This window comes from Vigna unguiculata, chromosome 7, assembly GCF_037176805.1.
Source record: "Vigna unguiculata cultivar grain cowpea cultivar isolate G323 ecotype 2 chromosome 7, ASM3717680v1, whole genome shotgun sequence".
Taxonomy (NCBI): domain Eukaryota; kingdom Viridiplantae; phylum Streptophyta; class Magnoliopsida; order Fabales; family Fabaceae; genus Vigna; species Vigna unguiculata.
Genome location: NC_140798.1, coordinates 31108228 through 31180316, shown reverse-complemented (window position 1 = coordinate 31180316; position 72089 = coordinate 31108228). Strand labels below are relative to the sequence as shown.

Sequence of the window (72089 nt, the reverse complement as noted above, 5' to 3'; positions counted from 1 at the left end):
CTTCCCTCTGCTGGGAACTTCATCTTCATATGAACGGTGGAGACCACCGCTCCCAACTTGTTGAGTGATGGTCTTCCTAGCAAAAGATTATAAGAGGATGGGGCATTTACCACGATGTACCTGATTACAATCGTTTTTGCTGCCAAATCATCGAAGAAGGTTGTTCGGAGATCCACAAACCCTCGGACTTCAACTTGCTCTCCAGAAAAACCAACAAGGACACCATCGAAAGGTTGCAATTAGTCTCGAGGAACTTGCATACCCACAAAGGCGTCCCAGAACATAACGTCTGCTGAGCTCCCTTGGTCTATCAAAACGCGGTGCACATTTCTACCCATCATGATGACTGATAGGACCACTGGATCATCTTCATGTGGATATACATCCTGCATATCTTCGGCGGAGAAGGTTAAGCTCGGTATCGAGCTATTTACCTTGATTGTCGTAGACGTCATGATGCTCCTCGCATAACATTTTCTAGTCGAGTTGGTCATTCCTCCACCTGCGAATCCTCTGACGATGGTATTGAAATCGCCAAGAACGGGTGTCTCGTGTGTCTCAAGTGCATGATTGTACTCACGCTGCTGATCTTTGCCTTCCCGACTATCCGATTTAATATATCTTCTAAGTAAACCTCTTCGGGCTAGATTTGCAAGTTGTCCATTCAAAGGGAAACAGTTCTCCGTATCATGTCCGTGAGTTTTGTGGAACTCGCAAAAGGCAAATATATCCTTTCCGAGTGGTCTGCCGATCTCCAAAGGAAAACGCAGGTATTTCGCTATCTCTTCATTTTTTATCAGACGAGCCTTGGATTCCGTTAAGGATGGGCAAGCAGGTTTTATTGCCTTTCTGTCGGATAACCTTCGTGTGGTGTAAGGACTGAACTTATGGGTTGCCTGTTTATGGGGCGATGACATCTCCATTATCTGGCGTCGGTTATCTCGGATCTTCTGATCGGAAGTCGGTTTTCTCTCCTTCGCCCTCTTTCGTTGCATAACTTCCTCGGTGTCAATGTGTATTGAAGCTCGGTTGCACACCTCTGCTAAAGTAGTTGCAGGGGTCCTAATCAACGACTCACTAAACAACTTTGCCCGTAATCCTTTGACAAAAGCTCCGACTAACATCTCTTCACTAGGATTAGTGAGTCCCATACTTATATCACAAAACTGGTTGAGGAAGTGCTTTAAGGTTTCGTCTGGACACTGCTTTATGTCGAACATGTCTGCTATTTGTAATTGTTTGGGTCGATTAACGGCAAATCGGTCAAGAAAAAATTGGGAGAAGACTTTGAACGACGTAATCGATGAGTTAGAAAGCTTGCTGAACCACTTCAAAGCGGTACCCGCGAGGGTTCTGACGAACATCTTACACCGAATTGCATCGTTTCCGCCAGAGATAAGCATCTATGCTCGGAAAGCTTTAAGGTGGGCTTCTGGGTCGCTCTCACCCGTGAATGGTGGGACCTTTGGAATGATGAAATGAGGAGGTATGATTTCTTCCATGATTTCTTGCGCCGATGGGTGTCCTTCTTCTCGTTCTAGGTTTCTCCTCACGCTTGTATGACGTTCGCCTAGGCTGCCACGATCTCTCATCCAAGTGCGTAACTCCTCGTTGCTCTTTCTCAATAATTCTTGCTGACGCAAAGACTCTTCCAATCTTTGGCGAGATTCTTCAGATTCCTTCCGTAGCTCAGCTTCCGTCTCAGCTCGACGCCGTTGCTCTTCTTCATGCCACTGAATTCTGTCACTTTCCACTTGCTTTCGGATAGCTTCATTTTCTTGCCTCAAACTTTCAATATGTTGCATAATTTGTTCCATGGTAGGTGTGCCCTCTGCAGTGGTCATGGTGCGGGTTTTGTATTTTATGAAGTAGGTATCAAGTTTTACCTCATCCCACGGTGGGCGCCAATGTTCTGATCTGGAGTCTTGGGTGAACTTTTTCAGAAATCAGTTTTCTTCTCTTTTCTCTCTTATCAGAACCAACCCTTTAACAGAGCCCTATCTTTTCTATATATACCTCTCCTCCTTCGAGCCCCTCTTCATTCGGTTCCTAACTGAATTTCTACTGCCCTTCCCAATATCTTATAATATTTCGGATTTCTTGATATTTAGGGAAGTTACCAGATTTCATGGACATCTCTTTGACTCAATATTTTATTTAGTTATAGACTATCCTTATTAGGGCTTTATTAAACTTTATGGACTTCACTTAGTGTCCATGCTTTGTTTATGTTACTGACAATAAAGCCTGGACTTCTTTCCGAGCTAATGGGGCGAGCTTATGAATTCGAGCTTGGTGAGCTTGAATGAATTCCTATGTGCCCATTCCGAACTACCGAGCTACCGAGCTGAGGTCCCGAACAGAACAGATATATTATTAATAGTGAATAAAATAAATATTAGGTCTTATATTTAATTATTTTTTATATTTTTTATATTTTTATATTTTTATTTTTGGTTTATCTATTTTTGCATAAAAAGTTTTTACTCTAAATTGCTCAATCACACAAATTGTTCATTTACTATGTAATAAAGAAACATTTTTTTTAATCTTTAATTTTTGTTTTATTTAAAAAATTTGTTTTGGTAAAACAATCTTTATTATATCTCAAACAATTCATCTCTTCTTATATTTGGAAACTTTTCATATCTCCAAAACATTTCTTTAATTATGACAAATTGTTCATTTACTATGTAATAAAGAAACTTTTTTTTTAATCCTTAATTTTTATTTTATTTAAAAAATTTGTTTTGTTAAAATAATTTTCATTATATCTCTTCTTATATTTGGAAAGTTTTCATATCTCCAAAACATTTCTTTAATTATGTATATTTTTTTGTGTGACTTTAATTATATATATTTTATCAAATCAACGCAAAAGAATTAAGTTGATTTCGATTGACCGAATCACATAAACATGTGAAATTTTATTTTTAGAAAACTACTTTATCTAAAAGAAATGTGTAGATGACTTTGTAATGAAATTATGTAAATAATATATATTTATTCTAGTTGAGTTACATTAACTATATGAAAACTAGTAATATATAAGTTCATGTGGATTATTTGATTGTGATTTATCAAATTTTAAACCATAAATTCAATATACATAATTTGCTTACTAGCGAAAACATGAGCTTCACGTATTAAACTAATAATATTTTATTTATTCACTTTTTTGTAGCAGTAAACAATAATAAAATTAATAATAATATTTTTATTATTATAATTATAAGATTAAATATAAATAATTTTTATAATTTAATTATAAAGAGGTTTTATTTACTTTGTAGATAATTTTTTAATTAAAAAATTATTAAGTTAAACAAATTGTCAAATTGAAAACATTAAATAAAAAATAATTATTATTTTAAAAAAATTGGTAAATTAATAATTTAAATATATTTATTTTTATTTAAAGGATAAAATTGAAAAGAAATTGTGAAAAAAAAAAATCTATATAGATATTAGAACCGGTTGGTGAAGTTTAGATTATTAGATTAGTTAGTTTGATACAAATCAATAAGTAACATTCTTATAATTTTCACTTATTTTCTGTTTCTTTATCATTTATGTCCACATAATTGTTCATCGTCTCATGATTAGTATGACTTCATAAAAAATAATAGCAGAGATTTGAGTTTTGACTAATTTAATTTATTTATAATAATATTGATTAAAAACAGTAAGAAAATAGCGAATTATTAGTGATTTTGTTCTTGAAATAAGTATTTTGCTGAAATTGTTAAAAGTTACACCAACCAATCAATTGTCAAACCTACTTTAAAAAGTTACACCAACCAATCAATCAATTATAAGTAATTACGAATTATAAATAAGTATTGTATCACTTACACTCATATATATCTTAAAGAAACCCACGTCAAATTAGAATGATTATGAAAAGTTATCATTGTTTGCCCCGAAGTTAATTTTTTTTTTTATATATTAATTATTTTCTTTGGAACGTAACATATTCAGTTATTCTGCAAAGTTCTCTTTTTTTAGAGTGTGTTCACTTGGAGGAGTGAATATGGGGAGAGTGTGAAGATGAATTTGTGTAGATTTGGATAGATGTATTTTTTATTTCATATTTTTTAAAAGTGTGTAATTTTCTTTTAATTATAACTAATTTTAGTTTCGAATTTTCTTAACGTAATTTTAATCACTTCATTCTTAATTATCAATTTCATTTAATATTTAGTTAAATTCGTAAGATTTATACTTTAATCCATTTTGCCCTCTTTTCTTGCTTCAACTTTTTCTTTTTCCTTTTTCTCTTTCTCTTATTTTATTCTTTTCTTTATTACTTAACATTCTTCATTCTACTTTTCAAACTTTTCCCTTTCTATCTACCTCATCAAACTTCTCTTTAAATTTATAACTTTATTAATTCCTCATATCTTTTCAAATCCTATCATGTAATATAATAAATAAGGAATTAACAATTAATTTGGATTGATCCTCTTTATTTCTGAAAGTAGATATTTATTTTCTAACATTCTTTCACTTTATTTATTTTACTTGTAGTTGAGTTCATTATAGATTAGTCTTTTGAGAAAAATGATTTCTTAACTGGTGGTTAAACTTGGTGGTTAAACTTGAGAATGAAATTTAGAATTGTTTCATTATTTTGTTTTGGTATAATCTCAACTCGCTTAGTCATTAAGTAACTTTTGAAAAAAGATGTTTTTACAAGGTCAAATATATCCAGTAAAGATTTTTTCAAATTTTTATGTGTAATCCAAACTACAACTTCACACCTTCAAGTCAGAATGTCTTAGGTTCTCGTCTCTTCAAAGTTGAACGATGTGTGCCTACTTAAGATATTTTTATGCTCAAATCAGTCAAGTATGTCAAATTGATTGTAATAATGAAACATAATTAACTTACCTTGTGTACAATGCTATATATATATATATATATCATGTTTATGGGGCTTTACCTGGATGTGCCTGATCCACGTGACTAATTATCTTGATTAACTTTACTTCATAATTTGCTGATATGTTTTAGTCATTGTAGTGTCTTAATCACATTTTACTATTGTTAATGATGTGGCCAATATGATGTTATTCTGGTCGAGTATACTTAGACTGAGTACATCTTAGCTTAGGTTGCCGAGATGTTCTTGAATGGTCATTACATGATTGGATGACATTTTTTGATAGATTAATAAATTCTACATGTTAGAATAGAATTTGGTTTTAATTTGGAATTTAAATTTTGGTAGGATACTTAGATATAGTTTTATTGAATAGAGTTTGATATGAATGGATGACTCATTGTTATCTGACTTGACGTTGAATCTTAGTCAATTTGAATTGAAAAAGTTGGAACAAAATATCTATGTAACATGTGGTTGTTGTATATTTTAAATTTATAAAAAATATTTGAAATATAAATTTTCTAATTTCACTAGTCACAGGCATTTGATAGAGAAATTATTTCATTTTAGAAAAACACAAGTATACCTGAGATATTTTAAATTTATCATCACTTACGAAATTGACTTTTTATTTAAAACGAGGATATATAATATAACATAATACTATGAATCTTCTATAAATTATCAATAAATATTTTCTATTTAATATTCTTTTAATATATAAACCTGTTTATTGATATAATTAAAAATATTTATTATTATATGTACATAAGTTTACATACGATTTAATGATAAATATTGGTATCTTTATTCTAATAATTTATTTTTATTTGTTATCTACAAATATATTTAATATATGAATATCTATATCTATATATCTATATTTAAGCGCTAACACAAGCATTGCATGTGTATTTACATTTTTAATTTTTATAGAAATTTGAGTTAAAATCAATAAAAAATATATAATTAATTTTTAAAATGGTTGTTAAATATAAAATTAGAAATACAAAATATGTACACACAATAAATTTTTAAAATAATTGTTAGAGACAAAAGAGGTTTTTAAAATAACGGTTAAAGATAAACTATTTATAAAATAATTAATTTTTAAAATAATAGTTAAGGGTAAAACTGAAATAATGAAATGTGGACACACAAGTCCTCTTTATCTATTGTTATAGAAGATAAACTATTTATAAAATAATAGTTAAGGGTAAAATTAGAATAATGAAATGTAGATACAAAAGAGAGTATTTCTTTTTATCTATTGTTATAGATTTTCATAGAAATTTGAGTTATGATCAATAAGAAATATATAATTAATTTTTAAAATAGTTGTTAAATATAAGATTAGAAATATAAAATATGTACTATGATGCATAGATACAATACGTGTATCGAATACGATACATGTATCGAATACGACACGTATCCGATATGTCGATACGTTTATTTTCAAAATAATAGGATACGATACGTGATAGATACTACATGAATATTGAAAATTTTACAATAATTCTTACAAACTTAATAAATATATGATTCTTAATGTGTGAATCCAAATTTCCTAATTAGAGACCAATTATTTTGATAGCCAATACCTGGTAGCTAATGTTAGTGAGCAATTTAAAAAACAAGTCATAATTGAAACTATTTTAATTATCAATTTAGAGACCAATTATAATTTTTTGAAACTATTTTAGTTGTCAATTTGGTCACTATATAGTGACTAATTATTTTTTCACTAAAATTGGTCATTATTCAAAGATTTTATTGCAGTGTACTACGACTATAAATTAGATACTTCATTGATAATTATGGTTAAAGTATTCTAAAGTATCAAACATGATATGTGTCAGACACATACATGTGACCCAAGTTGAAGTATCGGTGCATCATATGTACACACAATTTATTACATATTAAGAAAAAAAGATACTATCAAAATTACTACATTACCCATTTTCTTTTATTGACAAGTGTCACAAAAATTAGTTTTTTCATCATTTTAAAACTTTGGTACAAAAGGACCCGGGTCCAAATCTTACAAAATTCAATTTGATTTTATTTTTTTATTTATTTATGATTTCAACTGTAATATTAATTATAAGTAATATTATTATTTGTAATATTTTTATAAGTATTAGCGTATACACAGGCGCTATCGTGCTTGTGTATACGCATTTTTTAAATATAAATGATATTATCTTAGTAGATGATAATAGTGTGATGTTATTAAGTTAATATATAAAATAAATTTATATTTATTAAAAATGAAGTGAAATGTTAAAAATAAAGTGAAATGAATAGAAAAATTAATTGTTGATGAATAAAAAAAAAAGAAAAAAAAAGAATTTTTTTTATAGAAAATAGGTAAAAATAACCATTAATTTTAAAAAATTTAATAAATAATTATATTGTAAAGGGTAGAATTGGTATTATGAAATGTGGACATAAAAGAGGGAATCTCTTTATGTATTATTATAGATTATAATTTGTAATTATTAATAATATTATCATTATAAATATTATTAGTATTAATAGTAGTAAAATTATAAGCAATATTACTATTATTACCATAATAATAAGTAATATTATTAGTTATAATATTATTATAATTACAAACATTATTTGTAGTAACATTAGTAAAATTATAAGCAATATTAGTATTATTACAATAATATTAAGTAATATTATTATTTGTAATATTTTTTTTAAGTATTATTATTTGGAACTACTACTAATAATATTATTATTATAAATATTATTATTAATAATAGTAATAAAATTATAAGCAATATTAGTATTATTACAACAACAATAAGTAATATTATTATTTGTAATATTTTTATAAGTATTATTTATTGTAATTATTACTAATAATATTATTATAAATGTTATTTATAGTGATAGTAATAAAATTATTAATAATTATTATATTATTATTTGTAATATTTTATATGTATTATTATTTGTAATTATTAATAATATTACTATTATAGATATTATTTGTAGTGATAGTAGTAAAATTATAAGTTATATTGATATTATTATAATAATAATAAGTAATATTATTATTTGTAATATTTTTATAAGTATTAATATTCATAATTATTAATAATATTATTATTATTATAAATATTATTTGTAGTGATAATAGTAAATATATTAATAATTATTATATTATTATTATAATTACTATCATATCTAATTTAAAAAATTGATATTTCGAAAATACTATATTATTAACAATTATAATTATTGTTATTTATATTATTTTTTTATCCTTAATTGTTATTATTATTATTATAAATATTATTCTTAATAATATAAACAAATTATTTTATTTTTATATTATTATTATTATCAACTCTAACTCTAACTATAATTATAATTATAATTATAACAACAATAATAATAATTATTATTATTACTAACTATAATTATTATTATCAAAAATAATTATTATCATCATTATTACTATCAATAATAAGTTTTATTATCATTATTAACTATAATTATTTTTATTATTATATTACTATTATTATTATTACTAATAAGAACTATAATTATTATAATAGTTATTATTATAATTATTACCACTACGATATATTATTATAATGATATTATTATTATTATTATAATAGCTAGACACACGTAGAAATTTTATTTACTATTTGATCATATTTTAATTACTTTTTATTGTCATTTTTATTTGTTTTGTTGTTGATGTATATATTTTTATATGATTATTGATTATTATCTTAACATTAGTGTTAGTATTAGGCTTGACATTAATATTTATGGCATAAATATTATTAATGTTATCATTAGTTTGTTATTATTGCTATCATTATTATTATTTTATTATTATTTTTATTTTTATTATTATTGTTATTATTACAAGTTTTTTTAATTATTAAAAACATTATTATACTAAATACTTTTGCTAAATATATTTTTAATTTTTAAAAAATATAGAATTTATATTATTGTTATTTTTAATGGTTAAATAAATATAATAACAATTATATTATTATTCTAAAAAGATTTGAAATAAAAAAAACAAAACAATTGTGTGTACACGCACAAGTTAGAGGCTATTATGATTATTTCGTAAAATCAATTAGGTACATCATATTATAATATCAATTTTATTTAGTATACTTAAAACTGAAATTATTATCATATCACTTAAATTTACTATTTCATTACTTTAATAATAACATTAACAACAATATAACATAATTTTCATGATATTTCATTATATAATATTTTCACTACTTTATTATTTTAATATATAAAATAAAAAAAATTACAACTCGTGCGTATGCACGGGTCAGTGTAATAGTAAACTTTTAAAATAACTGTTAGAGAAAAAAGAGGTTTTTATAATAATGGTTAAAGATAAACTATTTATAAAATAATTAATTTTTAAAATAATAGTTAAGGGTAAAACTAAAATAATGAAATGTGGACAAACAAGAGAGTATCTCTTTATTTATTGTTATAAAAGATAAACTATTTATAAAATAATTAATTTTTAAAATAATAGTTAAGTTTAAAACTAAAATAATGAAACGTGGACACAAAAGAGAGTATCTACTTTATCTATTGTTATAGATACATGTATTTTGATACTAATTTAATTTTTTAAAACTAAAAATTGAACGAATAGTTTAAAAAAATCAAATTTAATAAAAAACGAAATTCAATAGCTGACCTATTATTGAAAAATAAGTGATTAAAATTATAACAAAATATTTAGAAAAAATTATAAATTTCTTAAAATATAGAAATAAAAATTACAACCACCTCTTTATTGACCATAATTCAATTAATGATAGTCATAATCAATTATAATGATTTTTTATAACTTTTATAATATAATATGTAAATATTATTGCTATTAATAATTAAAAATAGTAACTAATATTAATAAATAATAATTTTTATCTTTAAATAAAATATATTGATTTTTTATTTTATTTTACATCTCTCGTGTTTTTATTTTATCTTTAAAGGTTATAACATACTATTAGTTTTATGTGTTGAATGACCAAATTCCCCATCCGAGTGGTCCTATACTAGAAAATGTCAACATTTCTCTTTCTCATTTTATGTTGGAAATTATCCAAGCATCACTCTTTTGCTTTCGGAAAATGTATGATAATTTCTTTTTTTTTTCTTTTCAGAAAACTAGCCAAAGATTTATCTCGGAGATGGAAATTGAATGATTTCATGGTACTCTCACTAATAAATTGTTTAGGAATATAAGTAGATAAATTTTAATTATTTTTAATTTTATTTTATCTATTATTATTTATTTTGATATTAAAAATATAATTAATTATTTTTTATTTCAATTTTATAATTGATATACTTTTAATTTTAATATTTTTATTATGTAATTTTGTTTTAAATTTTATTTCACTTATAATTTATTTCAATATTGAAAATACAATTAACTATTTTATTACAGTTTAATATAGTTGATATATTTTTATTTTAATAACTATTGTAGTTTTATTTTATTTTAATATTTTTACTACATATATTTATTTATCCAAATATTACTTAAAACAAGTTCTCAAACTTATAATCATTTATATATTTGATTATTATTACACAATTTAATATTCAATAATCTATATATAAAAATATTTTTAATATATCTCATTATTTAATGAATATATTATTGATTTTTATTACGTTATCATGTCTTTTGCTTCCTCACTGTATTTATATATCATTATTAAAACAAATTTAAAACATTTATTCAAAAATATATTTAATTATATTAATTTTGTATTGTATGTCCCATGGGACCATCGACAACGCACAGTCCTCTGGTCCATCGAACAAGGCTGGGAGGGATTGCCTATAAAACAGGACCATCGGTCGAACGATCCCACAGATGAATTACAAAGTACCATCGGTCGATCGGCCTCACAGATAAATCACACGCTACCCCACAAGGGACCATCGGTCGATCGGTCCCACAGATGAATCACATGCTACCTCACAAGGGACCATCGGTCGATCGGTCCCACAGATGAATCACACGTTACCTCGTAAGGGACCATCGGTCGATCGGCCCTACATATGAATCACGCGTTATCTCGTAAGGGACCATCGGTCGATTGGTCCCACAGACGAATCACGCGTTACCTCGTAAAGAACCATCGGTTGATCGGTCCCTAGGTTGATCACGCATCAACCCATGGAGATCCATCAGTCGATCAACCTCATAGGTGATTCGCGTAGTGCCTTACGTATGATCATCATTCAATCGACCATATAGATTAATTATTCACTTAAGGTTGTTAAACTTAGAAGATAACCAGCCTAGTCAAGCGGCCATCAGTCGATCGGCCAAACGAGACCAGTCAGCTGGATTAATTAACATTAAACAAGTCAGTAATCTTGATTAAGGGATCATTGGGCCGTGATTAAGGAACCCTAATTACAGGCCCACACCGGAAACTATAAATAGGGCCCAAAGGTAGGTTGGTGAGCATCTTAAATTCGCATTTATTACGGTAGTTATACTTTTACACCGATCGGTCCATCAACTGACTTAAGCATCAGAGCCTTTTAGACAGGTACGCTGATCGTCTGTTCAACCGATCGAGCAAGGAGGAAGATTTCTTGGCGAAGAAGTTACAACAGATTACGAAGGGAGGAGACATAGAGAAAAAATGAGTAAAATTGAAGTGGTTTTTAGTAGGCGCTTGGTCCCTACACCCGAAACATTTTGGCGCCCACCGTGGGGCCGAGCAGTCGCTTATAGACCATACACCCTTATGGTGAGCACAAGAAACCGAACTAGCAACGCTGACGGAGGAAGGATGGCGGACGATCAGGCAGACACGAGGGAGATGATCAGGGCTATGCATCAAAGGATGGATGAGATGCAGAGAAACTACGAAGTGCAGATGCAAGTTCTGCGAGAGGAAAATGCTGCCCTTCGGCGAAAGGATGAGGCCATCCCTTCGACCCCTACCATGCCCGACTCGCTCCGACTGAGTAGGGTGCAACAACATCGGGAAGCCAAACGGGTAGAGAGCCGACTCCCTCCCACGGGACAAGCACAATCGCACTCCCCGCGGGTGGAGAGGACGCAGGCGTCAAAGGGGAATGTTTCCCACACGATGGTTGAGAGCTCCGGGGCCAATGAGGAGGGATACCCTTCCAGGCAACCGATCCACGCTTCGGGTAATTTCCCCTTCACCCAATTCATACTAGAGACCCCGCTGCCCAATAGATGGAAAATGCCGACCTTCGACAAGTACGACGACATTACCAACCCTAACAACCACATGCGGGTGTTCACCCACCAGATGATGTTCCATGTTGTGAGCGACCCGATCTGGTGTCACGTTTTCTCCACCTCCCTGACGGAAGAGGCGTTGGAGTGGTTCTCCGAGCTGCCGGCCAACAACATCGACTCCTTCGCCACTCTGAAGGCTAGGTTCAGCACGCAGTTTGCCCCCCTGAGGCCAGCTATACTAACGGTGGATAACTTGGTCAACATCCGCCAGGAGGATGGGGAGTCGCTGAGGAGTTACCTCGATCGGTATAACCGTATGTCGGTCAAGATAAAAGACCTCAGCGACGAAATTGCTCGGCATCACTTTTCATACAGACTGCATCCGGGCGTGTTCGCAGATAAGATAAGTCGCAAGAAGCCAAAGACGATGGAGGAGATGAGGGAGCGAGCGGCCAAGTTCATCCAGATGGAAAACATGCAGGCATTTAGGGTGAAGAAGAGGGAGAAGGAAGAAGCAGCTTCGCATAAAAGTGCCCCCCGACTGAGCAAACCCCTTGCTTGGCCCAACGAGAAGAAAACGCCCAAGTTCACCACATATACCCCCTTGGCCGTTCCTCGGGCGAAGATCTTGCAGGAGGCCTTCAGTGCTGACTCACTTCCAGCGTCCAGAAAGAAGCCTCCACCTCCCGACGCTGATGGCAACAAGCACTGTCAGTACCATCGGACGATCGGCCATACCACGGAGGAGTGCCATACGCTCCGCGACAAGATTAAGGAGCTGATTCGCCAAGGGCACCTAAAAAAAGTACATTCAGCAGGACCGCCCCCAGCGAAGCCTGATCAGGAACAGAAGCCCAGCACGAAGACAAGCCCCAGCCAAGTGGGAGAAGCGGTGAGAGCGGGAGCCCGATAGGCGAAGGAGGGAGTCGTCTAGAGCACACCGAAGCCCGATGAGGAGTCGCAGTCGGAGCAGGGACAAACACTTAAGGGGTTACATCAATACCATCTCGGGAGGGTTCGTCGGAGGAGGATCGAGCTCATCTGCTCGAAAGAGGCATGTCCGGGCGCTCAAGTCGGTTCATCTAGTGGAGAAGAAGGTGCGATCGATGCCCCTCATCACCTTCACCGATGAGGACTTCAAAGCTCCCGACCCCGATCATGATGATCCGATGGTCATCTCCATCGAAGTGGCGGAGTATGGGATTGGGAAGGTTCTGGTAGACAAAGGAAGCTCTGTCAACATTTTGTACTGGAAAATGTTTCAGAGGATGAACTTGTCTGAAGACCTGATCGTCCCTTACAACGAACAAATCGTCGGATTCTCGGGCGAACGGGTAGACACGAGGGGCTACTTGGATCTTCGCACCAGGATCGGCTCGCGGAAGGACGGTCGGGAGGTAAGGGTGAGATTCCTTTTGGTTGAAGCTAACACTTCCTACAATGTCTTGCTAGGAAGACCTTGTCTGAACGCCTTCGGAGCGATCGTCTCCATCCTGCACCTGGCCATGAAGTTCCCGTCGGACAAGGGGACGATATGCACCGTGCACGCGGACCAGCAGATCGCTAGGCAGTGCTATGCAGCAGGGTTAAGGATCTCCCCTTACAACCGTCCCAGGAAACAACACCGGTCGGAAGTTGCCATGACTGATTTGGACCCTCGAACGAACACGGAGGATCGGATTCAGCCTGGCGGAGATACCAAGGAGATCTCGATCGGGACACAACCGTGCCAAGTCACCAAGATAGGTGCCACTCTGAAGCCGGACGAGGAGGAGCTGTTGGGCGCAGTCATCTTTGAGAACCGAGATCTTTTTGCCTGATCGTCGGCCGACATGCCAGGCATCCACCCCGACGTCATGTCTCATAAGCTAGCGATCTTCAAAGAAGCACGACCGGTCGCCCAGAAGAAGAGGAAGATGGGGGAGGAGCGGCGACGAGCTGTCGAAGAGGAGGTGGAGAAGTTGGTGGGAGCCGGGTTCATAAAGGAAATCAAGTACACCATGTGGCTGGCGAACATGGTGATGGTGAAGAAGGCTAGTGGGAAGTGGAGAATGTGCACGGACTTCACGGATCTCAACAAGGCGTGCCCGAAGGACGCATACCCCCTACCCAGCATCGATCGGCTGGGCGACGGAGCGTCCGGTCATAATTTCTTGAGCTTTCTGCACGCGTACTCAAGGTACAATCAAATCCCAATGTACGGTCCGGACAGGTCCAAGACGACATTTATCACCGATCAAGCCAACTATTGCTACGAGGTCATGCCCTTCGGCCTAAAGAACACCGGAGCGACGTACCAACGGCTCATGGATCGCGTCTTCAGAGGGTAGATAGGTCGGATCATGGAGGTGTATGTGGACGACATGGTGGTAAAATCTAAGACAGTTGAGGATCATGTCTGCGATCTCAAGGAGGTCTTCCACCAAGTTCGCAAGTACAATATGCGTCTTAATCCGGAGAAGTGCGTGTTTGGAGTGTTGGTCGGAAAATTCCTGGGCTTTATGCTAACCGCCCAAGGAATCGAAGCTAACCCTGACAAGTGCACTGCCATCGCTAAGATAAGGAGTCCCAAAAACCTCAAGGAGATCCAACGGTTGGTCGGCCGTCTGACGTCACTTGCGCGCTTTCTGCCCAAGTTAACAGAGAGGATCAAGCTGATCCTCATGATCATGAAGAAGCAGACTGCAGACAAATGGGACGACCGGTGTGAGGAGTTATTTCAGCAGATAAAGGTGATGATCAGTAGCCCCCAATAATGAGCCGACCGGTAGAGCTGGGAGGATGATTGCCTAGTCGGTTGAGCTGTTAGAGTTTGGTCTCAAGTACGAGCCGAGAGGATCCGTCAAGGGGCAACACTTGGCAGATTTCGCAGCAGAACTCCACGGGCTGACCTCCCCGTCGGAACAGACGTGGGTGCTCTTTGTCGATGGCTCGTCAGATAAGCGCAACGTAGGAGCGGGGATAATCATCGAAGGACTGGGCAACTTCACAGTAGATCATTCCTTGCAGTTCAAGTTCAAGGCATCGAACAATCAGGCGGAATACGAAGCGCTGATCGCGGGTCTCAAATTAGCGAAGGACCTGGGAGCACGAAGACTGAGATGCAACACCGATTCACGGCTAGTGGTCGGGCAGGTACAAGGAGAATACCAGGTGAAGGACGATCTGCTGCTACAATATTACCACAAGGTGATAGAGGCTATGAAAGAGTTTGACGAAGTAACTGTCCATCATATACCCCAGGCAGAGAATGCCAGAGCCGATAGGCTATCAAAACTGGCAGAAGGAAAAGAGAAGGGTCAGCTCAAGACCATCATCAGGCAAACCCTGATGAAGCCCTCGGCGGGAGAATGCGCAGCAGTCGACCAGTCGACAGATTGGAGGAATGAGATTTGGGAGCTTTTAAGGAGAGGCGATACTGGAGAAGATATGAAGCCGATCGAGCGGCGTCGGGCGCTCCGATTCGTCATAATCGGAGAGGACTTGCACAAGCGAGGATTCACCGCGCCATTCCTCAAATGTCTGTCGGAGGAAGAAGCAGGCTACGTCATGAACGAGGTCCACAATGGCGTTTGTGGGATGCATACCGGCCGAAGATTGATGAAGGCAGGGATACTCCGGGCGGGTTACTACTGGCCAACCATGGAACAGGACTACGAGGTGATGATACGAAAATGTGAAGGTTGCCAGGCGCACGGAAATGACGTCAAGAGAGCTTCGACCGAGCTGCATAGCCTAACGACCCCATAGCCGTTCGCACAATGGGGTATGGACATAGTTAGGCCTTTCCCCATCGGCAGAGCGCAGAAGAAGTTCATACTAGTCGCCATAGATTACTTCACCAAGTGGGTCGAAGCAGAGGCCTTGGCCAACATCACCGCTCGTCAGGTCCACTCATTCGTTTGGCGGAACATCGTCTGCCATTTTGGCCTGCCCCATACTATCATCACCGATAACGGCCGACAGTTCATCGACAAAAAGCTGAGGGACTTCTATAAGCAAGTAGGGATACGCCACCTAACCAGTTCGGTCGAGCATCCTCAAACTAATAGTCCAGCCGAGGCCATGAACAAGGTCATAGTGGCAGAGCTGAAGAAAAGATTGGGAGAAGCTAAGGGAGCATGGGTGGACGAACTACCGCAGATCCTTTAGGCCTATCGGTGCACTCCGCATGGGACGACCGGAGAATCCCCCTTCAATCTAACGTACGGAACAAATGCTATGCTACCCGTTGAAGTAGGAGAACCGACGCTCCGACGGGAAATGCAAAATCTCGATGTGAATTGCGGGCGCATGCGAGAAGAGTTGGACTGGATGACCGAGTGGAGAGAAAGAGCGGCCGTGCGAGCTGAAGCCTGCAAGAGAATGGTGGCGAGAAGGTACAATGCAAAGGTGAAACCGAGGAACTTCATCCGAGGAGACCTGGTGTGGGGGAAGACCAATGAAGCGCACAAGAAATCAACACAAGGAAAGCTGGTGCCGAACTGGGAAGGGCCGTTCCGCATAACCGAAAGCCTACAGAACGGAGCTTACCGGCTAGAATACCTGAGCGGCAGGGAAATACCCAACACATGGAACGTTTCGCATTTAAAAATGTATTACAGTTGATGCCACTATGAATAAAATGAGCGTTTCATGCAACTCCAACTAACTAACCGACGGGGCTCCCTACGGGACCCAAGCGAAAGCCTGACCGGTCAAGGTGCGGGCTTCCACGAGGAAGCCCCGCTCGGTCAACACCGATCCAAGCGATCTAACTAACCCTACGGGTAAGATAAGTGACACGAGCTGTCGGTCGCGATCAAGGCACAACGCCAACGATCTAAACTGGTTAAAAATAAACACATAAAAATGAAGTCGGACCGGTCGGGCCTTAAGCGCAGCAATTAAACCAAGTTAGGAACGCCGAACCAACAAAAATCAAAAAGTGCTAAATTCAAATAAAGGTAAACACGAGCCGACAGCCCGACCATTTCAAACGCGAAAAGGGGCCGACCGCCCTCACTACTCGACGCAGAACAATTAAAAGATGGGCCGATCGCCCCAACGAATTAGCTAAAAAGAAAAGGGCCGATAGCCTCGCACATCAACGCGAGTATAACCAAGATAAAATGGGCCGACCGCCCTAAGTATTCGACACAAGCAATATAAAGATAGACTAGGCCGACCGCCCTAAGTATTCGACACAAGCAATATAAAGATAGACTAGGCCGATCGCCTAAACATTCACGAGAGGTCGATCACCACCAACAATATTAAACGAAGACGAACCCAATAGAGCGAAAAGAAAATATGCCTGCCATATACATGTAATTGTTTGACAAAAAATGGCCTAATAACCGATCGAGCGTGATCGACCACAAGGCCGATCGAACTCGATCGGTTATATCAAAATATACGAAAAATCAAAGTTGAAATAAACTAAGAGTCGGCCGTAGGAGGAGCAGAGGTCGAAGCTGGAATGGTCGTTTCATCGAGTGCTTCGTAAACCCTCTCCAGCTTTCCTTCAACAACCCCCAAGTGAACGTCAAATCGATCGGTGGAGCAGCGATAGAAGTAGACGGCTTGATCAACGACGTTCTGGAAACCCGTCTCATACTAAGCGAAGACCTGCTCATCGACGATGCGGAGCTCAGCTTGATACTCTTTGGCCTTCTTCTGCCAATCCGCAACCGATCCAACGGTGGCCAGGTGCTCTAATGACAAGTCATCAAAGTGTCTTTGAAGTTTGTGCAGCTCGTCGGTCGCCTCCTTGGCCTTCAACTCTTCTTCCTTCGCCCGATCATCGACAGCTTTAAGTAGGTCGGCACACTTGGCATGCTCAGCCTTCATGACGTTCAGCCGATCGAACTGGGTCTTCAAGTTCAAAGCAGAGGCCTTCACCTCTTGAAGCTCCACCTTAGCCGCCGCAAGCTCCTTCTCCAGGTTGTCAATCCTACTCTGGTCGGCCCTTAGAAACTTGGTGCAAATCGTGGACAGCCTCAGACTCAGCTCTCCGGCCGTCCGCAAAGCCTCTTCCTCAGACACGTCCTTCAACATGTCCTTCACGCGAGGACCTAGATGGAAGGAGACCTCCTCATCAAGCTGAACCTTGCTATCGAGGAAGGTCGTGGCCAACGACCCAGAAGCCTCGGCTTTCTTGCTTTTTTTGGACGAACGACCTGCGGGGGAGTCATCTTTCTTGGTCTTCTTCCCCTTGCGGCAGGAATGATATTGAGGGGGGATAACAACTATCTGAGGCCTATTCCCGACGCTAGGAGCTCCGGTCGAAGTGTTGGTTGCAGGAGAGGGGGTCGTCGAAGGACCACCTTGGACACTCTAGAGGGGTGCAACATCATTCGCTGGATCGTCGTCCCTTCACCGGGTCTTCGCACGGGCAATGAACTCAACGTTGGAGATTGTCGTGCGGGCCATGATATCTGCAAACAAACAAAAAATTGCATAAGTTAATAGCGACCTCTACAATGATCGGGAAGATCAGAACAACTAACCATAAACCGCCCTCGACAAGTCCGGATAGCGGAGGCATTAGATCAGTGGCCTCGGTGGGATCTTGTCAGGGAGGGTCTTGAGAACGGCAAGGTCGGCTCGCTCGGCGGGGGTCAATTGGTCATCCGCCCAAGGATCGACCAGCGGGGGCAACGTCGTGCAGTAGAGGGGGAACTTTGACCGATCCTCCTCATCAAAAATGTATTTCCTGCCCCGACTGAGAATTGAGACCTTGAAAAAACCGGTCTTAAAACCCTTGTACGAGGCAAGGTAAAGGCTGAACAAACTTTTTTTCGCCCCAAGGAAAGAGATCCAACCTTTGGACGAGGTGGGTCAGGCCTTGTAGAAGTGCAGGAATAGCGGCATGATTGCGGTCAGGCCAGCCGCTCGGCAGAGGACGTCGAAGGCCTACATTGACGCCTAGGCGTTCAGGTGTATCTGGGTAGGAGCACACTTGATCTCCCTTAGCACCGCCATTTGCCAAGTCGTTGAAGAAACAAGCATAGACATAGAAAAAATCTAGCTTCGCTCCTTCCTTACCATGGCACACCCTCTCGTTTGTCACGCAGACCTTCACCCGGAGAAACTCGTCCTCCACTTTGTCTCCAAAGACCTTTGTCCGCTCCACCAAGTCCCCGAGGTCATTCCCCCATCGAAACCTCGTCTCATGCGTACGCGGCTCATATGGTGCCCACTCATATCCCTGCACCACCGGCAGATTGGCCTGTTCCCCCTCATTGGTGATGTCGATGCTTATCACATCTCCACTCTCCGCAGGAGCGTTGGACTGCTCCATAGCTGCGTCGGCCGGCTCCTCGGTTGGATGGCTATCATTACTTTGAATAGGAGAATCCGCTGAAGACGATACCCCCCCGAGCGACGTCCCTGCATCGGATGAGCTGAACAGGGCGGAGACTGACCCGCCGCCCCCAAATACCTCGATCGCCTCACCGGAGGACCGGTCTGAACTTGATGCACTAGAAGCCATTATTACCTGTAGAAAGAGAAGGACGATCGATGACTCGGGTAGAAAGAGAGAAGAAAGCGTGAAAATAACGACAGCCACACACACCTATTTATAGAAAGGTCTGGGGACACGTGGCAGCACCTGGGCCAAACGATCACGTGGAGATCAACGGTCCAAACTTCGCAACACTTCGCATCCCAACTGACAGGCACGATCTACGAAGCCAAGTAACTGTCAGGGAACCCCTTCGGCCCATCGGCACAGCAGTCTTTGCAAACCTTCTCGCTTCACCTTCGTCATCGCTCAAGGCTGGGAGGGCTTGTGTATTGTATGTCCCATCGGACCATCGGCAACGCACAGTCCTCCGGTCCATTGAAAAGGCTGGGAGGGCTTGCCTATAAAACAGGACCATCGGTCGAACGACCCCACAGATGAACTACAAAGTACCATCGGTCGATCGACCTCACAGATAAATCACACGTTACCCCACAAGGGACCATCGGTCGATCGGTCCCATAGATGAATCACACGTTACCTCGTAAGGGACCATCTGTCGATCGACCCTACATATGAATCACGCGTTACCTCGTAAGGGACCATCGGTCGATCGGTCCCACAGACGAATCACGCGTTACCTTGTAAAGGACCATCGGTTGATCGGTCCCTAGGTTGATCATGCATCAACCCATGGAGATCCATCGGTCGATCAGCCTCATAGGTGACTCGCGTAGTGCCTTATGTATGATCATCAGTCGATCGGCCATATAGATTAATTATTCACTTAAGGTTGTTAAACTTAGAAGATAACCAGCCTAGTCAAGCGGCCATCGGTCGATCGGCCAAACGAGACCAGTCAGCTGGATTAATTAACATTAAACATGTTAGTAATCTTGATTAAAGGATCATTGGGCCGTGATTAAGGAACCCTAATTACATGCCAACACCGGAAACTATAAATAGGGCCCAAAGGTAGGTTGGTGAGCATCTTAAATTCGCATTTATTACGCAGTTATACTTATACACCGATCGGTCCATCAACTGACTTAAGCATCAGAGCCTTTTAGACATGTACCCCGATCGTCTGTTCAACCGATCGAGCAAGGAGGAAGATTTCTTGGCGAAGAAGTTACAGCAGATTACGAAGGGAGGAGACATAGAGAAAAGAAGAGTAAAATTGAAGTGGTTTTTAGTAGGCGCTTGGTCCCTACACCCGAAACAAATTTTATTATGTAATCATATTGTAGTGAGCTTTTACTATATTAATTTGAGTTGATTATTCATACTTTTGTTTAGAAGTTTAATTTCTTTATTCTATTATTCCATATATATATATAGCTTTTATTTAAAATTTTAACATCAATTTAAAATTGTATTTATTTTATATGGATCATATTACACAATATGCCTATATTTTCCTCTAACAATGAACAGTGCATACACATCTCATTTTAATATAATATATATGTATCTACATGTGTTGTGGTGATGATCTCTGAATGTTTTGGACTCATTTTTCATTTATAATATAACTATGTCATATTTGTACTCTGGAGATGTATATGGTTATGTATTGTATTCGAGATGAACAACAGATTTAAATTTCTTGGTGGTTGTGATGATAGCATTATGCACTTATTATACTTTATCCAGGATGGACAATGGGTTAGTCATCGTATTCAATTTTTTATATTTACATATGTTTCTATTTAAAAATTTTAACATTAATTTTATATTATATTTATTTTATACGGGACTATATTACACAATATGTCGACATTTTACTTTAACAACGATCCGTGCATACATATTTCACTCTAATATAATATAAATGTGTTTCTATTTAAAAATTTGAACATCAATTTCATGTTGTATTTATTTTCTACGGGACCATATTATACAATATACCTATATTTTACTTTAACAACAACACATACATAATTTAACATAAAATATAATATTAAAATAATATTATTTACTCTTAATTAATTCATTATAAAAAATAATAATAATTAATTATTTAATTTTTATTATATTATTTAAATATTGTATCATATTTTTTTGTAAAAGGGTTAGACCACACAAGTGTTCTACAATATTAATTAATTAGTTCTTTGCTCATAAGAAAAAAAAAATTCTACATGTGTTTCTAAGTAAAAATTTTAACATCAATTTCATGTTCTATTTATTTTTTATGGGACCATGTTACACATTATGTTTATATTTTACTTTAACAACGACTTATGCATACACATCTCATTTAAATATAGTATACATGTTTTTATATCTACATGTGTTTCTATTTAAAAATTTTAACATCAATGTCATGTTGTATTTATTTTGTATAAGACCATATTACACAATATACTTACATTTTACTTTAACGACGACCCGTGCGTAAGCATTTCATTTTAATATAGCATACATGTTATGTTTTTATATCTACGTATGTTTCTATTTAAAAATTTTAATATGAAGTTTATGTTATATTTATTTTATACAAGACCATATTACACAATATGTCGACATTTTACTTTAACAACAATTCATACATACATATTTTATTCTAATATAATATACATGTTTATATATGCATATATTTCTATTTAAAAATTTGAACTTTAATTTCGTGGTGTATTTATTTTATACAAAACTATATTACACAATATGCTTATATTTTACTTTAACAACAACTATACATACTTTAACGTAAAAAAGTAATATTAAAATAATATTATTTACTCTTAATTAGTTCATTATAAGAAATAATAATAATTAATTATTTAATTTTTATTATATTATTTAATTATTATATATATAATAATAAAATATAATTATATAAATAAATAATTTATTCAAATATAACAATAATTATATTAATTTTCATAATCTAAATTAAAGAAAAATGACCCGTGCGTAGGGACGGCTCTTGATCTTTGACTTCTAATTCAAGTAAGCTCCAATGACTTTATTTCACATTGGATACTCTAGCTTCACAAAGAATACTTAGATCAATGATTTAAACACGCTCTAGCGATCACAAACAAATAAAGGTTTATCCTTAAACCGTTTTGAGTCACATGCAACCACATAACATCTCATGCATGCAAAATAAAAAAAAAATGACTCAAGAAAAAAAGTAAAAGATGAACTTACTCTGATAATAATACTTCTAATCAATTAGGATGGTAGTTTTATCTCTCAACACTCAACACTCATATAGTGCACTCCTATTTATAAAGAGATGAGTAGATCTTTTAGAATCTTAGAGAAAATGTAAATAAAGATAAACGATTCTTATAGAAAAATGGTAACTTTATAAAAAGAAATAATTAAGTTTTTTTACAGGTAGCTCAAACTTTTAAATAATAAGACAACCAAATATTAAACTACTTCTATATTTAAATATCTTCTAAATCCTTATAGTTTTCTTTTAATAATATAGGCCAGATTATTTTTGACTTTATAAGGTTATTCTTTGATTAATATTAAATAGTTATTTCTTTTATTATATTAATAGGAGTTATTTTAAATGGCAGACTAGTTTTTTCATGAAAATTTATATTATGAGTTTCATATTTTGATTCTCATCTTTTACTCCTTGATGTGGTTTAATGCAGATCATTGATTAATGTATCACTATCTTTTTTTTCGAAAATAATCAATGACCCACAAAGTCCTATGAGGATGTAAATAATACAAGTCAAAAAATAAAAATGATAGTATATATATTTTTTCATTATAACAGGCTATCATTATTTTTTGCTAGTTTGATTTTTTTCAACTTATGTGAGGAAAGCGATTTCTTGGTTATATCATGAAGATTTTTCCCATTGATGTATGTTTATGGTCATCGAGGTCTACATTGGTTAAGTTTTTTATTGATGAGAACAAAATTAAGTTTTAGCCATAATTTGTAAAAAAATTTAGTGTTGATTTAGAAAGCTTTTGTCCAAATTAGACTAGGCTTACCTTTTGTCAATGTTAACCAGAAAACATTTTCAGGGGACATTAATATAAAGTCAACAGAAAAAATCTTCAACTAATGATCACGTCAAAATAACTCTAATATCAGTTGAAAATAATTTTGATCAATGTCAATAGAAATTTTTTTTTTATTTATACAAAAAAAATGTTGACAAAGTTTGTCTTAAAAATAACTTAAACTAATTGACTAATTATTTAATATTTTAATAATTTTGTGTTTTGATACTAATTAAACATTTTACTTACCCAAGTAAAATAATTTAAAACTTAACGAATATAAATTGATTTATTAAAATGAAATATTTGGATATAGAATAATAATTTATGAAAGCAACTTAAATTCAATTCAATACATTTTAATCTCTTGATAATTGTTAAATTGTCTATTAAAATAGAAATTAGGTTTCTCTATTTATTACTTTGAAAATTTGTGTTTGTTTTTATATTTTATTTCATCTTTAATCAATTATATATATTTATATATATATATATATATATATATATATATATATATATATATATATATATATATATATTATACTAGCATAAACACAGACGCTATCGCGCTTTTGTGTACGTATTTTTTGAATATGTATAATATTATATTAGTAGTTGATGATATTGTAATATTATTAAGTTAATAAAAAAAATGAGATTATATTTATCAAAAATAAAGTGAAATGTATGAAGAAAATATGAGAAAATAACTGTTGATGAATAGGAGAAAAAAAGGAAATAAGTAAATAGTTTTATAAAAACTTGTAAAAGTAACCTTTAATTTTTAAAAATTTAACAAATAATTACATTGTAAAGGGTAAAGTTGAAATTATGAAATGTGAACACAAAAGAGAAAATCCTCTTTATATATAGTTATAGATATATATTTTGTAGTTTTCTTACATTCTTAATCTATTCTACAAAATTACTCTAGGATTTTAAGATTTACAATTCTTACAATATAATCATAATAAGATATTAACCTTGATTCATAAGATATCCTATGAGAATGCATTCTTCAATCTCTCTATTCTCCCATCTCCATTTCTCAATCTCTTTGTCTTTTTTTCTCCTCTCACATTTTCTTGATGGGTACATGTGAACCTTATGACCATAGAAAAAACCTTAATTCATTCTATAAACCAACATCCTTCAAGTTGATTACCGTAAGACTTCATTTTAATGTTAGGATTAAATATGTTTTTGTTTTTTAACTTTAGGTGAAATTTGGAATTAATTCATCTTCAAAACTTTGGTCCAATATAGTCTCCCAACTTTAAAAAATACGTAGATTTAGTTCTTTTAACTAAATTTTGTTGAGTTTATTTAACATTTTAAATGTGTTTTATGATATTAGTTGAGTTGTTTACACAATTTAATACATTTTCGCGCTTTAATGTTAATTGAGAAACACGTTGTAAACTTGAAATAAACTTAACAAAATTTAGTTAAAAAAACTAAATTCATGCATTCTTTAAGGTGAGAGCTAAATTGTGTTGAAGTTCTGAAAATGATTTAATTTCAATTTTTACCAAAAGTTTAGATACATAAATCATATTTAATATTTCAAATATTTTAAATGTAATATAATTAATTCGTCAATTAATTCTAACATCCTCTTAACGTCAATTATTTCTATATATTTAACTATAAACAATAACGGAACCAAAACCAATTTATGTGAAGTTATTTAATACACATAATTATATATATTTTAAATCTTTGTAATGATCATTAAATATATCATGCTTTTTTTTTATTAATTAATATCATTTTAGTTTTTACATAATAAGCATATGAAGAGTATTTAACAATAAGAACACTTATATAACAATTTAATATAAAAATAATAAATATACTTTTTTATTTTAATTCTTTTATAAGATAAAATTATTACGATTTTGTTATATGATATTGTAAATAATTTGTATTATTAATAAATACATAATACTTTTTTAAATAATATTATTTTAAAACATAAAAGTAAAATATTTTTCTAAATTTAATTTTATTAAATGACAAAGTAATTATAAATCATAATAAGATAAAATGAAAAAAATAATATAAAAGGAATTAATACTTTAAATATAAAATATTCTTTAATAAATTATTAAATGTCTAAGTAATTAGAAATTATAAAAGGATAAGATTTAGAATGATTAAAATAGCATAAAAAAAGAATTAATATTTTAAATATAAGTTATTATTGAATAATAAATATATTGAAATACATTAGAAAAAAAACTTTTTATTATGACTAAAAAGTATTTAAGGACACACATAAAAGGAAGTTATTATTTATTTATTTTAAAAATTAATTAATGTTTAAAATAACTTTTAGGAATATTTATCATGGATTAAATTGATTAACAAGAGAATTTTAACTTTAGATATAATTGATGTTTTATGTTGTGTTTGGATCCGCATGAGTACTGTTTATACGAATGGAAAGTGACTTGAAAACGCGTTTGGATCCGCTTGTTTGCACTTATTTGCAAGTGTGGAATTGCAGGTGAGTTGGAAAATTTGGCACTCTCTAAAATGAAGAGATATGGAGGGAAAACTAGATCATCATATCAAAATTACTTTATTGTCCCTCTCTTTTAAACATTTAATTTAATTATATTTATTAGTTTCTTTTTTCCCGTGAAGGTACGAAGGAAAGATTCCTTACAACACACCCTACATAGGTTCCTACATGTTATATGCATATAATAATTAGTATTATATAATAAAATATATATAATATTTATATATTAATTATATAGATATTGATAACAATTTATATTATTATATATAATTTTAATTTTAATTATTATAATGATTAGTGTTATATAATAATAATAATTAATATTATTATTCAAATAAATATTTTTTGCAAAATGAATTAATTATATAAAATAAAATAAATTTAAATAAATGTGGAGATATAAATTAAATAGTCTATATTATAAATTATTTTAAGTTATCATTGAAAATAATATTAATTTATTTTAAATTATTAATGATATCAATAAATTATATTTTTCTAATTTTAAATAACATTTTTAATTTTATTTTAATATCATTTCTTCTATTTACATTGAAGGGTAAAATGGTAATCATACAATTTACTCTATTAAAAATTATAATTTATTAAATTTCATCAATCACATCATACACAAACTTTCGAATCATATTCACTCAAATCATATCGTTTTTTCCTTAATCTAAACAACTCCATCTTTACCTACAAATCAACTCAAATCAATGCAAATCACTCTCTCATATCCACACCCCAATCCAAACACAGCAGTAGAAATTTATACAAAGATTATAAATTTAAGAAACTAAGACTGCTATGTACGAACTAAAATAATAATTTATTAAATATTAAATTATTGAGTTGATATATTTTAATTTTTATGGTAAATCAATTTAAAAACAAATTAAATGGATAAAAAGATAAAATAACTCTTTAGTGAGACAATTTTTTTATAGATTAAATATGTGTTTGGTCCCTTAACATAACTAAAAATTGGAATTAGTCAAAACTTTGGACCAATTTAGTTTCTGATCTTTACAAATGCGAGGATTTAGTTATTTTCAACAAAATTTTGGTAACTTTATTTGACTTTCAAACATGTATATCGGTTAATATTGAAGTAAAAATGTCTGAAATGTTATAAACAACTCAAATGTATATTATTTTTTTATATAATATTATTTTAAGAAATAAAATTAAAATATAATTTTCAATTTTTAATTTTATTAAATAACCAAGTATTAAAAGTATAAAATAAAAAAATTTATTTGATATTAAATTATAGAGTTAAAATATATTTAAATTTTATGGTAAATCAGTTTAAAAAAAATAAATGGATAAAAAAATTAAAATAATTCTTTAGTAAGATAATTTATATTTCAGTTTTCAAAGTTCTAAGTATAATATAATTTATCTCTTAAATAATAATTAAAAATTATACTATATTACATTTGGGAAAGGTAGTTACATTAATGGGGCATCAGAACAAGGTTTCATGCAAGATTTGTGAAATGCATTGGTCTTAAGATTTGTTTTTTACAAATACTAATACAAATTCAAATGGCAAACCATAAAAATAGTGGCTTGTCGAAGCAGTCCAAACTATCAAAGACATGATTGTTCTTCGATTAAGAAATCAAAGATATGAAGAAACCACATAGTCACAAGGTTTAGTTGATTTTGAAAAAAAAAAACTCCACAAATTTTTAGAAGTGATAACCCAAAAAAAAATGAATTGTGGGTTAAGGAAATAGAGAAAATAGGAGAAGATGTTTATAAGTTTGAAGAATAAGGAAGATACTCTATGTTCTTTTTTCACCCAAAAGAATGTACTGACCTAAATTGAGAAAAATAATAGGAATATTAAAAAGTTCTGATTTTCCTACACGTATTCATAAGTGTAGATTTCTGAAAAAATTTAAAAACAATCAAAACAACAATAAAAGAAGATATTTTGGACACTAGGCAAATAGAAAGAGAGAAAATGAAGGAAAGTCTTACGATCGCCTCCGATGGAGATTTCAACCCAGCCAATTTCCATTAAGAAATTCTACTAGACCTATAAATAATCAAATCAAATATTTTAAGTGTGGACAAAAGATCATCAGGCTAAAGATATTATCATCTTAAAGGACATGTCTATTTGAAGTGTGTAAAACATGGTCATGTTTTAGTTTTCAAAGATCTATCGTAATGTGCCAGACTTTGAAGAGTGTGGTGGCCAGACTTTGAAGAGTGTGTTGCCAGACTTAGAATATGTAATTAAAATTTATTCTTACAATTCCCTTTTAATTTTAATTTTATCTTTCCAATTTTAACCTTTTTATTACAAATAACAATTTCAATTTAATTTAATATCATTTCCATTATTAGTATTTAAATCTATATTATATTTATCCTCAAATGTAAAATGATAATCATATAATGTTATCTTTTAAAATATTCTTTTTAATTTATTATACTCATCACATCATTCACAAACTTTCATTTCAAATATACTTAAATCACGCAACTTTTTCCTTAATCCAAATAATAACACAATCTCTTATTTATTTCCTCAAATTCATCTACTCACTCTCTTTAAAATATTATCCTCAATCCAAACACTCTCGAAACTTATGTTCACGTGCGCAAGTTGAGGCTCACATTCCCTACATTCCTGCTATTTTAAAAGATATGATTCTAATCTTAATAACAATATGGGTGGCATGGTCTGATCGGTTAGAAAGTCAGCTCTAGACGACTCCTAATGTATAGGATAATGATATTTTGATCGATTTTAACTCACTTTTAATCCACTACTACAATCACCATTCAATTATCTATTTTGATTTATTTAGTAGTAGGATGTGATGATCTAAAGATGATTAGAGTGATGGATTAACAGTGAATAAAAGAAAGAGTAAAAATATCATTATCCTAATATATATATATATATATATATATATATATATATATATATATATATATATATATATATATATATATACCATCACCTTTTCACTCATCCATGACTAGAGTTGTCAAAATGGATTGGAATCCGCAAGCCAACCCGGCTTAACATTGGTTCGGGTCGGGTTAGGTTGAAAATTTTTTACAAATTTCGATACGGGTTGATTTTTGATCTGATTCACTTAGAGCCCGGCTCATCCGGATTGAACCTGTGGTGGTGAGTCGAGTTGGCTCACCAATCTGCAAATAAAGGGTTACGAAATTGTTTTTTTTTTAAATTTGGATTTTGCATTTAGGTAAGGTTAGGTTGTTTTTTTTAGCCAACGCATAAATAATTTATTTATTTTTTTGTGATTTTGATTTATATTTGGACTATATTAAAGTTTATTTAGATTTTAATTAGAATTATAATTTAGTTTTAACTCAAAAATAATAATAAACTGTATACTTCATAAATAAAAGTATCAAATCCTTAAATTATTTTCCTTAAAAGTTAATCTTAAAATTTTCCATAAAAAGATTAATTAAACATTCTTTTTTTTTTCTCTGTAAGAATCGAGTTTAAGGCTGGATTTGTTTAGATTACAATTTCCTACAGAGACTCTAAAGAAGAATCGAGTTTGAACGTCTGAATTTTTTTTGATAATATCTATTTCTGATTTTTTTTTTCCTATCCTTAAATCTAAAGAAGAATATGAACAAATATAAAATAAGTGTTTTTCGTGTAACGGAGCACTTTGTTAGGCAGAGAAACGAGAATATTGCCTTTTAACAAGATTATATTCTTGGACAATTTATTAAGTAAGTAATATATATTTATATCATGATAATTTTTTTATATTATCTTTTAATTCTATAATTTTTATTTTAAAATAATTAAATAAGTTCTTATTTTAAAAATGATGATTAGATTATTTTTCTAATACTACTTTTATGAAATTATATATATATATATATATATATATATATATATATATATATATATATATATATATATATATAAAAGAAACGTTGTCAGTACTAGGAAGCATCGGTGCTTCGCATTGAAAATATGAGGAGAGTTTATCATATAAAATTATAAAATTTTATTTCATATCGTGAAAAAATAAAAAAAATTTGAGAAAAATTAATTTTTTAATTTCACTATTTAGGATGTAAAACCCTCTTTTTATTCTGTCCTAAAGTAAAGGGTTGTCCTTGTAATTGGGCCTAAGGCTGACCCAAGTGATAAAACTAAACCCTAATCTGTCCTAACACACTCACCCTCACTCTTCACAGAATCAGCCGTCACGCCTTCTACTCCGAGAGAGAGCTCTGCTAGGGTTCAGCCGCCTTTTCGCATCCAGTGGGCTCGAACCAGTTTTTCGCTTCTCGTAAGTCCATTCCAACTCGTGCTCGTACGTCCTTCGGTGTTTCTTCATGTTTGTTTTCAACTAGGATTCCGTAATGAGCTTATCTTGTGATCTGCTCCGTTGTTTTTCCAGTTCCTAAGCATACCCTAAAGCTATGGTGTCCGTGATTGCTGTTGAGTTCCTGTACTAGCATATTCCAGGTAAGGGAAGCTAGAACCCCTTTGTCCGGTGTGTTTGTGATGTGTGTACTATTGATTTAATGATTTTTCGAGTTTGATAAACTGTTATGGATGTTTGAACTGGCTGGTTTTCTAGTTTGGGATATGTTTATGCGTGTTGCAGGCGTGAACAGTGGCAAACACTGATAATCTCACCCAGGCGAGCTCGCCGCGCCCAGGCGAGATGTGCAGAGGCTCGCCCAGGGTTTTCTGCGCGAGTGGTCGCCCAGGCGACCAGAACGCGTTTTGAGCGAGCAGATGTCTCGCTTAGGCGAAGGGGATCTCGCCTAAGCGAGATTGCGCAGGGGCCACTGTCCTCTTTGTCGAGCTCTCGCCTAGGCGGAGAGGAGCTCGCCTGAGCAAGAACCATTCTCGCTTGAGCAAGACCCTCCAGCCTGAGCGAGGAGCTAGGCGAGGATGCGTTCCGAGATGTTGTTTCCTCTGTGCTTGAATGTTTAAATTGTGCTTATATGGGTTATTGTATGATGGCTTAATGAGAATGAGTATGCATGATTGGGAAGGGATTATATGTGGGTGATTGTGAGCTTGTCATGATTTCTATATGAGTTGTACATGAGAAGTTGGATACGTATATATGTGCGTGTGGTCACAAATTTGGCATGAGCAACAATGGATTTTGATGGTTGGTAAACCAGTGGCATGGTTTTGGTATGAGGAGAAACACTTTACTCATGGTTGGGAATAACGAGTTGGTATTGATTCGACATGTGAGAAATGAGGATTTGTTACGGATGTTGGTATGAAATATCATGTGTAATGTATGTGAAAATTCTTGGCTGTTCATATATGTAGGTCCGTGTCAGTGCGTAATTCCTTGTAGTCTCTAGGTGAGACTTTCAAGGTCGTGCTTCAGTGGTCGGGACGTAATTCCATGGCCCTTGTTAGTGGGTGTCCATGGTGGTGCCCCATCTATATGGTCTGGTAAGGATTCAAGGTAAGGTTGCATCCTGACACTCTAAGGGGTCAGTTAGTCTCACTTAGAATGGACTGACTCCTGTGGTGAGAGTAGCAGGAGGCCTGAAATTCACTAAGAGCTAACCTTGTGTGTGAGGGAAATTGATTCATTATAACACTTGTAACACTTAGCTCGGGGGTGAGCAGCTCGGGGGTGAGCAGAGGTATCCACCACAAGTGCAAGCATCCGCTGAATCCGACCAGGCTATATGTATCCGGATGAGTCGAGTCTTAGTGTATTGATTGAAGGGTCATAACATGCTTGGGTGATAGATGTATATTGTATGTGTGTATACTGAATTATGAAAGTACATTTGACTGCATGGTAGATGTGTTGGCTCTAGCTTACCCTTTCTTTTTGGTTGCTCTGTATGTTGTTCTTCTATCTTCGCGATGATCATCAATTTTATTGATGGGAGCAGATGCAAGAGGTAACCGTGGTCAGCAAGGGAGAGACGAATCCGCTGCTTAGCCTTGGGCTAGACCTTCTGTCCTTTTTGGGCTATCTTTGGGGCTACGGCCCATGTACTTGTCTGCCTTTATATTTCTCTAGGAACCCAGTAAACTGTTTAATATGTTTCCTCTATTTTTTTTGGTGGCATCCTGTATGGTGTTATATTCAAACTCTAAGACTGCATTGTTATATTATAATTGTGTGACGTTTCTTTAATTACGCGTATTAATTAAATGGGACGTTACATAGGACAAACTATTTAAAAAAATCATTAGTAAAAAACAATTATATTTAATTATTATCTTTAAAGAAAGTAATAAAAAGTAAATTAAGAGTGTTTTTATCTAGGAACACTTTTTTAATACATTTATCTTGGAACAATCTTGACGGCACATGTTTAAGCCAGAAGAATCTTTTTATCCAAGAAGATAGTATTCCCCACTACTCTTTTTTCTTCTTTTTTTAAGAAATAGGAAGTTATGGAATCAATAACATTTTTTAAGAATAATTGATTATTAAGTCACAGGAAAAATTCATCCCTCAAACTCTCAAAGACAATGATGATCGTTAGAAAAAAAAAATAATTGTTTTGCCTTTTCCATTCCACAGTCATAAAGTTACAATCTAGTCGCGATTCAGACTATGAAACATACCCATCATCATGTATACAAAACTAAGAATAAATACATTTAATTGATGAAAATAGTGAATCAAATTTTCTAGTCTTTAATTGAATCTTAAAATATTAGTCACGTTTACTTCGTGTTAAACAGACACTCGTATCAAATTCAACCTTTCTTAACGAAGTTTATTTATATTGGATCTAGAATAAAATTGTCAAATTTAACCATTCATACATAACTAAGGTGTTAAGGTATAAACGGGGGATGATATCAGTTAACTTCGGCTTAACATCTCAAAAATTTTCACATTTGAGATGATCGAAGAAAGATATACTAAATAATTAAGGGTTGAATATATTTTTAGTTTATGAACTTTAATAAAAATTGAAATTAGTTCATGTTTGAAATTAGTCCTAATTTTAAAAATGTTTAGATTTAGTCATTTTAATCAAAATTTGTTAAGGTTATTTGTCATTTTAACAATGTTTTATGATAATATTTGAGTTGTTTACACCATTTGACACATCTTCGCTTCAGTGTTAGTTGAAAAATGTGTTTGAAGCGTCAAATAAATTTAACAAAATTTAGTTAAAAAAATTAAATTCACTGATTTCTAAAGTTAAAATACTAAATTGGATCAAGTTTCAAAAATAGATTAATTGCAATTTTCACTTAAAGTATTTAACTTAATACTTAATAGAAATAAACTTTATAAATCAAATTTGATTATTTTATTATAAAAAAGTTCGAGTTATAAAGAGAAAACTTATATAGTTAGAGAGTTTTATTTTATAAAAGTTACAATCTTTCTATATTTCTTTTCTTTTCATGTACTATCTTTCTAAAAGCTTTTAATGTTTAAAAATCGGAGTATACTATTCGAATCTTAAAAGAGAGTACTTGTATTCTAGTGAGTCAAAATTTTCAATAAAGTAAATTTATTTTTTGTTCTTTTCTCCATTTTATCTTACATGCATGAGATGCTTTTTTGTGATTTAATGTGACTAATAAAAGTTCAAGGTAAATCTATGTTTGTTTTATCATTGGGGTGTGTTCATATCATTGATCTGAGTTTTTTTGGTACAAATAAAATATTTGTGTGACATAGAGTCGATGAAACTTCGTCAAGATAAAAAGCTCGAATTCAAGTAAGGAAACTAACCCTTTTGATTGTTTATTTTGATCCAATTGGTTGATTAAATGGTATAAATTATATTTGTGAAGAGATATAAAGTTTGGAAATACTAGTTATTTATTAAGTATTGGTTGGATGTTGGGAGTTGAATGATTTTGTGTAATTGAGGACTAAATTGAGGATAAGTATATTAGTTTGACTAATTGGCTCATGGTATTGTGTTTTAAAACTAAAATGTACCTATTGAGGTCTAAAATGTGAAAGAAACACTAGTTGGAGCCGATAAATCAAACCACTTGTTGGGTAAGCCCAGTGGAAATGGCTTCTAGTGATTAAAAAAATTTAAAAGAAAAAATAAAAAAAAATTAAAAAAATTTAAAAGAATTCAAAAGAACCACAAAGTGACACGTGATAGTTATTGTTAATGACAATTAATGATTTAAACTGTGTTAGCAAAAAAGGATCCAATTAAACAAAATTGATGAAAATTGAGACCTATTTAAACACAAAACCAAAATTAAAATTTATTTAACAAAACTTGACAAAAATTTGAAAAAAAAAATATTTTAACCTTTATCATGTGAGTCTTCCTTTATCCTTTATCTTTGAAGACTACTATAATAAATTGGAAATATTTGCATCAGTTCTACAGCTATGGGCTTCAGGATCCAATTCAGCGTCGAAAGCAATCATTATGGATCGATTTTAAACTAGTTTACACATAGAGAACGTACCATAGTCTACAGTGATAATTACAATGAAGAAAAGAGGAGTTATGAGGGGTATTAAATGGATACTGTTATAAAAGTTGACTAATTCTTATGTGTAATTACAAAAACAATTAACAAAAATAGTTACACTCATATCAATACTTTCCTTCAAATTGGTGTGAGAAGAAGGAAAATTCTCAACTGCAACTCACGAAAATAATCTCAATAAGGAACGACAAATAAACTCGATATGTAAATATTGTCTGAATCTGTTTCTGTTTTGATAGAGAATCTTTGTATTGATTATGGATGACAAAAATACTCGCGTCCATGGATATATGTGGATAAAATTCGCGACGGATAGTTACTACTCGCGGGTAGCGTATAACGACTATTTTAATATCCGCTTATAAACGAGTCGGGTACGGGTATCATACTATCCGTACCGCGGGTACCCGTTACCCGCAAAAGATTAAAATTAAAATTTAATTTATATTTTATTAAGTTAAATTTAATTAAAATTAACAGTATATTTTATTATGTCAAATTTAATTATAACTAAAATTTAATTTAATTTTTATAATTTTATATTAAAAAATTTATAAAATGTATATTTTTTTAAATATTTGAGGGTATCGGGTATCCACGGGTACCCGCAGGTTTTAAAAATATCCGCGGGTATTTTTTAAGCGGATACCTGGCGAGTAAAAGGGCGGGTAGTGGGCGAATTTTTTTTTGCGGGTCGGGTTGCGGGTAGGCACTATTCGTGCCCGACCCGACCCGTTGCCTTCCCTAATATTGACTCGGTATGGGTATGAGAAATTCTCGACTTTTTCAACTAAGTATGAGGATGAATTTGAGAATGTATATATCCGCATTGTCCCCATCTCTACCATATATCTGTTTCCGTTTAAATTATTAAAATATTCATAGTCAATTAAGTAAACTTATATATATATATATATATATATATATTAATACACACTTTCTATTTTTATTTCTTCTAATTGTTTGGTTTGCCATAAAATTTATTCGCATCTCCAATATACTTTACATCTTATCATAACATTTATGATATTATGTTATGTTCAACACTCTCAATTTGAGTGTTCAATAGCATGAACCTTTAATTTACTAGCTAATATAAAAAAATTATCTTCTTTGCTCTATTATTATTAATTTTTGTTTCATTTGAATATCTATTTTGTTTCGCTAAAACAATTTTCGTTATTTCTCAGTCATTGATTATGTTGATATTTGAACATTTTTCTTAGATCTCTAAAGTATTTTTCATTTTATCATATCCTTAATTATATATTTGTTTTCCTTTATACGATTTCATTCATGGTCTCTCAAATTGTTTATAAGACATACATTTGATAATTTTTTAATATTTTTATTTATTTTTTATTTTTATAATGTAAAATGCTATTTTGATATATTTATATAATTATTTTTTATTTTTTAACTCATTATCATACTGAAATTTTGTCACTATAATTGTATAAATAAAATTTATTTACTATAATATAAAATTTTAATGTAATTTCCATTTTTTTATCACCATCCAATATATATTAAAGTTCAAAAGATACAATACTATATTAAAATTTTATATTTTATTATTAACGGGTAACCCGGCTCGACCCGTCACGGGTTGGCCACTTAGTGAGCCAACCCAACCCGACTCACTCATTAGCGAGCAAAAAAAAATTCTAATCCGGTCCGGTCCACCACGGGTTGGTGGGTTAAACGGGTTGGCTCACTAGTTCACTTAATTAAAAAATACAATTTTATTTTATTTTGTTTCAGTTAAAACTAAATTATATGATTGCAAATTTATTATATGTTTTAGTTTTCATGAAATTTTAATTGGTTTTCTAATTTGAAATGTATACAATTATAATATAATTTTTTTCTAAATATTTGATATTAAAGAAACAATCATTCTCTTGATATTGAATATTTAATAATAGGGTTAAATATGTTTTTGGTCCTTCAAGTTTCAGCGAAATTTGGAATTAGTCCCTCATCAAAACTTTTGACCAATTTAGTCATTCATCTTTCAAAATGCGTGAATTTAGTCCTTTTAACCAAATTTTGTTAAGTTTATTTGACGCTTCAAGCGTATTTCATGATAGTATTTAAATTATTTACATTGTTTGATACATTTTTGCTTCAATGTTAACTTAAATACTATCATGAAATGCGCTTGAAACATCAGATAAACTTCACAAAATTTGGTTAAAAGGACTAAATTCATACATTTTGAAAGATGAAGGACTAAATTGGTATAAAGTTTTGATGAGGGACTAATTCCAAAATTCACTGAAACGTGAGGGACCAAAAACATATTTAACCCTTAATAATATTATGTTTCCTTTGTCATAATTTTTTATTATTTTATGAAACTTAATTAATTAAAATTGAAATAATAAGAAAGCGGGTATGGATACGAGTATATACTCGTTACCCGGTGGAGATGAGACAAAAGTTTGATACTTGTTGGGTTTGTGTATGGGAATGAGGATGAGTTTTTTTTTTTATGGGGATGGATATGAGATAATGAAACTGTAAAACTCATTAAAGGATTTTAAGATTTATAATTCTCACACGATAAATTATAATAGATCACTAACCTTGATCCATGAGAGATCATGTGAATACGCGTTCTTCAATTTACAATCTTGTGTGCTCTTCAACCACCGTTTCCCAATCTATCTCTTTGCCTTTCTTTCTCTTCTCACACGTTCTTGATGGGTTACCGTGAAAAGAACCTTATGACCAGAGACAGAACCCCAATTCTTTTCATAAACCAACGTCCATCAAGTTGGTTTTATTTTATCTTTATCTTTTATTTTATTTCATTATCACTTCCTATAATAATAATCAATAAGTCTTTATATTTTATTAAATCACAATTGGGCCATCATAATATTTCAAATGAGTCACTAATAAAATTAATTCGTCAATTAATTCTAACATTCTCTCACTTGACTCATATGGTGTCATAACATTATGTGATTTAATACATAAACATAATGCACAATAAAAGACCTTGCATAAATTGGTTCCATCATTATTCATAATTAAAGATACAGACATAATAAGAGTCATGGCGGTCACACATCATTTGATCGACATGATCCCTTCCATGTACTACTATATCATCCCTTTCTCCTTAATATGACCTTAAAAACGAGAAGTCCATAATGGGTTCAAACATAATGTCATTTTACAAAGCAATAACATAACATAATTTGTTTTCTTCATCATAATTTGCATGCATAAACATAAAGAAGAAAATACAGATTTCAGAAATTTATACATTAGGAGCTCAGAGTGTCACATAAACATTAAAAAACATTAACATTCAACATTTAACATTCACTAGTAGACATAATGCCCATATTCTTTACATGACCAGCATACAATTTGGGCGGTAACCCTTTTGTTAAAGGGTCAACAATCATAAGATCTGTGCTAATATGTTCTATTGACACTTTACGTTTCTGAACTTCTTCTTTAACGGCAAGGTATTTCAACTCCATATGTTTAGAACCTTTAGAATACTCGTCGTTTTTAGAAAAGAAGACTGCTGCGGAATTATCACAATAAATTTTCAGCGGCTTGGAAATACTATCGACTACTCCAAGTCCTGAAATAAAGTTCCGCAACCAATTAGCCTGAATTGTGGCCTCAAAGCATGCCACAAATTCAACTTCCATGGTGGATGCAGCTAAAACAGACTGCTTCGCACTTTTTCATGAAATCGTTCCTCCGGCTAAAAGATACACATAACCAAATGTAGACTTTCTTGTATCCACACAGCCGGCAAAATATGAATCTGTATAACCTATCACCTCAAGGTGATCAGATTTTCTATAAGTAAGCATGTGATTCTTTGTTCCTTGTAAGTATCTTAAAACTTTCTTTGCAGCTTTTCAATGCTCCAGACCAGGATTACTTTGGTATCTACCAAGCATACCAACTACAAAGCTAATATCTGGCCTCGTACAGGTTTGAGCATACATCAAACTCCCAACAACAGATGCATAAGGGATATTTTCCATCTGTTTTCGTTCCAAATCATTCTTTGGACATTGCATGAGACTAAACTTGTCTCCTTTATGTATTGGAACAGGAGATGCTGAACATTTATCCATTTTGAATCTCTCTAAAACTTTATTAATATATGCATTCTGAGACAAACCTAACAGTCCTTGTGATCTGTCACGGAATATTTCTATCCCTATCACATAGTATGCCTCACCCATATCTTTCATTTCAAAGTTATTAGAGAGAAACCTCTTAGTCTCACTTAATAGACCAAGATCATTAGTCGCAAGCAAGATATCATCAACATACAGAATCAGAAATATAAACTTACTCCCACTGACCTTCAGATATATACACCGATCAACGGTGTTTTCCTTAAATCCAAAGGACACAATAGTATCATTGAACTTAAGATACCATTGCCGAGAAGCTTGTTTAAGTCCATATATCAATCTCTTAAGTTTACACACCATGTGCTCCTTTCCTTCTTCAGCGAACCCCACCGGTTGGTCCATATAGACATCCTCTTCTAAATCCCCATTCAGAAAAGCAGTTTTAACATCCATTTGATGCAACTCAAGATCATAATGAGCTACTAATGCCATGATAATTCTAAAAGAATCTTTCTTAGAAACAGGCGAAAATGTTTCCTTATAGTCAATGTCATCCTTTTGAGTAAAACCTTTGGCAACAAGACGGGCCTTGTAACGTTCAATATTGCCTTGAGAGTCACGCTTAGTCTTAAAGACCCATTTACACCCAACTCTCTTGCATCCTTCTGGAAATTCCACAAGGTCCCATACGTCATTATGTGCCATTGATTTTAGCTCATCTTTCATGGCATCTAACCACTTATCAGAATTATCACCATTAATGGCTTCTGAAAAAGAAATTGGATCATTATCAATACTTAAGTCATTTTCTGACTCTTGTAGATAAACCACATAATCATTCGAAATAGCAGACTTTCTATCTCTGTGAGATCTTCTTAATAATGTTTCTTGTGGTTGTTCTACTATCGGTTCATTATTAACCTCGGGATCATTAATTTGTTGTTCTTCTTGATTGTTGTGAGTTTCTACAGCATGTGGAACAACAACTCTTGATAAAGAAGTACTAGTTATAGGAACTTGTACTCTAACTTCCTTAATCTCCACATTTCGTGAAGCTTCACTCTCACTGGTTTCACCATTTTCAATGAACCGAGCATTTCCAGTTTCAACGATTCTTGTACTATGGGTAGGACAGTAAAACATATACCCCTTTGATTTTTCTGGATAACCAATGAAAAATCCACTGATTGTTCTTTCATCCAGTTTCTTTTCTTGCGGATTGTATATTCTTACTTCTGCCTGACAACCCCAAACATGCAAGTGTCTCAAACTGGGTTTCCTATTCGTCCATAACTCAAAAGGAGTCTTTTGAACAGCTTTACTAGGAACCCTGTTCAACAAATACATGCCAGTCTTTAAAGCATACATCCACAATGATACAGGTAAACATGAATTACTTAACATACTCATAACCATATCCATTAAGGTTCGATTACGCCTTTCTGATACACCATTTTGTTGTGGTGTGCCTGGCATTGTGTATTGAGCACAAATACCACGTTTCTCAAGGAACTTTGCGAACGGACCAGGGTGTTGTCCACTTTCATCATATCTTCCATAATACTCACCACCTCTATCAGACCTTACAATTTTCACTTTTTTGTCTATTTGCCTTTCCACTTCATTTATATAAACTTCCAAGGCATTTACTGACTGAAATTTCTCATGCAGTAGATAGACATGTCCATAACGCGAAAAATCATCAATAAAGGTGATGAAGTACTTCTCTTTATTGAAAGAATTTACATCAAACGGACCACATATATCGGTGTGTATGATTTCAAGAAGCTGAGTGCTTCTCGTGGCTCCTTTCTTTGTGTGTTTAGTTTGTTTTCCTTTAATACAATCCACACACACATTCAGATCAGTAAAATCTAAATCCTGAAGGATTTCATTCTTTACTAATCTTTGCATTCTTTCTTTATGCCACAAGTAAGCAGATCGTTCATCCACTAAACTACGTTTAGTGCCAACATTGTGATGCAAAGTCATAAGAGTTTCAACATATAAATTATCCAAATTCAATTTATATAAACCATCATAAAGTGTACCAGATCCAATCATAAAAGTACGCTTAAACAAACTGAAACAATCATTCCCAAACTTAAAAGAATATCCAGCAATATCAAACTTAGACAAAGAAATTAAATTCCTAGTGATACTAGTTACATAAAAAGTATGCAAAAGTAATAATTACTTACCACTCGTCTGATACTAAATAAATAATATGTCGCATTACCTATTTAAGAAATACATGTATATTTATGGCGTTGAATTTGGGTTAATAAACATAATGTTTGGCTTAATTGGTAACTAAGAAAAATTACTTAGTTTGTAGGATAGTTTTGAAAGTTTTTAGATATTTTATTTATCTTACTAGTTAATAATATTTGTATATAAGCTATAAAGAGTTTGGGGCATTCCAAATGCTCTGTTAAATATATTTTACTTTATTGATAAAAAAACATGTATATTTTAGAAAAGTTATTTTATAAATTTTCAAATGAAATTAAAATAAAATTACAAAAAAATATATAAATTTAAATGACAAATTAAACAAAAGTTAAAACCTAAGTTCCAATTGATATTACTTAAAACATACCCAAAATAGAAGTAATTTAAAAAACAATTCTAATAAAATCACACTCTAAACCGTTTTCCTACTTAATATATTTACTTTGACTTACTGAAACAAATAAAGTACAAATAAAAGTTATAAAGAATTAAACTAGTGATACTATTAGAAGAATTATGATGGAATAGTAAGAGAATACTTCTAACATTATCATTATTACTTTTTCTAATACTATATTAGTTTCGTTTTATCCGCTTTCAATTTTGAAGAGCTTGAAAATTTAAAATCAATTCATTAATTATAACAATTAATTTTAACGGATATAAATATAAAGGTTGAAGTGTAAATTTATTTACTTTTTATCTGTAATAAAACTTTTGACATATATCGATGTTTCCAAAGTGTTTGGATATAATTTACTATGATGTGAACTAATAAATCCACTAGTAGTATCAAATGAAAAATCATAAGAAATTATTCATAAAATAATTGATAAAAATATCTTAGCAATCATATGTGAGATTGGATATTTTAATCTGTTAGTCTTTCAATAAACAAAGATGTCAAATTCTCCATCTGGATTAGTTAGTCTCAGTTCCTCTAAATAAGAATCAAATTATAACTTATAATTTGATGGTTTACTTTTCCAATGCAATCTAATTTTTTCAAAATCTTTCCTCCAAACATCTTTTCTTCCAACAACATTCTCACCTACATTTATGGTTGAATTTTGACATGAAAAAAATTGACTTCTTACCTTTCATGTCCATTTTGTACTCTCTAACCGAGTCTTAAAAAATAATCTTCATCTTTTCAATTTCACAATCAAATTACTTTGTGGATCCCTTGGTAAAATTCTTTAGTAATGCCTAATATTAATTACAAAATGGATATGTGCATCGATAAATTTCATCAGTAAAATAGGCATCAAAGTCCAGCTTTAACTTTGATCATGTGGTGATAAAATTCATCGATAAATTTGTTGGTAATTGAAATTTTGTAAATTTGTCTGTAATTGTATTTTTTAAAATTCGTTAGTAGTTTTGTTGGTAAAATGAGTGATGATTTTTCCATCAGATGAAGTATTTGTTATAAATTAAATGGACACGAGTGAGAAGAATAAAATAAAAAGGGAGGAGAAAAAGGAAGAGGACGAGAAAGAAGAAGAAAAAGAGGAGGTGGTGGTGACAACGACGATATCACCAATGACAACAACGATGGATAAGGAGAAAGAAGAGGAAGAGGTAAAGGAGGAGGTTGAGGAGGAGAATGAACAAAAGAAGGATGACGAAAAGGAGGAGGAACCAAAGGGAAACGACAATAACAACAACGAGGAGAAGGAAGAGGATGCAGAAGAAGAAAAGGAAAAAGAAGAAGAGAAGATGAGGAAGAAGACCAAATCACGATACTTACTGACGAATTTTATCAACAAATTTCAACATATTGTCTTAGTTTATGCCATGGGTGTTAATTATATCAATTATAGTGGGATCTAACTTATTTGAAAAATAACAAACACACTCAAAGTCTAGAGATGCATATTAAAAGTACACATAAAAATCATATTAAACTAAACCACAAGTAGTAGAGATAAAAAAAATACACAAATTACCAATATCAAATAGTTGTGAAAGCATATTGCCTGTGAATCCAAAATATTTGACCATAGTTGTGTGTCAAATTTTGGGTTGGATCATATAGATCAACATCAACCTCAAACAAATAAAAAATAAAAGTTATTTATGAGTAGATAAAAATCTTAATGTGTGTGACTCTTGTTCCCACTTGTAAGTTCAACCACCACTTACCCACCTACTTGCTTAATGTGTGTCACAAAAATGGTAAGAATAAAAGTCACATAAAAGATGTAATCAACCTTAACTCCCCTGCCCTTAGAAAGAATAACAACAAGTGGCTAACTCATATAAGGAGAATAATCAAGAGTGTCGAAAGGAGGGTTAAGAGTGCAAATGTAATGGTAGCAAGAGAGTGTGAAAGAAAGCATAATTTACCATTGACGATAAAGACGTCATGATAATACTTAATGAATATGAATACATATCCAAATACTTGACGTGGAAGAAAATGAATGAAATTAGAGGAAGAAATCTAATCTAACCTAAGAAAAAAACATAAAATAAAATAGTATACAAAAATTTAATTGTTTTTTAACGGGTGATGAATACTTGCGACTACGGATAGTATGATATCAGCCACAACCCTGTTAAAGACAGGATGCTAATTTATCTCTTACTTTTTACCTATGAATATCCATTTAAAAGTATCCACTTTGTACCCATAGCAAATTTTATTTACGATTATCCCAAGTATGAATATTTGTGCCATCCTTAGATTGTGTGAATGTTATCTTGCCTCGTCTTCTTGCTTACTTGTCTTCACATGTTAAGAAATGTGAGGCTTTGTAATTAATATAAAATTAATGTTGCGGTTAATGTAAAATAAAGTGTGACTTTTATTATTTTCAATGAAAACATGTTAGATAACAAAAATGATCTTATCAACAGTGATAGCAAGGAAAATCCCTTGATCATTGTAGATTGAAGGTTATCGGGTTGCATGACGAACTCACTATTTAACACATTTAAATAAAAACAATAAAAATCACTTGTCATTTTATATTAACTTCAATATCATTTTTATATTAACTATAAAACTTTACATTTCTTAAAATGTAAAAATAAGTAAAAACACGGAACAAGGTATTGTCACCCAATAAAAAAAATTAAAAAAGGACTCAATTGAAAATTTTACAATTTTTGAATATTTAAAATAGACAAATAAAGTTTAATAGGAATTAAATTAAAAATACCTAAATTTATCATTATCTATGAATTTAATTAAGACGATTTTTTTCCAAAGATAACATAGAAAACAATTATTAATATAACGATTTTATTTTCTTAATGCAAATATTTAAAAATAAAATTGAAATGAAATGATAAGTATACGGTATCTTCATTTATAAATATTATTTTCATATTCCACAAGTTAACTAACTTTAAAACAAGGCGTTCGAAAAGATTATAAAACTAATTTAACTTAAAAGAAACTTTCAAGCCGTAAAAGCCTAACATTTACTTATTTTTACTTGTTCAACATTTCTTTTATTTGTACCTCGTTGCATTTTATTATTTATTATATCTTATACTTACATTTTCTTTCTCCCTCTCAGTTATTTCTTTTTTATCAGCAATAAAAAATTAATTGAATAAAAGAAACACTTAGGTATCCCAACACTTTTACAAATAAAAGAAAATTGGAAATAGAAAGATAAATGTTGTTTAACTCATGTAAGGTAGGAATCGAAGAAGTATGTTGTTTTTATATTTTTACAAACAAAAGATCCATTCAATTTTAGTTTCAAACATTTCTCTGCCTACTACCTTACTTCAGTTTTGATCGAAAGATGCCCTACAAAATATGACATTTAGCTTGTGACTACTACATGCCATATGAGAGTTATCATTTGTTATTTAGAAAATTTGGTGTAGCTTACAAAGTTCTTTTTTTAATTGATTTTGTCTGCAATGACGAAACTTGAACAAAAATTCAGGGATGCCAAATTAGATTTCTTTTTTATATATAAATTATTATTTTTTAATTAAAAAAAACACTTCATTTTTTTCTCTTTATCTCTTCTACTCAAAACAATCACACATGATAGTAGAATAAGAAAAATATGACTATCATTCACAATCATATCCTAAAATAACCATAAAATAAATGCAAAATCCCTAAATTTCAAAATTTAGGATTATACTAACTTGGGAAAAAAATATAATTAGGGTTTATGTCGATTTCATAAAAGAATTCCTAAAATTATAATTATGATTTATACTAATTTGAGAAAAACTTAATTTAGGAGAGATCATGTGAGAATTCGTTATTCAATCTTTATGTGAGAAATTATGTGAGAATGTGTATTTAATCTCTATTTTATGTGAGATAATGTGAGAATGCATTTTTCAATATCTTTGTTTTTTAATATTTTTTCCTCAATCTATTTCTTTGTCTTTTTTTCTTTTCTCACACTTTCTCGATTGTTTACCTTATAATTAGAGACAAAACTGTAATCTCTTTTATCGACAAAGGTATTTATCACGTTAGTTTTTTATTTTATCTTTATTTTATTTTTTATTATAATTTTTCATAATATAAACTTAATATAAATAATATAATAATATATAAATATAATTTAAAAATATATATAAATGTATGTAAAAATTAAAACAAAAAAACTTTGGGGGAGCTATGGCTTCTCCTGTCATCACTCAGGTCCGCTGGTGTTTTTTCTGTACTTGTACCTGCATATATTAATCACAAACCAAAAAAATCTTTCCCTCTAAATCAACATATGACTTTCATGAACTGGATGAGACTTTAACACCATTCATAATATGATAATTTTGCTTTGAGAAATTTGTTTATTATTCAAGTCCAAACATTTAATTGAGTTAAACAAAACATCTCCTTTGTATCAACCTTCTTTGACCTAAAAATGGCATTGTTTCTTTGTTTCCATATATTCTAAACCATGGCTACCAAAACACTTTTCCAAATCATATTTTATTTATTGTTCAGTTATTGTAATCCAAACCTCTAATAGTTTTGTATTGGTATGAAGTATTGTACAATACTAATTTCAACTCACTCACTTAGTACATATATCCTACTTTTTTGTATAAATAAAGTAAAAAACATTAGTGTGTTACTGATGTTCACTCTTTGTAGCCATCCGATCAACATTAGTGACACATGTATTTAATACTCACGGGTAGCAAGTATTTTAATACTCATCTATACAAGGATGAAGTGCAAGTATCATATTATCCGTGCTCGCAAATATATGTTACCTATAAAAAATTAAAATTTAATATATATTTTATTAAATTAAATTTAAATTTTATTAGATTAAATTTAATAAAAAATAAAGTTTAATTTATATTATATTTTATACTTTTTTTAATAATTTTATTTAAAAAATTTATAAAATATTTTTTTAAATATCAGCATGTATTTATGGATATCTGTAAATTTTAAAAAATTTATAAATATTTTTTAAACAAATATCCGATAACTAATAAAACAGGTAATGGATTAAATTTTTTTATTAGGGGTTGGATAACAGATAAATATTATCTGATCCGACCCAATCCTATGTAATTCCTAGTTGACACAATCGGAGTGCAAGTTTTAGTGTCATAAGTTTTGAACAAATATTTGATTTATGTTTTCTTCTTCCTCCAAGACAATGGTGTTTATGTCTCGGGTTTCATTTAGCTAAGATTTAACGTCTAACAGGATGGTGTTATACAATTTCGATAGATTCCTTCAGTGGAAACAATGTGAGTGTGTTTGTTGAACATGTTTTGGAATTTGAGTTTTGTTTAAAACAAATATATAGTTCATATGCGTATATTAAAGGAACCCTGATCATCATACATATAGCAACAGTGTTGTGAAAACTATTTTAAACATTCATAATAGTAGATTAGATTAAATCGGAAAATAAGTCAAAAACTTAAAATCTATCCATTCAGTTGAATTGTGATGCATTGAGCTACTAATCAAGTGCTTAAAAAAATTATTATCTAATGATGAATATAATATTAAATTAAAAAAAAATTCTTTAATTTATTATCGTATAAATTTTGTGTTGATAAAAAAATAATCTTAAAATTTGAAAATTATGAAATTGGTCAAAATTAAAGAATTTTTTGTTATTTAACTCATTAGGTATTGAAATGTAATTTTTAGTCATGAAATCTTGATTTTTATTTATTATGGTTTGTTAAATGTATTTTTTAAAATTAATTTATTGTTATAATTTTACATGAGTTCAAACGAATCAATATTTTAATATTAAATATTAACTGAGTAAATTTAAACGGATTTTATAATAAAATACTTGAAGTGAATTGATCACCAATTCGGATATGTACATATTGTAATTAATTGCTAAAATTGAAGCAATTAATTCACTCTTAGAAGGTCAAATGGTCAAACTGTTATTTAAAGATTATGTTGAAGAAAAAGTTCTTAACAAACTAATTTATATTGAAACAAATTAAAATGCAGCACTTTTTTTATGTTTAAAACTAGTGAAGTTTCAATTACTATCAATTAAACAGAGAAATATTATAATCAATTAAACTAGTGAAGTTTCGAAATGCCTAAATTAAACAGAGAAATGGGAAATTTAGGGATGTAATTCATGCAGTGGGAAAAATAACGAATACTCTCGTTTATTTTTATTTTAAAAAAGTGAGTTAACTTAACGAGCGTAAAGTGGTAAACCGAAATACGAAGTGGACCGAATAAACGACGACGTACAGGAATTTTGGATCTTTGTCCGCGTTCTATAAATCAGCGAAGGCCTTCTTCTGAGACCACTTCCATTCTTTTCTCTTTGTTGCAAAGAGAAGAGATCTGCCTCCTCCTTCTTTCCAAGCATATCTCTCTTCCGCTCAAGGTATGTTTCTCTCTCTCTCTCTCTCTTTTCTTTCTGTAGATCTCCTCGCCATTTCTATCTTCACTACCTAATCTCATATTAATTATTCTTTCTTTGCTTTGCATTTTTCTTTTTCTCCATACAATTTCGTCTGATTTGATCATCTGTTACTTCATCCTCGATTAGTTTCACGATTTCTCGTATCTTAATTTTGATTTACGATCTGGTTGTGTCCTTGCTTGATCTGCATCTTGTGTCGTGAGATCGCACGATTTGAATCGCCACCTTGTTTTCTTTCATTTATCGATCTCTCTGTCAGATCGGAGCTTCTTTCCGGTTGTTCATGGATTCAGCACTGTATAATTCCCGTTCATTTTACATGTTGTATATGTTGTGATTTTGGTTATTTTTGTTTGGATTTGATTTGTTGCGGTTGAAATTTGAATTGAATGGACTGGTGCTCTTGTGTGGTGATTTGTGGATTCAGAATCGTTGAAAATGGGGCTGTCCTTCACCAAGTTGTTCAGCCGGCTGTTTGCCAAGAAAGAGATGCGTATACTTATGGTCGGTCTCGATGCTGCGGGTAAGACCACCATTCTGTACAAGCTCAAGCTTGGAGAGATTGTCACCACCATTCCCACCATTGGTAAGTTTCATTTGTTCTTTCTACTTCGATCTGTATTAACTGATGCAATGGGTTAGAGTATAGAGGGACCTTAGTAACTATTTCAACTTATGGAGGTATCAATCTATCTAATGTGGGATCAATTCCGGATTTGGCCTCTCCGGCCCCTTTCCGTTCGTTCATTCGATGCTCATGTTATATTTTTTCCTTCAATTTTACTTTATCTATTCAGGCTGCCTTAAGATCTTCTGGTACTAGATTAGCCTTGCTCTACAAGTTTTTAATTATTATATATGGAGGAGGAAGAAGTATAGTTTATCTATTGTTCATTGCTGTCTACTGAAAACGGTATCGATCAATGTGCTTAGCCTAGATGTAGTATATACACTATCATTGTTGGCACGAGAATGTAATATCTTGCTCTTCTAATAATAATTACCTTGTGAGATTCTACTAATACTTCATTTGGCGCAGGGTTTAATGTGGAAACTGTGGAATATAAGAACATCAGCTTCACCGTTTGGGATGTGGGAGGCCAGGACAAGGTATTTACTCCCCCTGCATCTTCTTGCCCAACATCTGACATTATAGTGTACTTGGTTATGGGTGACCTAGCAAACTGTCTGAAATGCTTTTGTTGATTTTATGGCGTGATTATCGTTACTGATACTTTGGTTGCACTGCTATGCATATCACGTGGTTTACATTCGAAAACTGAGTTTTCATGAGTAAGTTTTAATGGCGAGTCAATGGATGCCCATTTGGTGTACTCCTCCAAGTTGATATATAGACGAGATTCAAAGTCTGTTTGTTGTTTTGAGGTGCAGGTCATTAATTTTGTAATTGTACCCTATATGGGTTGGGTTGTCGGACCCTACTTCGGAATAAGCCTCATTGTGCTGACGCACTCGAGGTCTGGGGTCTTTGTAACCTACCAAGGGATAGAATCATACTTAACAAACTAGAGTTTGCAATTTCGCGTTAGATCTTTACTTGAAATGCACAACCGACTTTGATCCACTAATCCTGAAAATCAGCGACATCCCCTTGAAGGAAGTGAATTTATACCCAGACGATAGGGGGTGATGATGATGAACTTGAACACAAATCTCACCATTCACAACCTTCAATGCTCTGGTCTAGGTCACGTCTAGTAGATCGATAACAATATATCACCAATTTTATGTGTTAATCAATGTCACAAAACGAGTTGAATGGAAATTTATTATCTTATCTTATGTTTCTGTTTAGTTAAACTTTCTAAAACCACTTGTTGGAGAAACAAATAAGAAGGAAAAATGAAGTGAACTTCTCTATATTAAGTTGAGATTATACATAAACTAATTTATAGAAACTTTTTTACATTAGTTTCTCCAAAAGTTGATTTTTTTCTTAAACTAATTTTAGTTTCTCCTATGAGTACTGTTGGAAAAGTTTACTAAAACTAATCCTATGCCTATTTTTTTATTTTTATTTCAAGACCAGGGATGTACACAGCCTGACCCGTGTGATTAAGTTCTCAATCATGCAATTTATAACTTTAGTCTTTACAGGGTTTGTGTATGTGATAGCCCTCTAGCTCAAATTGTTTTACCTTTGACCGCTTTTCATCAGTTATGTCTCTTCAATTTATTTTTCAAACATTTTCTCAGTCTGATAGTCATCAGCACTCACCATCATTGTGTTTTTCCTTGTAGATCCGCCCATTGTGGAGACATTACTTCCAAAATACCCAAGGACTTATCTTTGTGGTTGATAGTAATGACAGGGACCGAGTTGTTGAAGCTAGGGATGAGCTGCATAGAATGCTGAATGAGGTAAAAACTGGAACATATAAAGGGTAGCTTATTTCATACTGTCTGTTTGATTTCTCAAAATAATTCTGGATGTTATTGGATTAATCATACTTTGGTAGGATGAGTTGAGAGATGCCGTGCTTCTGGTTTTTGCCAACAAGCAAGATCTTCCAAATGCTATGAATGCTGCGGAGATCACTGATAAGCTTGGTCTTCATTCCCTCCGCCAGCGTCACTGGTAAACTAGAATATCGCTGCCAACATTCTTTTCCTCACCGTCCTTATCTTTCTGCTTTCACTATTAATTCTCACCTACATGTTCTCTACATGCAGGTATATCCAGAGCACATGCGCCACATCTGGTGAAGGGCTCTATGAAGGACTTGACTGGCTCTCAAACAACATTGCAAACAAGGTTAATGCCAAATGAGTAGATGATTTGCAAACCGGGCACTAATTACATCTTAAATGTTTGACTGACACTTTGTTTTTTAAATGATTTGCAGGCATAGAGATTTATTAGTTGAAGGATGCAAGGAAGTTGAGTTTACTTCGGCCATCTCTGCGTTTATATTTTCTTGTCCTTCTTACATTTTCATTGTTCAGCCATGTATTATTTTTCTTCAAAAAGAACAGCGGTCTGTTACTGAGGAATAATTTGAATTTTTTTTTTCCATGTAACCAAATAGCATTGTTTACGATTTGATTTGTGAAATCAATTGAATTTATATAAAGCCTCGTATTATGCGTACGGTACATATACGATACTTCTCTTAAATTCTCAAGACCACTGGTCTTGATTGTGTCATGGGCCAATGGCAAATTGTAGGAAAGACGTTGTTCTTAGTCCTGAACCATATCTTTCTTTAGGATGATAATTTGGCCGAAGTAGAAGTATAAGATATACATTTAGGACTGCACTCAATTAGGTGGTAAAATCAAATTCTAATACAAGTCATTAATTAATCGAACATGTGAACTTTTATGTACAACAGGATTTACTTGTTGACACCCTATTCCAACTTTACAAGCGATGTAAAATACCCTACAGAACAATTGTAAGCAGTTTGATTTGGACTCAAACCCTGCTCACCAATCTCCTCCACCAAACTATGCGCATCACTAAGCCTCTTTGCAATGCTGAAATTCCTGATAGCGACACTATACTATAGGCTGCAACATCAGGGTAGCACCCATACTTTGTTATCTCCTTCAAAACACCCCTAGTTTTATCAGTCTGCCATATTAACTCCAACCACCAATCATACATGTATACATCATCACATCCAGTGACAAACCCCGGTCACGCATTTCATCAGGCTCCTTCCTTATAAGCCTTCTTAATTTCCCTCCCCTTACAGTAAACATCCACCAAAACTATTGTGCCTAACAACATCATGTGTCATTCCCACAACATTCATCTCCTTCAAGAACCCCTCGGCATCCTCGTGGGTCTTTCTCCCCGAATGAAGAATTATCAAAGTCTGCAAATTAGCGCGAAACCCATGCTTCAAACTATCGTAAACGTTTCTGGCATCCGTCATGTTCACCTCCTGTCACAGTTCTCAACAGAGCATTGAAAAAACTAGTATCTAACTCAGGCACCAGATTCCTGAACTTCCCAAACGATTCCAGCGTTTGTCTAATGGAACAAACTTTGGTGATTTTACCCAACGCGACCATAACGGTGTCCGCCGTTATGGTGATTTGGCCTTTCCGACGGGATTTACAAACAGGTCCAAAACGTGGCTGAACGTGTGGTTTCTACCGAGAATGTAAAGCACGGTGTCGTGGAAATCAATTTAACTCAAACGCCTCAGCAAACACAAGGTTGAGGGCTTGGAAATGTTTGATGCCAGTCTGAGTATAACGGTGCACTAACTAAGAATTTATGTTCATTTATATTATTATTTTATATCTGATAGGGTTGAAATTTATGTTTTATTAATTATTTCCTTTCAAATATTTATTAGATATTTATATAAAATTCCTACCTCATAAATACACAATTTGAGACATGTAACCATTCATAACATATAACATTTAAAAAACTTACGAATCCTATTACACATCCCAAGTGCTCATCCTAAATGTCCATCCATACAAATACAAATACACATTTATTGGTACCAAAAGAGCTATCATGATATCTCTTACAATGCATATGAAAAATATAACGCACAAACATATATGCAAACTTCTTCTCTTCATTTCCAACTTTTTCTTTTTCATTCTCCATCAGCATGTACTTACGAAGTTAGGATGTACTTTACTCCAACTAAGTGCCCACTAACTTTTACTACCTCAAACAATCCTAAATAGTTCAATTAACATAATTCTACAACCTTTGGCAACATTTATATCCACACTTGGTCATTAACATTTTCCAAGTCAATAAACGTTATATGCGAGTCATTTCCTTTACTGAAGTAACTTTCCATCCAACTCCATGGAAGATAAATTATTTTTGTTGTAAATATTTCCGACATAACATATTGAGCCTCTCTTAATCTATGGTCAATATTTTTTTTCCCATTTCATAGTGCGATTTACAAGTTTTATTATATCCATGTAGCTTACACAATTTTAAATAACTTCCTTGTTACTAAATATAGTAACCGAAGTATTCTTCTTCCATTCACTTTTTATATATAAAAAGCTCATTAAAAAACTTAGTTACCTTGTTGTGCAACCCATCTTAAACTTCAATAAGGAAGTTTTTTTTCTTCACGAACAATATTACAATCACTTTTTTGGGTTGAAAGAGTTTTAGAATTTGTTTGATAAACTAACTCAAACTCGTAAATTATAAGTTCTAATTTCTATTTAGAGACTATACATTATACATTACTCAAAACTTGTTTGAAGGATGTTTTTGCACATAAACTAGTATTTGATATTGACTTCTAGATGAAATATTTTTTGATATACCATATGTTACTACTGATTCAAATGGTGTTATTTTAAGAAATTTGATGTCAAAACATTGTGTTATTTGTAACAATTAAATCCAAAATTTCTAAATCACTCTTAGCTCTGCACTAAAAAAATTGTTTTAATATGTTTAAAAGTTTTACATTACATGTGAATCAAAATCAAATGGAACAGTTCTATTAGAAGAGTTAAATTCTTTTTTTTTTTTCTCTATTGTCTTGGACATTGTAATGTTGTTGCTAGTTCTTAATGACTGAAATGGTAAATAAGGGATTAAGAATTGAATATGGTTTTGTTATCTAGTCTTATTATTGTAGACATAAAAGTTTATAAATGTTAATATAGATATATCGCCATTTACTCGTGGTTTATAAGGTTAGTTTTGTGTGTATATGTAACACACTTTTTGTAACATTTTACATACACTCAATAATTTATAATTCACTTCTTCATATATTTCTTTATTTTCTACATGGTATCAAGAGCCCCAAACGATCCATGATTGAATGATTGAGAAGGGATTCTTGCAGTGAATTCCTTTTTCCTAAACCTCAAGCCTCAAGCCATAAACCCTAAGCCCTAAAACTATTTCGCAATTTTTGAGGTTTCACTCGATCACAATTTTATTTTCTACTTTGAGGCGTTTTTTTTTAAGTTTTGCACCATGTTCTTTATGCCATTTTAAGGTATTTGCAATCTTCTAATATTGAGTTTGTATTTTGTTGTGTTCGTTGCTTCCATTATGTGGTTCACATTTCTGTTTTGTATTCGATTTATTATACTTGTAAAAACTCTTTAGTCTAATTAATTTGCAATTGGATGGTAAAAATTATTCCTATTGGAGTTATGTTATGAAAATTTTTCTTCATAGAAAATCCATATAATGTTATATTTCAGGTGTTAAGGCAAAACCAATTGATACTAAAATTGTTGATTATACTAATGCTTCAGAGGTATGAGAAGTTGATAATTCTAAAATTATCATTTGGGTCAATATTTTTGTCATACACTCAATTGGCGCTTAATTGGAAAAATATGATACTGCAAAGGAGGTATGAGATCACTTATATTGATTGTATAGTCTAATTTTGTCAAATAGTATCAAGTTAGAGAAAAAAATTCATGCACTAAAGCAAAATGACATGAGCATTCATGACTTTTATTCTGTCATGACAACCCTATAGGATCAACTTGCCTTGATTGAGCATGCAGAATTTCGTGTTTTTGCACCATATATTACTCGTAGAGAATCATAATGTTTGGTTCAAATTCTTATAGCCTTGTGTAGTGATTTTGAAAGTTTGCATGGTTCAATTTTGCATCGTAACCCTCTGCCTTTTATTGATGATGTTGTTAATAAATCATTAGAAGAGGAAATTAGACTTACTTCATAGTCATAGGCCAACATAGCCTTGCAATCTCAAGGTACATCATCACCAAATAGATCTTCTGGCAAATAGAACATTGACTCAGATGTCATTAATCATATGTCACATCACTTGTCTTCTTTTGTTTCGTTATCAACTAACTCATCCATGTCAATCGCAATGGCTAACCGTGAGTCAGTTCCATGATTTGGTATTGGTGTCATTGTCACACAATCTTTGTCTTTGTATGATATTTACTACATACCTGATCTTGCTATGAATGTTGCTTATGTTGAAAAAAATTGTAATTCTGAATATAATGTGTATTTCACTCCATCTGAATGTTTTGTACAGCACTACACATCTTAGAGAGTGTTGATGCATTTTTCGCAACATATTCAGATGATTTACATAATAAAAAGACTTTATTTAGAGTTTTTGGGTTTATATTTTTTTTTTCATATATGGGTTATATTCATAGTCATTGAGAGATCGTGGTTCTATATGGTTATATGACATTAGTCTTACACATATATAAGGCCTTTGACACCACTTTTAACCCCAAAATTTTAAAACAATTGTGTTATGGGTCTTTATTCTTATATAGTGTTTAACTTTGTTTTTTCTATCCAATGTGAGATTTTTGACTCACACTTGGATTATTTTCAACAAGAGTTCAATGTCAATTTTAGTACAATACTGCAATAATGTGATAATTTGAAAAGTCCAAACTCTATAATAATTAATACGTTTAGACTGAAATTTTTATTTGTCACGGTTTATATATATATATATATATATATATATATATATATATATATATATGAATAATGGCAGACTCGTGCTTCCAAAAATTACTTAATGGAAGAAAACAAAATTTAAAACACGACTTTGTTTTTATTTTTTGAAAGATAATAAAGTTGCATTTTAAAATACATCTTTAATTGTTTTTTAAAACATGTGTCTGGAAATATATTTTTTAACTTATAAAATTAATTAAATTTATGTTTTAAACAATTTTAATTCCTTTAAAAATTTAAAAAGCATGTTTCAAAACACTTTTTTTTTTTTTTATAAAATATAACATCCACAATCATCTTCTAAACCATGTTTTTTTTTTTCATTGAAGACAATGATTCTTTTATTAAAAATCATTGACACATATACTGTTTGGACTTTAGTTTTAGGGCTTTTGACCAATTCATAACAAGTTAAAAGAAATGATTGAGAGAGATGTTAAAGATAACTGTTCATGTGACATAAATAAAGAAAATAGTGAAAATATGGAGAGGAAATGTAGATTAACTAAATATAATTATCATTATGGTATCACATGACATACTTTTTCATCTCATATAATTTAATTTTTCATGAACGTTTTTAATGATATTGTAATTTAAATGAAAGGTGTCAAATTTGACGTTCAAAATTTAAACCGAACCTGAAAGATGCGAATATCTCTCACAAATCTTAATGATTTCAACTAATTTCCCAGTTCGATGGCTATATTTGGACTTTTGGTAAACAATCAGAGGGCATATATCAACCAATTTTCCTCATTATAGTATTGCGCTGATAGCTCACTATAAGATGACTAATTAAATGAAATTTTCTCTCTCATTGGCTACATACAAATTTTCTGGTAGTATATTCTTACAATATACTGTATTAGTCACCAAATACATGATTGAGAAATTCGTGTATGTGTGTAGAAAAGTGGTGGGCAGTGTGCAGTTTTCCCATTCCATGACAATACCATTCTTGCTTAGTGGGAAGAAACCATGGACCCATCTAATGGTTTTCTTTTCCATCGTTATTACGTATTTTGATTATTAGTAATAATACTAACTGAATATTAAATTTATAGAGCATAACACAAAGAAAGGGAAAAAAAATTAGAAAGAATAGAGAAATAGATATTTAGTAAAATGGATGGTGTGATAAAGACATATGGAGAAAAAATTGCTATAATATAGTTGTGTAAATAATATAATAACTCGTACATTAAAGTCATTTTGGAGCACAAAATTCGTTCCTGAGTGGTCGGTAAGGCAAAACAAATATTAATCTAGCGCATATGTTGTTCAAAAGATTGAAAGCAAAGAGAAGTAAACAAGAATAACATACAAGACACAGGTCTTTCATTGAACGAAAAAGCGATATAAATAACTCAAATACTAACATAAAACACATTTGATACATAAATTTTTTTTAACATAATTGAGATAAGATGATTATTCATTAAAGTTTGGAAACCAAGATGTATCAAAGTTTCGAATAGAGACAAATTTCAATTTCGTGTCGAACTAAAAACATATTTAAGCCTAAAATAATATAATGAATTTTGGTGATAAAGTTGGAGGAAAAAGTATTTAGTCATAAGCAAGGTGGTTAAAATCGATATTTAAATTGAAAAATCGTAAGATCCTACGAATTTTTATAGTATTTATGAGTTAGATTCCACACAAAATCGTAACATAACGGAATCGATAAGATCATCCTACAAAATCATATAAATCTACGTGTTTTCCTAAATTTTTTTTCCACCGGTTTCATATTCTCAAACAAATGAATTTAGCTTAAATTTAAACCACCTGGCTAATAGTTCATGTAATTAACAAAATTTCATTGTTATATGTTGTCACACATTTCATCCCATTAAAAATTTAATGCAATTATGATTAAAGTTCATTTCTCAATTAAAAATTAATATAAAGCTGCAACACTATAACACCCCCCAATTAAAATTAATATAGTTAAAATTTTTATTTTTTTTAACCACAAATTTTGGATACACACGAAACATTTATTTTGCCTCTATAATTTAATTTCAATACTCTAATGATGAGTGTATTATAGAAGATGTTGGATGAGGAGAGAATGAAAATATAGTTTTAAATTATGGTCCCAAATTAGACGAAGAGGATGAACATTTAGTTAAAAGTCAAACCCAAGGTGGTGGTGAAATGTTCATGCTAGCCCACTTCTAGAAGAGGAAAATGATCTTATTATTGTGCTTTCATGAAGGAGCTACCAAAGATCATTTTAGTTTTTGTTTTGATTTGAATGATTTATATCATATATGAATTTGAGAAAATAATGAATTTTGTAAACTTCAGTTTGATTAAATATTGACCAGGGATTACTTTTATTTTCATGGATGTGTATGATGTATGTTTGGTGATATATATTATATTTGTATAAGAAGTAAAATCTACGATTCATACTTTGTGATCTTACGATCTACGATAATTATATGAACCATTTACCATCCTAAGCATAATATCGATTTTAACCACCTTAGTCTGGGTCGTAAGAAGGTTTTCGAAAAAGGATAATTCCTATAACATTATTTGATCATAGATAGTTTCATTGATTATTTATATTATATTTGTTCAAATTTAAAATTTGTTTGGAAGTTGGAGAATTGTTACAATAATGAAAGAACGAATTATAAGGAGGAATTGTCAAACACATGTTTTCGATAGTCTTAAAATATATTAGTCTTAAAATATATTGACATGAAAATAACTTTTCTTCATGACGAGTTAGATGAAGAGATTTTGATGAGATATTTAGAAAGTTTTGAGGTATATTTATTTTCAAGAAAATGATTTTTTGACTACTAAATTTTGATAATTTTCTCTGACATCCTTAGGTGACATCTTCTAAATGATTTTTCGTTTTTCTATTTTCTCATTCTCAATATTCCAAAACTACTTAAAAGATGACACATCATGTTGTAAGAGAAAATTGTCAAAATTTAGTATTCAAAACATCATTGTCCTTATTTTAATTTATTATTGATTATGAGATATATTATTAACTTATTTATACTAGACAATTTCAAAATCAACCTACAACTTTTTAGTTTTGGGGAGAATTAATGTTTTTAGTCCCTCAATTTTAACGTAAAATTAAAATTTGTTAAACTTTGATACATTTTAGTCCTCAAACTTTAAAAATGAATAAATGTAGTCTTTTTAACCCAATTACGCGTTATTTATTTTTATGTGTGAAATGTGTTTTTCAGTTAACAATGAAGCAAAAACATATCAAACGATGTAAACAACTCAAATGCTAGCATTGAACACGTTTGACACATCAATTTTTTTGAACATATATATTGGGTTAAAATGATTACATCCATTCATTTTTTAAGTTTGTGGACCAAAATATATCAAAATTTCGGATATAGACGAATTTCAATTTTAGGTAAAACATATTTAACCCTAAAAACTAAAATGTTGTATGTGGATTATATAATTAGCTACTATTATCTTTATAATAATGTTTGATGAAATATGTAAATACCTTGATTGTACTATTATAAAAAAAAAGTCAAATTAATCAATTTTGATTGTATTACAATAAATATATAAAATAATAAATTAAAAGAATAAAATATTATTGAGTGACAAATCATCCCATGATAAAATCGGATTACAAAATTTAACCCGATTTATGATGATAAGTGAACCCATATGAATTAGATCGACCACTTTGATAATTTTATATGTTCTAATCATACTTTCTATGAAACATTCCTCTTAATTGAGTTCTTAAAGCGAATCTTCAACCTATTGATAAAGAAATAAAAGGATTATGGTGAAGTTTGTTGCCCAAGTTTGTTTAAAATCCTAGGACCTCAAATGCCCAATTAACTATTATCTGCACGTAAATTGACTCTGACAAGTGCTTCATGTATATAACAAATAATAAAGCTAGATTACAGTTAATTAAACTCATGACAAACTACACACAAACTCCCACAATGCTAAAATGACCTGTTGTGAGATAAACTGTTAATAACATTGCATCCCATTATTTTCTATTTTAACCAAATTTATGTGTGAACGATAAAACTCGGAAATTTTTATCATATTTAGTATAAATCATTAACACAAAAAAGGCCTTTAACGTCACCCCAATAACGTCTGCCTAAAAAAAGCCCAACGTTAAAAATAAGCGGTGGCATTTTTGCAAATAATGAGACATATTTAACGTCTGACCTGGAGTGGGCAGACGTTACTTAACGTCTGTTAAAAAATACCCCGACATCACTCAAAAAAGGACGTCGGCCCCTAGCTCGACAAACGTCCCTTGACGTCGGACCAGCGCGCGCCAGACGTCACTTAACGTCGGCCCCTCCCACCCCCGACGTCACTTAACATCGGACATAACACCCCCGACGTTAAGTTTCAGCTTATCTCTGCGCGAAACGCAGAAACCCTCGCGCTGTTCATCGTTTCCGCGAGAGTTCCCGCCGGCGACGCCATTTCCGACCCCCTCCAGGTGAGTTTCGAAAGGTTTTCGCCATCAAACTTGTTGGGGTTTAATTATGGGTTGATTTTACGCGTTTTGAACCGATTATTTTCCGTTTTCATCCCCATTTGCAGCGTTTTGAGATTCGTCCCACTTGCTCTTCGTTCCCATTTGGCCAGCAGTGTGCGGAGACCCTAGACTTCCTCTCAAAGTTCGTCTTTCAATTAGAGGAGGTTAGTTTTTCATTGTATGTATATATTTGTTCATTGTATGTATAGAATTACTTGTATAATTTATAAATGTCATTATAGTTTTAGTCTTAGACTATTTTTATATTTTATTTAAAATTTTATAATAATATTTGTAAAATTAGTAAATAAAATTATATTTATTATTAGATATATGCATTTTAAATAATTCTCATTGCATTTTATTTTTGAATATTATTGTTGCAGTGTTATTTTATATATGTAGATTTATTATACTTATAGTATACAGTGAGCGAAACTTAGTTCCCGTTTGAGATTTAATACAAATGATTAAATTTTTAATCGTTTGTATTAAATCTTGAATTGTCCGATTGGACAGTTTGAAAAAATTATTTTTCATAATTTGCTACAATGTGTATATTGAGGTTTACGCATAAATTTCATAAAATTTCGATTGAAGCTAATTTGTGTTGTTCTCTGGATGCATACTTGATTGTGATCATGATTAATCACTTTCATTTCGTGTACTTCAGAGACCAATGCGAAATGCTGTCGAAATTTTGTGAAATTTATGATGTTTGACTTATTTGTACATGTGTTAGCAAATTATGAAAAATAATTTTTTCGAATAGGTGGGGCCTCACCTTGTGAGATTTAAAAGTTTGAGATTGATTGAGTTTTTTACGAACATATAGTATGGATCGAAGCTGGATGAATGAGCGTCGCATAAGTGAAGAGTATGAAAAGGGGGTTTCTGAGTTTTTGCAATATGTTCAAGAACACGCAATCTCAAGTAACGGGACATATTTTTGTCCTTGTGTTCGTTGTCTTAATCAAATACGTCATGACTTAGGAACAATGCGTGATCATCTATTCATCTTTGGTATAACGAGAAGTTATACACTTTGGACTTGGCATGGAGAAGTATTAGACAAGCCTACAACGTCACGAGGAACAGATTATGTAGACGACTAGATGAATGATCATTTAGAAGATATGGTACGCAATGTTGGGGAGGAGAATTTTGGAAAAGTTCATTTATATGATTCTCTTAAGTCCGATTCAGAGGAACAATTGTACCCAGGATGCACTAACTTTACGCGACTGTCAGCAACTTTGAAATTATTCAGTTTAAAAGCAAGGCATGGATGGACGGATACAAGTTTCACAGAATTGTTGGAGTTGTTAAAGGAGATGCTTCCAGAAAATAACACGTTACCTATCCGTAATTACGAAGCGAAGAAAGTTTTATGTCCAATGGGTTTGGAATATCAAAAGATACATGCATGCCCAAATGATTGTGTTTTATACAGAGACGAGTTTGCTTCACTGAAGGCGTGTCCAACATGTGGTTTATCGCGGTTTAAAAAGAAAATTGATGGAAATAGTGGCGATGAAGACAAAGATGGTCCACCTGCTAAGGTGATGTGGTACCTTCCTATAATTCCTAGATTCAAACGACTATTTTCCATTAAAGAAGATGCAAAAAACCTGAAATGGCACGTTGATGGAAGAAAGTGTGATAATCTTCTTCGACACCCAGCTGATTCTCCACAATGGAAGAAGATTGATGAAACATTTCCAGAATTTGGTGCTGAGCCAAGAAACTTAAGACTTGGACTTGCTACAGATGGTATGAATCCTTATGGGAACTTAAGTAGCAAACATAGTTCATGGCCAGTTTTGCTGATGATTTACAATTTATCTCCTTTGTTGTGCATGAAGAGGAAATATATGATGTTGTCTATGATGATATCGGGTCCTAGACAACCTGGAAATGACATTGATGTGTACCTAAAGCCGTTGATCGATGATTTGAAACTATTATGGGAAGAAGGTGTCGATGTGTATGATTCATATTCTGAAGAATTATTTTGTTTGCGTGCAATGTTGTTTTGCACCATAAATGATTTTTCAGCATATGGAAACTTGAGCGGTTACAGTGTTAAAGGTCATTTTGCATGTCCCATTTGTGAAAAAAACACGAGTTATATTCAATTGAAGCACGGTCAGAAAACTGTGTATACAAGACATCGAAAGTTTCTTCCTCGAAATCATCCTTATCGTAGAATGAAAAAAGCATTTAATGGAAGTCCTGAGGATGAAGTTGTAGCGAGACCCCGCAATGGTGAAGAAATATACAACCAAGTGGAAAACATTGACATTGTGTTTGTGAAACATCCAAAGAAAAAGACCACGGAAAAAAGCATTTGGAAGAAACGATCAATCTTCTTTAATCTTCCATATTGGTGTAAACTTGATGTACGGCATTGTATAGACGTGATGCACGTTGAAAAAAATGTATGTGATAGCGTCATCGGGACTTTACTAAATGTAAAAGGAAAGACTAAAGATGGAGTTAAAGCACGACAAGATTTGGCTGAAATGGGCATCCGTTCTGAGTTACATGCACAATCAATTGGAAGACGAACCTACCTGCCTCCAGCTTGTCACACTCTTTCTAGAAAAGAGAAGCAAATTTTTTGTGAGTGTTTAAGAAGTGTGAAGGTTCCCCAAGGTTACTCTTCAAATATTAGTAGCATTGTTTCTATGCAAGATTTAAAGTTAGTCGGTTTAAAGTCTCACGATTGTCATGTGTTGATGCAACAACTTTTACCAGTAGCTTTTCGAGTCATCTTACCTACTTCTGTCAGAGGTATTCTAACACGTTTGTGTATGTTCTTCAATGCCATATGCAAGAAAGTTATTGACCCTCGAGTGTTAGACGATTTGGAAAATGAGGCCATTAGACTATTGTGTCAATTGGAAATGTATTTTCCACCTTCATTTTTCGATATCATGGTTCATTTGATAGTTCCTCTTGTGAGGGAAATTCGATTATGTGGGCCAGTTTTCTTGAGATGGATGTACCCAATGGAAAGATACATGAAGATCTTAAAGGGATATGTCAAGAATCAGTATCGACCAGAAGCTTCTATTATAGAGCGGTACATTGCAGAAGAAGCCATTGAATTCTGCTCAAGTTATATGCCAAGTTGTGAACCAATTAGAGTTCCTAAGACTAGACATGAAGGTAAATGTGAAGGTAAGGGTGTGCGTGGAGTGAAGATTCAAAGTGTTAGTAGAAAATTAGTTGATCAAGCCCATTTGTACATCTTAAACAACACTGTAGAGGTCATTCCTTACATAACGCAACACATTGATGAAACGAAATCAGCACATCCACGAATGAGTGAAAAATGGGCACTTAATGAACATAACAAAACATTCTTATCATGGTTTAAGAAAAAGGTTTATGCGACTCCAAATGTTTCTGAAACTCTATTGAGGCTAGCTCGTGGACTGAACAATGATGTCATTACATATGGCGGGTACTACATAAACAATCATTGGTTTTATTCAAAGATGGAAGATGACAAAAGTAGAGTTCAAAATAGTGGGGTTACACTTCAAGCTGAATCTGTACATTTTGCCAGTTCTAAGGACAAGAATCCAGTTACAGCATCCATGAGTTACTTTGGAATAATACACGAAATATGGGAAGTTGATTATGTGACTTTTAGAGTGCCAGTTTTCAAGTGTAAATGGGTTGATAGTAATTCGGGTGTTAGCACAGATGACTTTGGCTTTACTTTGGTGGATCTTAACAAGATGAGTGATACAAATGAACCATTTATTATGGCTAGTCAAGCAAGACAAATTTTTTATGTCATTGATCCAGCCAATCAGAAATTGTCAGTTGTATTAGAAGGAAGAAACATGCACGTAAATGATGATGAAGATTGTCTAGACATACTTGAGACAACGTCTTTCTCATCAAGAACCATTCAAGACAAAGTTGATGATGTAACTGATGACATCCATGCTATTCGAAGTGATCACAATGAAGGCATATGGGAGAACACAATTTCTTGATAGGTGTTTATTTAATAATATTGTCACATTTACAATTTTTTATTTTTCTTCCTGTTTTAATATAATAGAGGTTAATTGAGTATATTTTCATTGTTAACATTTCCTAATGATATGTTTCAGGTATGACAAGCTCCGGATCAGACTAGGAGGGACCTGGTAGATCTGTGACTCGGTTGCCGGATGTCACAAACCGACGAGAGAGGATGCCGGTCCACATTGATCCTCGATCGGGTGAACCCAGTGGCCCTTGGGAAAAAAAGTACCGTAGCTACATAGGAATGTTGGCCAAAATGAAAGTTTCTATTGCAATTGCATGTTGGGATGACGTCGCGGAGGTCGAGAAGAACCTCCTATGGCAGGATCTTGTGGTATGTTTACTTAAACCAACTATAGTATTTTTTTATGTTACTGTTAACATAACATATTTTATGTTTTAAACAGCATAAATTTGAGATTACTCCGAACACTGAGCGAATTAGAAAGAAAGTCTTATCTCACATAGCCACCAGATGGAGGGACTTCAAGGCAAGGCTCACACGTTTATATGTGTTTGGAGATAGACAACATGACACTCCTTGTGAGAAGTACAAAATCTCGGAGGAGGAGTGGATGCAATTTCGTGCATGTAGAGAGTCTGGAGACTGGCAGGTTTGTTTGTTAAATTTGTTTATAGTGACACTAGTCATACATTTCTGTATTCAAACTATTAAATAATGTTATGTGTGACAGGAAAAAAGGACAGCAGCTCAACAAAGACAAAGGCTTAATGATACACCACATGTACTCTCTCGAGGTGGTTATGCATTATTGGAGAAAAAATTGAAAAAGTCGCGTGCACAGTCTCTGGGACTTGAGTCCCCTGACCTAGTGGATGCAATTCCTAGATACGAGATGTGGAAGGCTGCTCGGACTAAGTCCGATGGGCAAATGACATCACAATCAGCTCAAATCATATCTCAAAAAATAGTAAGTACAAACCTTATTTGACTATCATAGTTCATATGTTTCTCCTTTTGATTAAACTTTCTTTTGTGGTGTAGGATGAATTAATTGAGCAAGAGACTCAGGGTTCGTTTGTTGGCCATGGTCGGGACGATATACTCACAACGGCAATTGGAAGGCCAGAGCACCCAGGACGTGTGCGTGGTATTGGAGGTGCCATTGGTCTTCGAGATTACTTTGGTCCTCCACAAAGACGTAATGAATCGTTGAGTCAAGAGGCCTTGAGGAAGATGGAGCAACAAATGGAGGAAAGATTCAACCAACGCATGGGAATTATGGAGCAACGTTTTATGGAACAACTTCAACAGCAACAACAAATACAAAGAACACTTGAAGAAAAGCTTCAGTCCATGCAGCAACAGAACATGGAATTACCCACTCAAGCTCCAACAGGACAACGTGTGAGTACAAAAGGCTCATGCTCTGGTGTAGATCATACTGACTACACAAGTCAGTATGAGCTATTGGTTGATGAAGACCCCCCGCGCGTAGTGGCCATAGGACGACAACTTCAGGGTGGGGAGACTATCCATTGTGTTCCTCTATTGCCCCATCATGTGCGTGTGATGATTGATGAAGTTCGAGATCCCCATGCCCAAGTGCCTGTGCCAACTTCAGAAATCCAATTTGTTGGGGAAGCTTTAGGCACATTTATTGCTTGGCCTAAAGCATTGATCATGCCATACTTTAGCCCACCAAAGGTATTATGACATCATGTTTTTAGTAATTCAATCTTACAATTTATAAAACTTTTAACGTCAAACCTTTCTAAATCTTTATTTCAGTCCACTCATCCTGAAAAACAGCTGGTCCGACGTCCACGTGTTATACGTGAAGATGATGAAATGGCGGAAGCAGAAGATGATCCTCTAGGAAAGCTGCTTCTGAAATTACACAAGTTGAAAAGAGGACCGGTAGAGCTAGAGTGGGAGTTAAGAGTATTTGGCCTCCATTGTCATGTCCCATTGTACATAAACCTGAATGATGCACTAGAGATCATTACAGGAGACAAGATGTTAAATATTTCAGTCATACAACTATGGTGCATGTAAGATTTTTTTTATTGTATTTCATATTTAAAGCAAGGAATTGGTACCTTTTAATATTATACCTAACTGTCTTCTTGTAGGTACATGGACAAAGTCATTGTGGACCAAGGTCGATCTTCCGTCTATGGATTCATTGAACCTCAAACAATTCAACCTTCGGGAAACTCACCTGACCAAATCAAACTTTATTTGCAAACATGGATGGTTGAGTCAAATAGAGAGATCTACTTTGCACCATACATTGATTCGTAAGTGTTTTTGCTAATAATATTTTGTGAAGTATTATTAATTATTTTGGCTAAGTACTTGTGATTGATGGTAGGTATCATTGGCAACTTTGTCTCATCATTCCAAGACAATGCCTAGTTGTATGGTTTTGTTCATGCCATAGGAAGATTCCACCAGCTTTTAAAAACATGTTACAAGAGTAAGTATTTTTTTTTTCAATCCTAACTTATGTATCTACTTAGTTATAAAAACTTACATATGTTTTATGTTTTCAAAATTTCATTAGAATTGTGGGTAAGCCTAGAGGCCAACAACTTAAAGTCATATATCCAAAGGTTAGAACTCATTCATTTTAAAGTTATTAATTTCTGTATGTCAACTTATGACTTTGATGTGTTTATTTTATTTGTAATGTTCAGTGTAACAAGCAAGAAGATTCATGGGAATGTGGATATTATGTCATGTCTTGGATAAGAACAATCATTTGAGCTGCAGTTAAAGATGAATGGATAGAGGTAATTATATATATCTTTCACATATTATAAATCATATCAAACTTTAAAGAATGATATTCATACATAATGAAATTGTATTACTTTTTCAGCGATTCAAGAATCCATCACCTCTGCCAGATGACATTATCCACACACTAAGACAGGAATGGGCGGCATATCTATTGGAGAGATGGAGTTGATAGCACATGAATTAGAACTCCTTTCAAAAACTTTATTGTACAAGAATTTCATGTTGAAATTTTTAGTTTGTTGTTATTTAGATTAGTTTAGAATATATGTTGAAACTTAAGTTCTATTATATATAACTGTAACTCCAGAATTGTGCTGAAAGTATTATGAAATTGTTCTGGGAATTTTCTGATTTTCAGGTGTATGGATGTTGTAAAAACAGTCAAATTTTTTTTAAAAAAATGGAGCAGTTTGACGTCTGGTGTGCCCTGACAGACGTTATTTAACGTCTGACCGTACCAGGGCCGACGTTATTTAGCGTCTGACGGGCTCTGACAGACGTTAAACTGCTCAGGTTTTTCCCTCATTTTAGCGCGAAAATTGACGTCTGTGTTGCTAGCCCCCGACGTTGGATAACGTCGGACTCCCAAAAGACCGACGTCAAGTGACGTCTGCTATTTTTCCGACGTTATTTTGACGTCACCCGATACGACGTCAGTGTTTGAGCAGACGTCAAAAGTCAAAAATGTCGGACATTAAAAGGCTTTTTTGTGTTGGTGAATTGTACACTAAAATACCAATACATAACTTATCCCCAATCATAGTTACCACCATTATCTTTAGTATTTTAATTAGAATTATTTTCGTCGTCTTTTTATGAGACAGACTCCAAATTGTCGGTGGTATTGGTACGATTCTTTTATATAAAAGTTCCCTTAAATGAAATACAAATTATTGATGATTGAAAGTTAAATAAATTTTTTAAACTTAATTAAGTTTTAAGTTCGTTAAAAATTTGTGTATTTTCAATTTCTTATTAAGTTTTTTTATTTTACATTAATACTTAATTTAAATAAAATTTCAAATGGTTTTTTATTATTTAATTTTTTGGTTAGTTGAGTGATGCAAATATTATCTTGTCTTATTATATATTTTTTTTAATCTTTGTTTGTTTATAAATGTGAGGATTTGTAAGTTATTATACAGTAAAAGTTATAAAATCTCAAATATTTTAACATGTGAAAAAAAAAAATGTCGAACAATATAAAATTATAATTAATATTTAATCACATCATTTAAATCTCCGAAAAAATTAAAATTAAAATTAAATAAAAAATTTGAAAACTTTTAAGTATCTAATTTACAATAAAAATTGAATAAGGACTAACTTAAAAATATTTAAATTTATTTGAAATTTAATTAAGTCTTTTTGGAGAAAGTATAAGTTATTTCATGAAATGTGTACTTGCCTAAGAAAATAATTTAACATGTTCTTTTTAATCGTTGTTTGCCAAATTGGATTAGAAATTGATCTAATAAAATAAAATTGATTCTAAATATCAAAGTTCTCTACTAAAGCGTTTGCATATATTTTCGTAGTGTAAGCATGCCAACAACTTTTGTCAGAATATTCAAATCATATTTGATTAAAAGGCAATAGTCATATTATAGTTGTGTGTTAGAAATCAGTATTCAATAATGAGAAAAAGTAATCCCGATGCCAAATACACTTTCTTTTGTTTAATAATTTTAAAAAGCACGTTTTGAATTATGTTAATAAATTAAATTATATTTCTATCCTTTCTTTTATTTTTAAAAGTCATTTTATTTTTTATATCTCTTAAAGCATATCTTGTATTCTTAATCTTATTAATTCAGATCAATATTATTCGTATAAAATAATGGTTTTTGGAACATTACTGAACCAATTTATACCGGTTCAAGATACGAGCGTTCTCATATTTCATTTACACGCATACAAATTAATAAATCTAACATGTTTGTAAAAAAAATATAATTACTAATTTAGTTCTTAATTTTTTGAGCTCAGTTTAATTTGGTTCTTTCATAATTGATTGGTTCAATTTAGATTCCTAATTATTTAAAAATGTTCAATTTGATCTTTTTTGTTAAATTATAGTTAAAACTGTGTCCGTACGGGACATGTCTCAAGCCATAACATTTTTTACTTTTTTAATTTCTTAAAAATTTATAAACTGTCACGTGTCAATTACGATCTTGTCACATGACAGTTTACAATCGTGACACTTGTTAGTAGTAATAATTGTTTTCAATTTAGTTCTCTATTCAAATTTTTTGTTCAATTTAGTACCATATTTTTTTACAATGATCCAATTTTGTCATCTTCAATTTGAGACCAAATTAGTAAATAAATTTAATTACAACTTATATATACATGTTACAATAATTTTTTTGAATATATACATCAAATCACTCCACCTAAATACTCAAATTATTTTATTTTTTACATTTTTATCTTTTTTATTTTTTACATTTGAAATTTGGCTTAATTACTGTTTTAGTCCTCGAATTTGTTCTGAAGTCTCAAAAAGGTCCTCTAAAGATCTGGAGTCTCAATTTAGTCCTTTAATTTTCAAAAGTGACTCAATTTGGTCCTTTCCGTTTAAATTGAACAAACGCCGTTCACACAGTACTCACGTGGCATAATTTAACGGATACGTGTCAAAGTTTTTAAAAGGGGGTGCAATTGACGTGACATGAGTTTTAATGAAACCCTAAATTGAGTAGGAAACCCTAAATTGAGAAGGTTTTCTTCCTCCTTCCCCTTTTTTTCGTTGCTGGTGTGAAATCCTGCAGGTGGCGATTTTATTGTGGTTTGAAGCATGTCACAAGTGAACTCTTGTTGTTCTTGCACGTGTTCAGGTAATGGAAATGGTGGTTTGTCCTTTGTTGGTGGTGGATGGAAAGGGTTGGGTGTAACTCCAATTTGTCGGTGTGGAGATGTTGCTGTGATTAGAACTGCTAGAACAACTAGGAATGCTGGGAAGAAATTTTGGGGATGCCCAAATTTCAAGGTTAGTTGGTTAAGTGTTGTTGCAGATTTGTTTTTTAAAATTATTGATTGTAATTATTGTTGAATGGTATTTGTCTTTGCTTTATGAACAGAGAGGAAATCAAGAATCTGTTGGGTGTAATTATTTCAAGTGGTGTGGAGAAGATGATATTGACCAAAGAGATGGTGTTATCTTCAGCCAGAATAAGGAGATTTGTAGTTTAGAAAAGAGTATTAAGTTGTATGAGAAATGGGTGAAATGTTTAATAGGAGTTGTTGGTGTTGTTGTTGTCCTTAATATAATCTTAGTTTCAGTACTGTTGAAAAGTCCCTAAATTGTTGTGAAGGTTGTATTTGGTATGTTGTGCAATTATGTAGCTTGTTTTGGTGTGATATATAAAGTTTCAAATCACAGTGTGTTCTGTATTGGTGAATTTGTTATCTGTGAAAATCTGTTAATATTAAAAACAATTGAAAGAAAGGGGCCACATGAAATGCAAGATATGTGTGTTAATATGCGTGCAACACTAAAATAATGAAAGGGGCCATATGAAGTGCAAAATATATTCTGAAAGGGGCCACAGGAAGTCCAAAATATATTCCTTTATCTAAATAAATTCAACTGGTTTTGAACAAAGCCTGCAATGTTAACCCACATATGGGTCCACTTTAAGTGGTACATCCAAAAGTAATTCCAAAATAACATCAAGTGTTACATCCAAAACTAAATCCAAAGTGGATACAGACCACAAAATACATTAAATACAACAAATACTACATCCAAAATACATCAAGTACTTCACGGTTTCCAAACTTGCCCCCTCCTATGTGGAAGTTTCTGCCTCATGCTGGGTCTGCCACGCGATGGGGGACGTTGTGGTGCATTTGCTGTTGCAGTGGGATGTGATGGAAGTGGTGGAATGGCTGTTGCAGGTGGTGGAATGGTTGTTGCAGGTGCTGGAATGGCTGTTGTAGGTGGTGGAATTGCTGTTGCAGGTGGTGGAATTGCTGTTGTAGGTGCTGGAATTGGTTGATTTGAAGTTGAAGCTTGAGTCAAATTGACAATAAAGTAGACAGTGATCAGTACCTTGGAACCCAATATTTTGTTAACTGCATCTCCTTGTCTAGTCTATCTCGAATTTTAGGGCATATTGAACTTTAAAAAGAACTTACTTTCAATTTATTACTTGCCCATCTATTCATCATGTACAACCTTATTTCTTCAAGCATGGTAACTATTGGCTTACTCCTAGCATCCACTAGCATGCTGTTGAAGGCCTCTGACATGTTGTTCACTAGTGAGTCACATTTCACAGTGGTATTGAACCTTGATCTTGACCAATACCTTTATCAGTTTGCACCAATTATCAGAATTTTGAAATCATAAATGAAAATATGTGCACGATCAGAAACAAATCATAAAATGAAAAACTGGTACTGGAAAGTTGAAACTGCTATAGGTTTCGTGTTTAAATCAGGAATAGATACTATAGCAACTAGTTTTTACTGCAGTAGTGCATTAATTCCAAATTTGCCTTGCTATGTACTTTTCCTAATAACCTTTAACCTCATATCAGAGTGTTGTGAGTTAGTTTCTAATCACACCTATTATTACTTTGCACCAATTATCAGAATTTTGAAATCATAAATGAAAATATGTGCACCATCAGAAACAAATCATAAAATGAAAAAGTGGTACTGGAAAGTTGAAACTGCTACAGGTTTGGTGTTTAAATCATGAATACATACTATAACAACTACTTTTTACTGCAGCAATGCATTAATTCCAAATTTGCCATGCTATGTACTTTTCCTAATAACCTTTATCAGTGTGCACCAAATGAAAATGTGCAGAAAGTTAACAAACATCCAAATACTTGCCTTGGAGGAATAGCTATTAAATGTTTGAATGCATCCTCATTAACTTCTTTGATCTCCAACATAACCTTTTCCCATGCTTGTGGATGTGTGCAGTAAGCAGCCCTCCACATTAAACGTTTCAGAATCTTCCCTGGAAATTTCTTCCTAAAGTTCTCGTACAAGTGGCGCATACAGAACCTTTGGTCAACTCCAGGAATGAGCTCATTTAGAGCTGGCAGCAGACCCTAACAAAATAACAACAATTAAATGAAATCAGAACTGCAATGAAATAATTAAAACCAATTAAATGACTGAAAAATAAATTATTACCTTTTACTGGTCTGATATAAAGGTGCATGAGGCACAACATTCAACTCCACCAAAATCATCAATTAAAAGGTCTAAAAACCAAGACCATGTGTCCTTATTTTCAACCTCCACAACTGCGTATGCTATAGGCAACATTTGATCATTGGCATCTCTTGCCACAGCTGTCAACAACTCACCACCATACTTACCCTTTAAAAAACATCCATCCAATCCTATTATAGACCTACATGATACAAAGTTGTCCTTGCATGCTTTAAAACAAACGTATAATCTCTGAAATATTTTGG

The 72089-nt window shown here is 32.4% G+C and overlaps 4 protein-coding genes and 2 pseudogenes across 5 annotated transcripts in view; 4 read left to right on the top strand and 2 right to left on the bottom strand.

The window, feature by feature from the left end:
* The window catches only part of LOC146884794 (uncharacterized), a 1521-nt gene extending 118 nt beyond the window's left edge, over positions 1–1403 (bottom strand). Inside the window, exons 1-2 of the mRNA XM_085676035.1 lie at positions 263–1403; positions 1–199 (exon numbers count right to left, since the gene is read on the bottom strand). The exon at positions 1–199 is cut by the window's left edge and continues 118 nt beyond it. Coding sequence (XP_085532161.1) covers positions 1–199; positions 263–1403 — 1340 coding nt within the window. The remainder of the gene's footprint in view (positions 200–262) is intronic.
* Positions 1404–14506: 13103 nt separating this feature from the next.
* On the top strand, positions 14507–15914 carry LOC114165140 (uncharacterized). Its single transcript, XM_085676034.1, has 2 exons — positions 14507–14896; positions 14988–15914. The coding sequence occupies exons 1-2, from the start codon at positions 14507–14509 to the stop codon at positions 15912–15914; spliced, it is 1317 nt and encodes a 438-aa protein (XP_085532160.1).
* Positions 15915–47609: 31695 nt separating this feature from the next.
* On the top strand, positions 47610–50918 carry LOC114192292 (ADP-ribosylation factor-like). Of its 2 annotated transcripts, XM_028081973.2 has the most exons (7): positions 47610–47784; positions 48251–48409; positions 48863–48933; positions 50086–50205; positions 50304–50422; positions 50518–50599; positions 50691–50918. In XM_028081973.2, exons 2-7 carry the CDS (start codon positions 48262–48264, stop codon positions 50694–50696), a joined length of 546 nt encoding a protein of 181 aa, XP_027937774.1. In that variant the 5' UTR covers positions 47610–47784; positions 48251–48261; the 3' UTR covers positions 50697–50918. The 2 variants fall into 2 exon arrangements, with proteins under 2 accessions (XP_027937774.1, XP_085532268.1); XM_085676142.1 differs by lacking the exon at positions 50691–50918 and having other exon boundaries at positions 50518–50614.
* Positions 50919–51070: 152 nt separating this feature from the next.
* On the bottom strand, positions 51071–51986 carry LOC146884793 (putative pentatricopeptide repeat-containing protein At1g02420 pseudogene; annotated as a pseudogene).
* Positions 51987–60919: 8933 nt separating this feature from the next.
* Positions 60920–63835, top strand: LOC146884792 (uncharacterized). Its single transcript, XM_085675679.1, has one exon. The coding sequence runs from the start codon at positions 60935–60937 to the stop codon at positions 63833–63835; it is 2901 nt and encodes a 966-aa protein (XP_085531805.1). The 5' UTR covers positions 60920–60934.
* Positions 63836–63941: 106 nt separating this feature from the next.
* LOC114195055 (uncharacterized) lies at positions 63942–70646 on the top strand (annotated as a pseudogene).
* Positions 70647–72089: the final 1443 nt, after the last annotated feature.

Coding starts and splice junctions, on each gene's coding strand:
- LOC146884792 (XM_085675679.1), top strand. CDS start 60,935: ATGAATGATCATTTAGAAGATATGGTACGCAATGTTGGGGAGGAGAAT.
- LOC114165140 (XM_085676034.1), top strand. CDS start 14,507: ATGGAGGTGTATGTGGACGACATGGTGGTAAAATCTAAGACAGTTGAG. Junction 14,897..14,987: donor AGTTATTTCAGCAGATAAAG/GTGATGATCAGT, acceptor TTTGGTCTCAAG/TACGAGCCGAGAGGATCCGT.
- LOC114192292 (XM_085676142.1), top strand. CDS start 48,262: ATGGGGCTGTCCTTCACCAAGTTGTTCAGCCGGCTGTTTGCCAAGAAA. Junction 48,410..48,862: donor CACCACCATTCCCACCATTG/GTAAGTTTCATT, acceptor CATTTGGCGCAG/GGTTTAATGTGGAAACTGTG. Junction 48,934..50,085: donor ATGTGGGAGGCCAGGACAAG/GTATTTACTCCC, acceptor TTTTCCTTGTAG/ATCCGCCCATTGTGGAGACA.